The sequence below is a fragment of the Telopea speciosissima genome, chromosome 11 (assembly GCF_018873765.1).
Source record: "Telopea speciosissima isolate NSW1024214 ecotype Mountain lineage chromosome 11, Tspe_v1, whole genome shotgun sequence".
NCBI lineage: Eukaryota > Viridiplantae > Streptophyta > Magnoliopsida > Proteales > Proteaceae > Telopea > Telopea speciosissima.
Genome location: NC_057926.1, coordinates 29772405 through 29844493, shown reverse-complemented (window position 1 = coordinate 29844493; position 72089 = coordinate 29772405). Strand labels below are relative to the sequence as shown.

Sequence of the window (72089 nt, the reverse complement as noted above, 5' to 3'; positions counted from 1 at the left end):
TTGCAGGTGTGAGGCCGCACCTGCGGGTGTGAGGCTGCACCTAGGGTGGCCACACTTGTGGGTGTGAGGCTGTGCCTGGTGTGGCCGCGCCTACGGGCGTGGGGCCGCACCTGGGATGGCCAGACCAACAAGCGTGAGGCCGTGCCAGGGTGGCCGCGCCTGTGGGTGTGAGGCCACGCCTGGGGTGGCCGCTCCTGTGAGCGTGGGGCCGTGCCTGGGGTGGCCGCGCTTGCTGGCGTGAGGCCGCACCTGGGGTGGCCGCACTTGCTGGCGTGAGGCCGCACCTGGGGTGGCCGCGCCTATGGGTGCGATGGATCCTCATGCTTCTCCACTCTCCTTCTTCTTGTCTGTGATGGATCTGCTGTTTATACTTTATAGGTGGTCTTCATTTCATTTTTCTTGCTAGCTTCTTGTCTAGGAGATCACTTTCTCGAGTAAGTAGTCTATTCTTCTTTTGTCGTTCATGTCGTCTCCTGATGACCTTGGCCCTGCTTCGGTCGGGGTTGGATCTTCAGAGGAGCGTTCCCCAGGATCGCCTTCTTCTGTGTGTACTCCATCCTCTGTACCTTCCCCCAGTGCTATTGATGGGGGTGTGGGACCTTCTAGTGTCTCTGGTCCTGGTAGGGATCGTAGGTCTTCTAGGGCGGCGTCCTTAGTCGTCGGTCCTACTGATATGTTGGGTCATGTTGCTAGTATCTTGTCCCCTTCTGACTTGGTCTCCCTCCATGAGGAGTTCCACATTTCCACTGAGGTCGTGTTACGTATTCCTGGACTTGGCGAGTATGCCCTCTCTCACCGTGCAGATGAGATCTATCTCTATTGTGCCTTTTTCCTCCAGGGCCTTCGCCTTCCTATCCCTCACTTTGTCGAGTTGGTGTTAGAGCATTGGCACCTCACCCCTGGGCAGGTGTTGCCCAATTCTTGGAGGGTGATCCTGGGTTTCTATGTATTTTTCGCCCGCATGGGGCGTGCCGCCACTGTTCCCCTGTTCTCCCACTTTTATCTATTGAAGAAGGGGAATCATGGATGTTATCACTTTGCTCGCCGCGTGCTCAAGGGGCCCTATGCCTCTTTGAAGCTTCTCACAGGGATCACTAGCAACGTGAAGTATTGGAGGGATCGCTTCTTTTTTGCCATGGTCCCCCAATGCCTACTATGGACTATTAGGGAAGTCATTGACCTCAAGAGGGTCAACCGGGGGCTTGAGCTTAGTGGTTTTGAGGGTGACTCCCTCAAGCACTGCCTGGGTCGCCATCCATTCCACGTCCAGGAGTTGGACTCGGAGGCCTTCCTGTCCCTTTGGAAGCTGAGTCCTGGTAAGAGCACTGTCTTCTGTACTTGATTGGCATGCTTGTATTTTAATATATATGTCATCTGACTGATTGGGCGGTCTTTATAGTGGATACACGTCCGGATTTCAGTTTGCTCCGTGGCAATCTAGGGAGGAAGACCGCTTCTCAGGGTGGTTCATCTACTAGAGTAACAGATGTTGGTGGTCCTTCCACGCCTGTGGCTATTGGGGCGAAGCGGAAGGGTGGTCCAGGACATGCCCATGTGATGAGCTCTGGTGTGCGTGTCCTCCTTCCCCGTACTTCTCCTGATGACGATGGTGTTTCGGGCTCTGTGCCTCCGCCTCCTACTGTCACCCCCTCCGGGTTTTCTGCATTGTCCCTCTCCAAGGGGAAAGGGGTGAGTTCCTCCAGTGGTACTGCCACTAATCTTCCCACGATGGATGAGTCCCTAGTGATCACCTTGGGCGTGCTGGAGGGTTCGACCTTGGCTGGGTCCCGCGTGCCGCGGGAATGGGTGGACAAGGGGAGGCTTCCTACCCCGAGGGTAGCCTTGCAGAGGCTTAACGATGCGTGTTTGACCCAGACCCTCTACCATGATATGGCTTCGGTGAGTTGTTCCTTTTTGTTTCGTCATGTTCGCTGCTCCTCTTATACTTAGAGTGTTTACCGCTTGTCATGCTGATTGTAGGTCCATCACCGTGTTGCTGAGGCGGTGTTTCGACTGGAGGGTCACGCTTCTCGCAAGGTGCAGATACAGCGCACCCTGCGTGATGTGGAGAGGGAGCTCTAGGGACATATCGATGCCCGTGAGAGGGCTGAGGCCCGTGCACAGAGGGCATCGGAGGAGCTCGCGATGGCATCCGGGAAGCTCCTGGAGGCGTCTGAAGAGCTTCGAGTAACCTCTGCCGGTGCAGCCGAGAGTTCGGCCAGGGTTCTTGCCTTGGAGGAGGAGCTTCATGCGTTGAGGGGGAGTCATGAGGCGGAGCTGGCATCTGCAGGCGAGAGAGCTGTGGCTGAGTTCCAGGCATCCTCGGCATTCTCGGTGTTGTATCAGGCGTAGCTTCAGCAGGCGTATGAGGGAGGGATCCATGACTTAGCGGCTTGTGTCCTGGAGGTGACCCCCGGTTATGACTTCTCTGTCCTGGGGTTCTCTGAGTTTGCTACGGCGCTTCCTGGTGTTGCGGTGGTGGAGAGTGTTCTAGTGCCAGAGGTGGAGACTGCCTTGCCTGAGGGGGATGCTGTTGCGTGCCTTCTCGAGGTGGACCTAATGTCTCCTACTGGGTCGGAGGTGACCCAACCCTCTATGGTCCCTTGACCCTATGGCCGTATCAAACTTATAGACGTCTTGAACCTTTTTTTTTTTGAACTTGAGTTGTAACTATTATGACTTCTCTATGTGATCGTTGTTGCTTTTCTTTGATTGCACTGTCTCTTGGTGGTTGATTGCGCATTGGTGCCCTTTGACAGTCATGGGACTTTGGTAGTGACGTTGCGCCTTGGCGGTCGTCGGACCTTGGTGGCATTGCGCCTTGGTGGTCATCGGACCTTGGTGGCATTGCGCCTTAGGCATAAAGCCTCAGTGGTGACATAATGCCTTAGGCATAAAGCCTCAGTGGTGGCATAACACCTTAGGCATAAAACCTCGATGGTGGCATAACGCCTTAGGCATAAAGCTTCAGTGGTGGCATAACACCTTAGGCATAAAGCCTCTATGGTGGCATAATGCCTTAGGCATAAAGCCTCGGTGGTGGCATAACGCCTTAGGCATAAAGCCTCGATGGTGGCTTAACGCCTTAAGCATAAAGCCTCAGTGGTGGCATAACGCCTTAGACATAAAGCCTCAGTAGTGGCATGACGCCTTAGGCATAAAGCCTCAGTAGTGGCATAACGCCTTAGGCATAAAGCCTCAGTGGTGGCATAACACCTTAGTGTAGTGGCAGTGATTCGATTGAGTGGTAGAAGAAGACAAGTATTCCCGAAACACCTCTTTATTTTGAATGAAATTTTTCAAATTGTCCTTGAAACAGTGATGTCGTCTACTGCTACTGCTGCTGCTACTACTACTGTTACCACTACCACTACTGCTACTATTTGACTGCTACTATCGATGGAGCTGTTGCTTCCACTGGTAATACTTCTTCAGGTGTTCTGAGTTCCAGGTGCGGTCTACCTTCTTGGCCCCCGAAGTCTTCAAGCGGTAGGTCCCTGGTCTTATCTGCTTGGAGACTATGTAAGGCCCCTCCCAATTGGCTGACAGCTTTCTTGCCTCTTGTGGCTGTGATGCACTTGCCCTCCGTAGGACTAGATCTCCCTGGTGGAATAGCCTTTCCTTAACCCTGGCGTTATAGTACCTGGCAGTACGTTGTTGGTAGGTGACATTCTTTAGGAGTGCTCTCTCACGGACCTCATCTATAAAGTCTAGGTTCGCCCATAGTCCGTCGATATAGGTACGTTCGTTGAAGTGCAGAACCCTATGGGACATGGCGCAAACCTCTATTGGTGTCAATGCTTCAATGCCATATGCTAGGTGGAATGGGCTCTCTCCTGTGGGTGTCCTTACTGTAGTTTGGTACGCCCACAGAACGCTTGGTAGCTCTTCGACCCATTTCCCTTTGGCTCCTTCTAGCCTTTTCTTGACTCCTTCCAGCAGTGTTCTTTTGGTGACCTCCACCTGACCATTGGCCTATGGGTATGCTACCGATACAGGGCGATAGTCGATGTTATAGCTTTGACAGAATGCTTGGAATTTGGGGTTGTTGAATTATTTGTTGTTGTCTGAGACGAGGATCTGTGGTACCCCAAACCTATGGATGACGTCGTCACAGACGAACTTCTCCATCTCTGGCTCTGTTATCTTGGCCAAGGGTTTAGCTTCGACCCACTTGGTGAAGTAATCAATCGCGACGACCAGGTACTTTCTGTTTCCCGATGCTGCGGTGAAGTTTCCTAAGATGTCCATCTCCCACATGGCAAAGGGTATCGGGTTGAGGATTGATGTCAGCTTGGTGGAAGGTAAATGGGGTACTGGGGTGAACAACTGACATTGTTCGCACTTCTTGGCATATTGTATGGCCTCCTCTTTCATTCGTGGCCAGTACAGCCCCTGGCGGAGGATTTTGTAGGCTAGGGCTCGTCCCCCCATGTGGCTTCCACATATCCTCATGGACTTCTGCTAGGGCATACTCTGCCCCCTTGGGTCCTAGGCATCAGAGTAGTGGTGTTGTTGCCCCCGCTTGTACAATACTCCATCTAGGACGGTGTACTTTGTAGCTCTCATCCTGATCTTCCTTGCCTCGGCCTTGTCTTCTGGTAAGACGTCGTTCAGGAGGTAGTTGAGTATGGGGTCCATCCAGCTAGGTCCCTCTTCGATTTTGTTAACCTGCTTTTTCTTATACGTTGGCTCATGTAGGATCTCAACATAGACTACACTAGCCAAATTTTGGAGTTCATCATTGGCTAGCCTGGATAGGACATCGACGGCAACGTTCTCGTCCCTGAGAACTCGAACCATCTCAAACTTCATGAAACCCTCAATCAATGCATGAGCACGTACTAGATATGATGCCATCCTATCATCTTTTGCCTCGTACTCTCCATTCACCTGATTCACCACAAGCTGGGAGTCGCTCCGGGTGGATAGGTGTGTGACTTGGATGGCCTTGGCCACCCGGAGTCTAGCTAGTAGTGCTTCGTATTATGCTTCATTGTTGGATGCTTAAAAGGTGAATCAGAGAGCATATTGGATACAGAATCCTTTGGGGTTGGTTAGTATGAAGCCAGCGCCACTTCCTACCGCGTTACTCGACCCGTCCACGAACATATCCCACGATCAGCGATCCTTCTCCTCGGGTTCTCCTATCTCTGGCTTGATCTCGGATAGGGTACACTCTGCAATGAAATATGTCAGGGCTTGACCTTTGATGGTTGTCCTTGGTTGGAACCTGATGTCATGCTCACTTAACTCCACTGCCCATGCTATCAATCGTTCGGAGACGTCTGGCTTGTGGAGTACCTTCTTCAGAGGTAGGTCGGTGAGGACTGTGATGGTATGGGCTTGGAAGTATGGTTGTAGCTTCCTAGTTGCGATTACCAATGTATAGGCTACCTTCTCGATCCTGGTGTACCTAGTCTCTGCATCGATCAGAACATGATTGACGTAGTAGATGGGCCTTTGGACTTTGTCTTCTTCCTTCAGCAGTACTGCACTGACCGTGACAGGGGTGGCTGCCAGGTAAAGCTGCAATTCTTCGTTAGGTTCTGGTCGCCCAAGTAGTAGTGGGCTCTCTAGGTACTCCTTCAATTCTTCGAATGCCTTCTGGCACTCTTCTGTCCATGTGAAGTCTTTAGGGCTACAAAGGTTCTTCAATGTTTTGAAGAATGGTAGGCACTTGTCACCTGCCCGCGACACGAACCTGGAAAGGGCGGCGACCCTTCCATTCAACCTCTGCACTTCCCTGACTGTTCGAGGAGGTGCCATCTCTTGGATGGCCTTGATCTTGGATGGGTTGGCTTCAATTCTGCATACTGAGACCATGAACCCCAGAAATTTTCCTGACGTTACACCGAAGGCGCACTTTGCAGGGTTTGGCTTCATCTGGTTCCTCCTCAGTACTGTGAATGCTTCCTCTAGGTCGGTCAAGTGTTGGTTGGCGTGGATGCTTTTTATGAGCATGTCGTCCACATATACCTCCATGTTGCGCCCGATCTGTTCCTCGAACATCTTGTTGACCATCCTCTGATAGGTGGCCCCTGCATTCTTCAACCTGAACGGCATGACATGGTAAGACTAGTTCTCATTGTCTGTCCGAAATGCGGTGTAGGACTCATCACCCTCATGCATGAAGATCTGGTTGTACCCGAAGTAGGCATCCATGAAACTCAGCATCTCATGGCCGGTGGTGGTGTCGATCAGTAGGTCGATCCTGGGCAGTGGGTACTCATCTTTTGGGCATGCCTTGTTCAGGTCGGTGTAGTCGATACACATCCTCCACTTCCCACTTGGCTTTGGTACCATGTCCACGTTGGCGAACCAGGTTGGGAACTTCTCCTTTCTGATGAACCCTGACTGGCTCAACTTCTCGACCTCTTCCTTATGTGGGAAGCTTAGTCCTTCCAAGTCTTCATCTGAGAAGGAGATCAACGTCTCGATCTTGGCTATCTTGCTTGGCTTCTCTGCCACTCCCACAATCCTGGCATGGGCTTTAGCCTTTCTAGTGGACTCTTGCCCCGGTCCTCCAAGTATGGTGAGGATAGGAGGTCCCTTAGTGCCACTAGGTTCTGTTGCATCTCTCCGTTCTTCTGGGCGGCCTCTCTCGAGATCTGTTCTTCTTTCTTCTCTTCTCAATTCTACTCTGTCTCCATCATGACCCCTGCCTCCTTGGCCTGAGCTGTTGTCACGTCTCCCCTTCAGATACTTGTTCAAGCTTCCTGCTCTTACAAGTTGTTCTATCTCTTTCTTCAATTGATAGCACTCCTATGTGTCGTGCCCATTCTCTTTGTGGAAGAGACAGTACTTGTTAGGGTTTCGCTTCTCTGGTCCTACTAGCATAGGTCGTGACCAATGGAGTAGGTCACGATCTTGGATCTGCATGAGTATCTGAGACCTAGTGGTGTTCAGTGGTGTGAACTCAGGGCTGCTTACCCTCTCACTTCTCTCTGGGCGACGGTCAGTCCTCCTATATGGGCGATCGCCCTTCTCTTATCGATGCTCTGTCCTCGACTTCTTACTTTCTTTGCGGTCATCAGGTGCTGACCTCTTATTGTCCTGCGGCTTGGCCTCGATTATCTTCGTTCTAGCTTGTAATACCTCAGCCATATTTGCAAATGTGTTGCACTGCTCCAGGAGCTCTTTCATAGTCCTGGTTTCATAGTGCCAGGTCCTTGATCAGGTCCAGGTCCCTGATACCTCCTGCTAGGGCTGCATGTTGTGTTTGGTCGTCCAAGTCTCGAACCTCCAGGGACTCCTTGGTGAACCTGCTAACATACTCCCTGAGAGATTCCCCAGGGTTCTGTACCATGTTCAGTAGGTTGACGGTGGTCTTCTTCTGCTTGACACTGCTCTGGAAGTGGGTGATGAACTGTTCACTTAGCTCCACGAACGAGCCTATAGATCTCGGTCGTAGCCTGGAGAACCATGATGTGGCTGCTCCCTTGAGGGATGCAGGGAATGGCCGACAGGAGACCACGTCCGACCCACCATACAGCGTCATCATGCCATTAAAGTAGTTGATGCAGTCATTAGGGTCAGTGGTACCACTGTAAAGTTCAAAGGTGGGTAGTCGAAACCTAGAAGGTAGCGTGGCTGACATGATCTCTGTCGAGAATGGGTGTTGTCCAGGTATGGAATGTGTCTTGCCTTTGGTCTGCTTCTTCAACCCTTCCAGCTTCTCATCCAGGTCGCGGAGTCGTCGATCGAGCTCCTCATCCCATGTCTGTCTCTCACGCCTGGCAGGACGTTCACTGCGATCTCGCTCACACTCTCTCTTGGATGTCCCCTCCCGCCTTGAGTGTTGGCAGGATGGTGAATGGTCACGCCGCGATGAACCCTATCGCGAAGGTGAGGGTCTTTCCTCTTTGTAGGTCCGACTTCATCGTGGTATGTGACCTTCTTCAAGTCGTCCGTCGAACACAGACCTCCCGACCGATCTCTCCGGGCTAGGCATCCTCGCCCTGGGTGTTTGTGTCCTCCCACGCTCTGACCGTGGCGGGAGGTCTCTTGTTCTCCTGGGACGCTGGGAAGGCTCCCTTGGCTGCGGAGTGGGGGTTGCCCGTCGCGCAAGTCTCTCTGATCCCACTCCCCTGGGAGATGATCTCCTAGGGTTTGGCTCTTGTCAAGGTACGGGCCCTGCCCTTGCTGATGACGACGTCCTTCGACGGTGAGACGTCACACGCTGTGTCAAGTATTCTCAAAAGAGTCGTTGTTCATCGGGGATCTGTCGCTGCAGGTCATTGATCTGACCCACAGTTACTGGTGCATTGGGGTCAGGTATCACCTCCACCACCACATCGTCTACCTCGTCATTGTTGGGCTCATCGACCACAAACTGGTTATTAAGGGGGATCTCTTCCTCCAGAGGGACATGGTCCTGGTCATTGGCTCTGCGGCGAGAGCACTCTGGAAGTGGTAATCCATCCCTCACCACGTTGTTAGTGGTGGTAGTCTTCCTTCGTGCCATTGAATGAATATGGAAGTGAGCTAGTAGATGTAATGGCTAGCGTCGTTCCCACAGACGGCGCCAATCTGTTGCATCAAAAAATCATCGAGCGATCCTGCGAGTGCCGTCACCTGCAAGTGGACCAAGGGTTCAACAGAGAGAACTGGTGTGGTTTAGGCCAAGGGCTCTCCGATGCCAAAGTTAGATCTCCTGAGCAAATAGATGAATAGTAATTTTTCAATATGAGTTTAGATGTCCCCTCTGAGGGTGGTGTACCTTTCCTTTTATAGTGGAGTATGATGATATGGAGAGTCCCAGTTTGATGGTGAGTGTGTCATTGAGTGGATAGAGGCCCTGGGTAGCGGGGCTCTATCCTGATTGGCCATCTCCCCGTGGGAGGGAGTGTCCTGGTGGTATCAAGATCCTTCGTGGATAGATACTCATGTGTGGTGATGATGTCATTGGTGCTTGAATCCGTCTAGGTGACGTGACTTCTAAGCAGTGGCCCAGAGTCCTGGTGGTGGCATAAGTCTGTAGTGACACGATTGGGTCATAGACGAGCGGCCTCGGTGTCCGTGTATACCACGTCTGCGTCCACGATGCCATGCCTGGGTGAGAGGCCGTGCCTGGGTGAGGCCACGCCTGGGTGCAGGCTGCTCCTGGGTGTGGCCGCGCCTGGGTGAGGCCGCGCCTGGGTGAGGCCGCTCCTGGGTGCAGGCCATGCTTGGGTGTGGCCGCACCTGGGTGAGGCCGCTCTTGGGTGCAGGCCGCGCCTGGGTGAGGCTGCTCCTGGGTACTGGCCGCGCCCGGGTGGGACCCCCGGTTAGTTCTCCTTGGTTCTGGAGCGGGTTGCTGTGTGACACGTGGCAGCCACTAAGTGGTTTAGTGAATCTTGGATGTATCAAACATTATAAATATACCTCTCCTAATCCATAAACGATAAGGGAGAATTACATCCACTTCTGATCTCTTATATGGTATCATTGACGCCACTGACTAACGTCAACACAGTGCCATGGGTGACTCAAACACTTCTTCCACCATTGCTCCAGGTACAGTCACAAAGAGCTCTTTCGTTTCTCCAACAAATATTGTGTCTCTCCTCCCTGTCAAGCTTAATCGAAATAACTACTTGCTTTGGAAGTCCCAATTCCTCCCTCTCCTCCATGCCCATGATCTATATGGGTATGTAGATGGTAGTACACCAGCTCCACCACAGTCTCTTTCTCCTTCACCAACTTCTCCATCAACCGAACCTCTTGTTCCTAATCCTGTTTACTTAGCATGGAGCAAGCAAGATCAAATCATCCTTAGTTGGATTATTTCATCCATGACCCAGAACACCTTGGCCCAAATAGTCGATCTTACATAATCTCATGCAGCATGGAGCGCTCTTGAGAAAACCTATGCCTCTCAATCTCAAGCTAGAGTCATGCAACTCAAATATCAACTCTTGCAATTGAAGAAGGGTACGTCGACCATGGTAGAGTACCTGCAACATGTGAAGAATCTCGTGAACAACTTGGCTACTGCTTCTCATCCAGTAGCTGAATCAGATGTTATCCTTGGCATACTTTAAGGACTCGGCCTTTAATACGAGTCTTTGCCACCTCAATCACCAGCCGGCTCGAACCACTTCCTCTTGATGACTTTACTGGACTGCTCCTCAGTCAAGAAATCTTGAAAGAGCAAAGGTCTACTCCAACTAATTTACCAATAGTAGAGGCCAATGCAATAACTCGTATTCCAACAATGGCCGAGGTCAAGGAAACTATGGCCAGTATGGCCGTGGTTGTGCTGGCCACCAATCCAACAACAATAATGGACATGCAAGAGGCTTTCCCAATCAGCCGCAACCTCAGCAAGCCAATACCAGTCTCGACTGTCAGATTTGCAATAGAACTAATCACACTGCTGCAATGTGTTATAATCGGTTCAATCCAAATTATCACACTCCTGCTCCACCTACAACCTCTTATCAAACCGAGGCTCTATTGGCTACTCCATCAGTTTCCTTTGATGCAGCCTGGTACCTTGATTCAAGTGCCACACACCATATCACATCAGATATGGCCAATTTAAACATCAGCTCTCCTTATGCAAGATCGGACCAAGTCCGAGTTGGAATGGGGCAGGTTTGCGAATTAAAAGTATTGGCACTTCTCTTCTACTGTCTCCTTTTTGGCATTTTTCTCTTACTGAAGTATTACATGTACCTCAAATCACCAAGAATTTATTATCTGTTAGTAAGTTTACTAAGGATAATTATTTTGGAATTTCACCCTACCTATTGCTATGTGAAGGATGTATGCATAGGGACAACACTACTCAAAGGGTTGATTAAAGATGGACTTTATCGCCTTCCACATCCATCCTCCAACTCACCACCATCATTGCTGCCCACCATTCACATTGAAGAATGAGTATCCAAATCGGTCTGGCATGATCGGCTAGGACATCCGTCATCAAAGTGTATGAACCATTTGCTCCATCAAGCATCTCTACCACTGTAAGCATCATCCACTACATCAGTTTGTGCTTCCTGCCAAATAGGGAAGGCACATAAACTTCCATTTAGTATTAATAAATCAATTGCTATTGCACCATTTGAATTAGAGCACTCTGACATATGGGGACCTGCACCTTTTGCTTCAGTTCAAGGATTCAAATATTACATTTCTTTTATTTATGACTTTAGCCGATTTACTTGGATTTTTCCTCTTGTATCTCGATCTGAAGCTTTGGCTACATTTATGCAGTTTAATGCTCATATAAAGAATATTTTTAAGTGTCAGTTGAAATTTTTCTAGTTAGATGGAGCAAAGGAATACCAGTCATTTGATAAGTATTTCAAATCACAGGGCATAGTTCATCAATTCTCATGCCCCCACACATCTGAGCAGAATGACAGAGCAGAGCGCAAACATTGTCATATAGTAGAGATGGGCTTGACTCTTATGGCACGCTCTTCAGTTCCCATGACATTTTGGGCCTCAGCCTTTGAAACGGCTGTATACTTGATCAATAGACTTCCAATGCCAATATTGGCTAATCGGTCTCCCTATCAGGTTCTACTCAAGAAGGACCCTGACTATTTTGCTGCTAAGAACTTTTGGCAGTGTCTGTTATCCCTGGCTGCGCCCATACAACAGGAACAAAATGCAATACAGGTCCACCAAGTGTGTTTTTATAAGCTACAGTGATTGCCACAAAGGGTATAAGTGTTTCGATCCAGCTATGGGCCGATCTTACATCTCACGCCATGTCACCTTTGATGAAGCGTGTTTTCCCTATGTAGCCTTACCTAAGCCTAGTCCAAGCCCATCAGCCCATCCACCATTACAACCTCTAGTTGTAACCAATGTTAACATAGTTCCAACAACGGCTGCATGTGCACCACTACCTATTGCAGCCCCACCATCCATAGCCATTCCACCACCTATTGCTGCCCTACCACCCACTGCAGCCCCAATACTCAATATGGGCTCTCCAATTACACCAGATTCACCTCTGATTTCAGCAGGTAATCACCAACAATCAAGCCCAACACCCACTGCCGAGCCTATAACCACTCAACAATCTCGACCTGCAACCATTGATCCACCATTTGCGCCTACCCAACACTCTATGATCACACGGTTACGATCTGGAGTGCTAAAACCAGTATCTAAGCTTAACCTGTTAGCCACCCAGTATCCCGTTTCATCGGCCTATCTTACACAAACCGAGCCCACTGAAGTTGAGCCTACATCATATACCTCGGCTAGCAAGGATCTATGCTGGAGAATGGCAATGAGCGAAGAGTTTGACTCTCTTTTAAAAAATGGAACATGGCAACTTGTACCCAAGCAAGCCTCAATGAACTTGGTTGGCAATAAATGGGTCTATAGAATCAAGAGAAATTCAGATGGTACAATCTCATGCTACAAAGCTCGCCTCGTCGCCAAGGGGTTTAATCAGCGTGAAGGGATTGATTACTTTGACACATTTAGTCCAGTTGTGAATCCCACCACAATCAGAACATTTTTATCACTTGCAGTGTCACGTGGTTGGGTCCTTCGGCAATTAGATATTCAAAATGCCTTCCTTAATGGGGCACTTCAAGAGGATGTCTACATGTCACAACCCCAAGGGTTCGTTGATCCTGCCTACCCAAACCACATGTGCCATCTGAAGCGTGCTTTATATGGTCTTAAGCAACTCCACGAGCTTGGAACCACAAGCTTGGGTCATTTTTAGCCACAATTGGGTTCCACTCTTCATCATCAGATTCGGCTCTCTTTGTTCACACATCAGGGGACAATATCATCTATTTACTTGTGTATGTTGATGATATAATCATCACAGGCACCAAGGCCCATTATGTGCAAGATCTCATCCACCAGCTTGGGACCGAATTTGCCATAAAGGATTTGGGAGAATTAAATATTTTCCTGGGCATAGAAGCGGTTCGAAATTCCACAGGGTTACACTTGTCACAAGCAAAGTATATCATGGACTTTCTACGGAAGGCCAACATGGCTGAAGCAAAACCCATGGCCACTCCAAGTTCCACGGCTTCTCTAGGTCCAAGCACTGGATCAAGTTTTCATGATCCCACAATATATAGGAGCATTGTTGGTGCCCTACAATACTTGACACTCACTCGGCCGGATATTGCATATTCTGTGAATCGGGTTTGTCAATTCATGCACAACCCCACAGTTGATCACTGGGCTGCGGTGAAGAGAATCCTACGCTACCTAAAAGATATTGTTGATTTAGGTATTCGAATTCGGTCGTCCCAGTATACTCAGCTCTATGCCTATACAGATGCAGATTGGGCTGGCTGCCCATATGATAGACGGTCCACAAGTGGTTATTGTGTCTATCTTGGTGATAACTTGATCTCCTTGAGTTCTAAGAAGCAGCACACAGTTGCAAGATCATCTACAGAATCTGAATATAAGGGTGTTGCTAATGCCTCAGCTGAACTTATTTGGCTACGCCAACTCCTGCTTGACCTTGGTCTGCAAACACCATCACCAATACTGTATTGTGATAACATAGGAGCAATGTATCTTGCAGCAAATCCGTTGTTCCATGCACGCACCAAACACATCGACATAGATTACCACTTTGTCAGAGAGCAAGTGGCATCCAATCATCTATGTGTTCGATTTGTGCCAAGTCAGGATCAAGTGGCTAACATCCTCACCAAAGGGCTACCAAGACCAAGATTCAAAACCTTGCGGGACAAGCTCACCGTTTGCAAGCGGCTGTTTTGCTTGAGGGGGAGTATAACGGATTATTCAAATTCAAATTTTAAAGTTCAAAATCTGAACTCACCGTTGGAAGAGGTGAACGTGGTTAAGGACTCTCCAACCGTAAAGGATAACCGTGCTCCTACAAGATAGGAGAAGATGTGTAGAGAATTCTTATCTCATGTAACAGCTTGTATAATGTTGTGAATTAACAGTATAAATATACCTCTCCTTATCCATAAACGATAAGGGAGAATTACATCCACTTCTGATCTCTTATAAGGAGGATGAAGATGAAAATGAGAGAGAAGAAAAAATGAAGAAGGGAGAGAGAGAGAAAGAAACAGAGAGTTTCTAAACTTTCTATGAACAATAAAAATGGTGGTTAAAGAAGGGGCATTGCTCCAGCTAGTATCTTGTAATGTCTGCAAATTGCTCGAAAACTATGGGATTGAAAATGGGTAAGCACAGGATTGAAGGGTTTTGGGTTTGAATGGTGGTGGTGATGGGTAGGTGAAGGTAGAGAATGGGATTTTTAAATGGGTTCAAGGGAAGAAGAAGAAGAAGGTTGCTACAACAAAGGCAGCAGGGACAAAGAGAGAGAATGATCATTCAAGAGAGAGATAGAGGATGATTGTCTTCTAGAAACGTTTCCAAAATAGGTTTACCAAGCGGGTCAAAAACGGTTTCTCAGCATAGAAAATGAAAAAACTGTTTTGCTGTTTCTCAGCATATAACTAGAACAGAAACACCTGTAAGGTTATCAAGCGGGTACTAACTGTGATGGGAGGATGGGATTCCATCCTTTATTTTATTTATTTAAATAACTATTAGGGGTTAAAATTTGACATTTCAACTTTGGGTGCTAACTGTGATTTTGATATTTTGAGATTGTTTATAGGGGGTGTCTGTGAAATTTTCCATTTGTTTTAAATAAAAACAAGTTTAAAAAATGATATCAAGCACATGAAAAAATAAAAAATTGTCGGAAAATGAAAATGAAAAATGATACCAAAAAGACCCACAGGGCGTCCGTGCCTCTGTGGTATAGTTTTTATTTTTTATTTTTGCCTTAAAAAACATTTTTTGTTGCGTTTGGTATCGTTTATGGAGCCTGTTTCTATTTAAAAAAGATTGAAAAAAAACCAAAAACCAAAAACCAAAAATAGATCGAAAGCCGTTTATGGTTTTTGACCAAAAATCACTTTTAACCATTTATGCAGGGACTTTAATGACCACATGCTCATAGGTCTCAAAATCGAAGGGTAAGAGTGTCATTTCCTTGTTTAATTAGAAATATCGACCGTCCTCCTCCAACTTCTTCTTCTTCTTCCTCCTACGACCCCATCCTTCACTTCCCATTTTTTTTATTTTTCCTGCAACTCCATCCGCCCCCTCATCTTGTTCTTCTTGCGACTCCATTCGTCACTTCCTGTTCTTCTCATTTTTCCTGCAACTACTCTTTCACCAAAAAATTGAAACTACTCTCCCTTTGCAATTTTTGGCAATTTGACGATATCAATGCCAAGATGAAGTATTCGTTCTTCGCCATAGATGAAGGGAAACTCAATCTTGATTTTATTGTGTTTTTTTTTGGTCCTGCCATGGAGCAATTTGTGCCTATAATGATGAAATCCAAATGACACCTTATCCCAACTTGCACGATCGATTTTTATTCTTGGTTTGGGAAAGAAAAAAAAGTCTCTAGTATGAGGTTGTCGCACACATATACACTTATTTGCTACAACTGTGGGTTGTAAAAAACAAGATCTACTTTAGCCCTGAACAAGGTATAGGAGTCAAACTTGACAACTAGATTTGCCATGGAGGTAGTTTTCCTTCACCGAATATGAATGAGTGTCGATAAAAATGAGACCTTGGGTGGAAATGAACAGTTCTAATTCAATTTTGATTTGCACAGAAACCTTTCGGATCTAGATCTTAGGGGATTAAATTGAATATGGATGAGTAATCTAAACCCAAAATCCCAAAGGGAAATTTATGAAACAGCCCCTAAAATAGATCGATACTCAGATCACTCCCTCTTATTTGAAAATACTCAGATCACCCCTGCAGTAAAACCCGATACTCAAATTAGACCCTACCATTAGTTTTACACCGTTAACTAATGAAGTCAGATAGTTAATTTTTTTGAAAACCCTAAACTACCCTTGAGCATAGTATAGTTACAATTTTACCCTTGATTTCTAAAAATCCCAAATTCGATGATCGTCTTCCTTCCTCACATTACTCTCTTCACCTGCAACTGCAACTCCAATCTGAAATTGAAGTTCGCCGGAGAGAAGAAAGACAATAAATATCGAAGATGGCTTGCCGAGAGACACACGATTCTTCTGCAACTCCAATCTGAAACTGAAGATTCTATTTTCACTTACTTCGTATATAAACACCCTTCTTCTTCAACCTTCGACTTCAATTTCTGACAGTGAACCTTCTCGGCCAGGAAGGGGGCAAGCATCTCAGAGTAAAGATAGGTTATTCTTGAACCCTTCTCTTCAAATTTTGTAACCCTTGTCTTCAATTTCCCCATCTTGTGAAACCGAAAAATAAAAATAACTATGGATGAACTTACCCGAACCAGAAGGCTGGAGTAGAGTATTCACTCTCGTCTTGCAACAGCGATCGAACTCAAAAAGTAGGAACAGACTGGGGAAGGGACTTATAAACACACTAATGATAAGGAATAGCCAAAATCAACAAATCCGCAACGATGGAATAACCTTCAAATCGACGATCAAGACACGAGTATAGCGGTCTCTCCGAACTTGAAAGCTCTTCAGCCGGAGAAGAAGATCTCTCCCATTTTTTTTTCTCGAATTCATTCTCAAACCCTCTTTCTCTGTGGTTCTCTCTCTCTAAAACAGAAAACCAAAATGATGGGAAAAAAACCTCTAAAACTGGAAAATCCAAGATAGAGCGCCGCCCTGTTTTGATTTTGGAAACCCCTTGGTTCTCCCTGGCTCAGGGGAGATTGGTCATTTTTTGTTTCAGATTTGCTGCTTTTCCAAAGAGAAAAACCTCACAAGCTCCATTTTTTCTGTTTTGTTGGAACCCTCTTTTGGTTCTCCCTGTACAGGCTGAGGTCAGAAGGTCACTACTAATCGTCTTCTCCAACTCAATCGGCAGGTTTGGATTGCGAGGAAGAAGACGACGAAGAGAGATCTAGAGAGCATGCCGTGATAGGAATGGACCACAGGGCTAAAGCGAAGCAGAGGCGGTGGCAGCGGTGGCGGTGCTGCCAGGGTGAAGCAGAGGCGATGGGGTAGTTTGAGGTTGAAGATGAACCAAAGGGTAGTAGCATTGTAAATGTAGTTCTAAAATTTTAGTAGAAGGGTAAAATAGTCCCTTTACACTAATAACTAAAAGCATACTAACATCGTTACTATAGAGGGGGTTAATCTGAGTATTTTCAAATAAGAAGGGGTGAACTGAGTATCGATTCATTTTTAAGAGGTATTTCGTAAATTATCCAATCCCAAAATGAAATAAAGAAAATCCAAAGAGATTGATACCCAACAACTAGGTTATGAGTTTATGCTTTGGGAAGGAGGATGGGTAAAGGTGGCATCGCTCCTAAGGGTGTCAAAATGAAACCGGAACCGAATATCGGAATAGGAATCGACTGTTTACGATCGAACTGAATAGCACCGTAGAAAAATGATCTGGTTTTGATTTTATAGGTTCTCTTCCCGGTTCGATTTTGATTTGCACCTCAAAACCGCGATTCTAAACTGAATAAGAAACCGAATAGAAACCGATACCTCTTACTTGATTACTAGCACATGCATCAATTGGATTAATTAATTTAATAAACATAATTATTGTATCACTCTTGAAACATAAAATAAGTAAAATCTAATGGATTAATTATATATTATATTTGATCAAGTATGAATTTAAAATGATGTATGATGTTAAAATGGATTAACTAAACCCTACTTTCTAATAAAATAAATAGTTTGTTTATCAAGTGAGAGTGGAGAAGAAAAAAAATGAAAAAACAAAGAATAGGAAAGGAATAGAATGACAGTTAAGGATGAGAATTTTTTTTTTTATTTTTATCACATAGGCATGGGAAATATGATGAGTGAGGGAGATCGGGAGAGAATGGAGAAACACCACAATATAAAGACCTTGAAAACTAAGGATGTCTTCATTACTAGTTCTCAAAACGACACTACACAAATCGCATGTAAACTGGTTGTGAACCGGATAATGAAAATCGAATAGAAACCGATAAAATCGGACTGTATGCAAAACGATTATGCTTTTAACTGATGCCTATTCGATTCGATTTTGATTTCACCTTATCAAAATGTAAACCGCACTGTAACCCAACCGAATAACCACATCCGCACCGATTCACACCCTTAATCGTTCCACCCACCCACTTCAATAAACTATTATGCACATAGGTATGTCAAACATATTTCGTTATCTACAATCTATTATGTGTAGTGGTTACCATACGATTTTTATGCTTTGAACAAAAATGGTTTTTACAAATGATTTTTGTTAACTAAGTAAAAATAAAAAAATAAAAAACATACCAAAGTATGGTTTGAGGTATCGAATTGACCAATATTGGTCGGATCAGATATCGGTCGAGGCCGATGTCGAGATTTGACCGATACAACAAGGTTTGACTGGATCGTTGATTGGATCGACTGATCTGATTCGACCCTTGACCGATCCAACTGAATAATTTTTTTATTTTTTCAAAGTTTTTAAGTTTTTTTTTTTAATTTTTTTATATAATCTTGACTGATACCGATCGATACTGACCGATACCAACCGATTTTGACCGATCCGATCTAGATAATATCGATCGATCCGATCCCGAGATCACAACACCCACCAACTCTGGCCGATACATGATCTGATCCAATAAAAAACAATTTTAGGGGGTTTTTTGACCGATCCTGACCGATTTGGACTGATCCAATCCCGATCCAAAAAGGTTTCGACCATCACCGATCCCAAGTCGGATACCTAGAGTTTGAACCTTGTGCCAAAGAGAGCCGTAGTCTATTTCGAGTGCCCTCCTATACAGACTCTTATCAAGGAAACCACTCCAGACACGTGTTACTAAACCATTGGCTAATTTTCAAGTTGTTGACGTGTATTGGACTGGGTCGGACCGGAACAGGCCGGATCGGTACGTCCCTGCAGTTTTATACCCTTTTCTTCTTTATCCTCATCTGCCACTTCTTTCAACGACGATCTCACCGACGACGAAGAAAACCCTTAATCGGAGCTTTCAAATGTAATTGATTTCATTCTTTAATTTCAATATTTCATCAAAATATGCAATTTCAGCTTTTGATTGAATAGTTTGTTGTGTTAATTCTTCTGTTTGAAGATTCAGGTTTTCCAGTTTATCTCATTAGAAGTAATTGATTCTATTGAAGGTTTTTGACTTTTGAAACACTTAGTCTCTCTTGGAAGAAAAACCCATTTTGCAAAATTGGCAGAGGGAGACGGGGATCTCCTGCTCTTTTGCTTCAATTTTTGCAGAACGATTTGTCTGTGTAAGGTCAAATTCCATTGTACTTGTAATTAAAGTTCGGTTCATTTTATTCTCCAAAAACAGAGAGGAATCATGTGCTTTTGTATTTCCCTGGTTCTATTGAGTGATTAATGTTTGCAATTCTAAAGAGTCTGAAATCTAAATCAGAGTTTGAAAGCTTATGTTCTTGCTGCGCGTAATTTCTGGAGAAAAACTATGAAATCTAGGGATTACGGATTTTAATTTGACTTGGGATTGAAATTTGATTTGTTTATGCATTGTCTAAGTGGAATTAAAATTTTTTTTTCTACAGATCTTATAGGAAATAATGAGGCTGCAAACATATGCCGGGTTCAGTATAGTTGGTGCTCTTGCCATTATTTATCATGCCTTCAATACTAGAGGCCAATTTTACCCAGCCATGGTGTATTTATCGACCTCCAAGATCAGTTTGGTTCTTCTTCTAAACATGGGTTTGGTCATCATGTGCATTTTGTGGCAGCTAACCAAAAGGGTGTTTCTTGGGCCACTCCGTGAAGCAGAGGTTGAGAGGCTGAATGAACAGTCTTGGAGAGAAGTCATGGAAATCCTATTCGCAGTCACTATATTCAGGCATGATTTTTCCGTTAATTTTCTTGCAATGGTCACTGCTCTCCTGCTGATTAAGGCTTTGCACTGGTTGGCTCAGAAGAGAGTGGAATACATTGAATCAACCCCATATGTTCCCAAGCTGTCTCACTTTCGGATCGTTTCTTTTTTGGGGTTTCTTCTTCTGCTGGATAGTCTCTTCCTGTACAGTTCCTTAAAGTATTTAATACAGACATGGCAACCTTCTGTTTCGCTCTTCTTTGCGTTTGAGTAAGTTACCTATGCTTATGCTTCTGGATTTTTTGCAGTTAGGGCCAGAACATTCTTCTTAGTATGGCATACCATGTTTTTTTTTTGATGAAAAGGTACTTATATTATCATTAGATAGAGAAAAACATATTTACATCATATAGGAAGGGGGGCATTACATTCCTGTTTGTTATAGAGAAAGAGGCAAGGGAGTGTAGTCTACGAGTCCATATGTTATTTTTATGTTTAAACTGTACATTTATAAAGTTAGAGGTTTGTTCGGCTAGTTCAAAAAAATTGGATATAAGGTGCCACGGAATGGATATATTTCGCTTGGCAGTCAAAAGGTCATATAAACTCTGGTTAGTGATCCAAATCTCCTTAAGTTGGATTCCATTCTTTGCAGCATGCGTCCACCCCTGTAAGATCCCAGTTAGTTCAGCCTTCATGTCATCAGTTGAAGATGCAAACCCTGTAGATGTTAAAACACTCTGGTTGTCTAGCAAAATGCAGTAAGCCCATCCTACTAGGCCTACATTTGGTTCAGAAAGACCTGCACAACACAAAATAGGTGAGTTGCCCTTATTTATTTTTAATTTTTTGGTAGAAGTTTATACCAAAGTGGATGTACACAAGATTGCAGGAGGAGGATCCCTCATTAAATGGAAGAATGGTTCATAAATTTACAATTTCCTTTTGAAGCTGCATCTCCTTAAGTTCTTTTGGAATACCCTCCTGCTGTATAAACTTGGAACGGCTATACATGGATATATAACCTGATGCCTTTATCTATTATTAACAATTGAACATTTAATGAGACAAATAAAAAAAATTCAGTAATCATGAAATTAGCCTTCGACTAGAAAATAGGATTTTGAGCCTATATAGATGTGTTATAAAATTTTATTGTTATGTATCAGACAAGATAGAGAGAGACTGATTCTCTTAGCATGTCCTAAACTTGGCTCAAAGTTTTCAAACCTAATAACAGTTGTTAATTTGTGACAACTTAAACCGATGGTGAAAATAAAAACGCCAAATTATAAGACAAACAATTGATTCACATTTTGGTGCTATTATGTTACCTTGCATAAAAGACCAAAAAGAAAAAAGACAAAAGAAACTCAAGCTTCTGAACTGATTGATCGTCTCCCTCCATGCTACCTCTAGACCAGATTTCAATTTTTTTTATTGGAAAAAATCTGAGGATTTATAGAAAAAAAAAAAAAAAATTGAAAAACAAAGAGGGCTTTAGTTTGCCCACTCAATATAAGAAGCAAGTAGCAACAAGAGCAGCGGCAAGAATGGATTGAAGATACAGACTGAGGCTTGGTCAGTGGATCAAGTCCTACTCACTGCATTGGTGCTTGGTATGCAACACTTTCCACCTCCACCCTCTGCCCTCCCCCCATGTTGGGCTGCCCCCTTGGCGTTCACCCACCTTGAGCCTGAACAACAAAAAAAAAGAATACGGTTGTTCAAACCCTCTCCAACCAAAAAAGTCAAGTCATTGCTAGGTAATGGTCAATTTCCAGCTTGCTAGAAAGGCAATTGATGCCTTGAAAATATGGATGGATAGATGCCCTGATGAATAGAAAAAAAAAGATCACTTTCCGAGTGACAGCATTAATATAATTCTACATGGTTTTGAATCTTCAGGAGTCCACATGTTGCTTTCTTTACGTGTAACCTAGCAACCCTGAAGACAGATCTGCTCCATAAGATCCTCCCCTTGACTCAAGAGCATAGCACCTTGGTCTTGACAGTGAGTCGGACATGGTAGAAGGGCAAGACCAAAACTGATAAAAAAAAAATCAACGAAAAAAGGTTGAAGAAAGCATTGGAATGGGAGAGTGTCAACTCCACTTGTTAATTGGGGCATATTAGAGCTGACTTGGGAGTTGCCCCGATCAATGACAGGCTATGTGAGAGTGGTTTGAGGTATATGGTCATGTCCAAAGGAGGCCTAGGGACGCCCCAGTAAGGAGGAGTGATATGATTCCGATTGAAGGTGCTAAAAGAGCTAGGGGCAGGCCTAAAATGACCATAGGAGAAGTTGTGAGGAAAGACATGCATAATCTAGGTCTAGCATCAAGTATGACCTTGGATTCAGCTTGTTGGAGGGCAAAGATCCATGTAGCGGACCACATTTAGCTGAGATTTTCTTGACGTGCTGGGCTGTGCTTCTTTCCTCTTACTTACTTTCTTTTTTCACTTTCATTTTTCATCGTTCAGCTTTTATTTTTCCTTTTTATTTTCCATCTTTCATTTGTCATTTTCCATTTTTCATTTTTCATTTTATTCCCCATCGCTCTTTTTCCATCTCTTCATTCCCCTTTTTTGTTTAGACCTCAGTCTTCTCTACTTTGTTTTGTTTAGATCCATGTAGCCGACCCCATTAAGTTGGGGTAAGGCTGAGTTTGTGTTGTTGTTTTATGCTAAAATAGAGTTAATTAGAAAAAATGTGGCCTTTTAATCTTTAATCTTCCTTGATTGGTGAGAGCAGGTTTTTTTTATTTTTTATTTTTTATATTTATATTTTTATAAAATCAATTTTATCCCTTAGAATGTTAAATATTAAAAAGAGATAAAAGGAAAGATAGATTGCCTGCCACTATCGGGATTTATTGGTTGTTTGTTTATTTGTTTTTAAAGTTGGTTGCTCATCTTAAGTTACCAATGAAACTGAGAGTACCCAAGCTTCAATTGACACATTTTTTAAATGAAATATTGGTATAATGGAAGGGACAATTACAATCTGATAGATTTTTAATTTTTAATAAGTTGGATAATTTATTAGGAAGGCATTAGCCAAAGAGAATACACACCAGAGGCTTACATGGATGAATACTTAGAAGCAGCCAAGGACAATCAAATGAAACAGAAACACATAAAAGGAGCTAACAAGTCTAGACCTCTTAATCAATTGGGTGGGTAAATAACATAAACATAGAACTGTCGGAAGAAATGTTGATGCGCCAGAAGGATCACATGGTCATAATGGTGATGTGGAATGAAAAGAAGAACAATCTTCTTGAAGTTATCTTTATTTTTTCAATCTGTATTTGATTGAACCTTTGCATTTTATCTAAGCACATATTTTGTTTGCACCATTCAGAATTAATGCTATTTTCTCTTATTTTTGCTTCAATTTGATTTTCTTACTTGTAATAATATATGTATTTCAGGTACATGATACTAGCAACAACAACAGTGTCTACATTTGTAAAATATGTTTTCTATGTCAGTGACATGTTGATGGAAGGACAATGGGATAGAAAGCCTGTCTATACCTTCTACTTGGAGCTTATTCGTGACTTGCTTCACTTATCTATGTACCTATGCTTCTTCCTTGTGATTTTCATGTAAGTAACTAATTTGCCACTGACTTCCTATTCACAATTTTTATATATGCATATGCACATATTCATAATTTGATTATGCTTGATACTTGTATATTACATTGAAGCTACACTACATGACAGTGATATGGACAAGCCGTCTGTTTGGAATTATTTTTCTGTTTTCCATCTTGACCATTTGTGCCTACTCAAGAGTAGATGGTTGCCTTTTAACATAAATGCAAAGTTCTAAACTGCATTGCATTTGGGGATTATGTTGGAGAAAATGTTAGGCACAAAATTTTTTTGTGTAACATTGCTGTCAACTTAAAGGCATTCCTCTTCCAAAGTTCAACATTTCATAGAAGTTCTGGGGCTTTCCATCCTGGTAGATGCTCGGTAAGGGTAAATCTAACTTTCATCAAGATTGTTGAACTATGTTTAATAATTTCTCATGGGTCTCCCATTTAATAGCACCTGTCTTACCTGTCAAATTTGAGCCCAATATGAAAACCTCTTGCAAAGCTCTTCACTCAATTTTATGTTCACCAATTGCTCATGAACTATTAAGACTATTGATGCGCGCCACTAACCTGTTAGGACGGATTTGAGAAACTAATCCATATGACAGAATCACAGTGACCCGCATTTAGAGAACAATAGGGCAGAAATAAAGAAGATCAATAACTGAAGAACCAGCCAACCGATGAGGCTGAAAAACTGGTCAAAGGCTGGCCTAAACCTTCTGTACTTGTGGCTAAAATATCATGGGGAACCAACGGTTAGATGATGAATAATGACAGTGGACAGAAAATAGTAAGTTACTAAAAAACGTGTAGATCTCCCAAGTTCCAGATCCGACGATGCTGCAATTCTGGACAGATGTAGTACAATTAAGTAGGAATATCATGTCCAAAATTGGGCTCAGTCCGATGGTCAGATGGGCTGGAATGTTTAAGAGAAGACTGAGAAAACAAGTTGACAGAATTGATACGTAGGAACAGAACTGAGGAAAAAGATCAGTAGATCATAGAGAGAATAAAACTAAAACAAATCAATGCAAATGGACACAAGGAAGGTGGGATCCAACTCACAAGAAAATGGTTTTAGTTTTCCTTGTTAGACATCCACACATTCACCTTGTAGCTTGATGAAACTGAGAACAAGATGGAGAAAAAAGAGGGGACATGACCTGGCTTCACCACCAAGGCCTATGGGAGGCTTCACGACCACCTAACCTAGGCATCACCACTGAGGGTTGCTGCTGATTCACCACAGTAGCATGCATCTCACACAGAGCACAAGTTTCTTAAATAGCCAAAATTGTTGGGGGCTATACCCTCTGTCTTTATTTATAACTCGATAGCAATCATTAAAGTTGGAAATCCTCATTGTATAGGAGGGATCCCTTAGAACTTAAGCCTCTCTTCAAGATAGAAGCTAATTTAGAACATTATAAAATAAAAACTATTTACTTAATCCCGTGTAGGATCTAAATCCCTAATATTTGGGCTTATAGAATTGGCCCATTACAATAGAATACTCAAAAATACTAAGCCCATGGCCCATATACCCCATTGGAGACTCAAATTGTTGAAATAGGCTACTTACCCGATTGGGCTAATTAGTCCTAGTCAGATTAGGATTAGTCCTAGCAGATTAGGATTAGTCCTAGTCAGATTGTGATTCTCTTTCTTTTATTTTTCTCTTTTTTATTGTTTTTCCTTCAGCCAAGTCTTATTTTGGTATTCCTAGTTGTATTAGGAATTCCTAATAGGATTAGGACTGAGGCAGCATTCCTATTTGTACTTTGATTAGTTGTAATTCAATTCAATATAAATACAGGGCCTGGGTGATCGGTTTTGATCATTCAAGCACTCAATTCCTAAGGCTGTTAACATGGTATCAGAGTCAACTCTGATCTAAGAACAGCTTTTCTGGTTTTCTGATTCTTTCCCTTCTCTCCTTTCTCAGTTTTTTCTGTTTTTCTGGTTCTTCCCCCTCTCGGTTTCTGTTTTATTCTTTTTTTCTTTTCTCTCCACCACTCTCGGCCTCTTTCTCTCCATCAGGGCAGCAACTATGAGGTGATCTAATGCAAATTTAGCTGCTGCCCTCAATGTCACCTCATTGAAGATCAAAGAATTGTGGTGTGACCTAAATCTGCTGGTAGGAATTTTTCCATCCTTGGAGATCGAGCTATCCTTTCAACTGAAGTTTGATTTCTACGTTTTTTGGAGATTGGTTCCTGCTCTTATTGGTCTACACTAGTCCCTGTTTGAAGATTGCAGAATTGGTTTAGATCCAGTCCCTATTTGAAGACTGCAGAATTGATTCAACTCTGCATTTTTTCTGCAATCAGGTTTTCTCTTCATAAATTTTGACAAATTTAGGGCTTTTTATTGGCTCATCAGAAGGAGCTAATTTTTGGAGGATATCTTCCCTACTATTAGAGGGAAACTCGACCTAAGTTTCAGCCCATTCTGACGATTGAAAATTCTGCAATTTCAAAACCCATCATTCACACTCGAGTCAAGGTTTTTGAAGATCTGATTTTTCAGCCTGGCTGAATTATGGGTGACTTAGAGATGACTATTGCTACTTCTGGAGATGGTCATTCTAGGAATGACTTTCTTCCCTATGTTGCTGCAATTAAACTTGATGGTACGAACTATTTAATTTGGGCCAGATCATTATCCTTAACCGTAGCTAGTAGGGGACTTACTGGCCATCTTACTGGCACCACCAAACAACCTACTGAAGATGGTGCTGCCCATACTAAATGGGCTGCCAATGATGCTATGGTGATGTCATTTGTTTTGAGCTCTATGACCATTGATCTTTCCGGTCAATATCTCCTCCTTGACACTGCTACTCAGATATGGACTGTTGTCAAGGGAACTTATGGTCGATCAGGAAGTGGTGCTCAAGTTTATGAAATCCGGAAGACACTCCAAAATACTACTCAGAAGGAGATGTCTGTCACTAAATACTATGTTGCCCTCAAGTGTTTATGGCAGCAATTGGATCATTTTGCTCAGTTTCACCCTACTACTACTACTACTGATATTACTGCTTACCATTCATATGTTGATCAGTTTCGAGTCTATGATTTCCTGGCTGGACTCAATGATGACTATGACCTTATTCGGGTGCAAGTCCTTGGTCGGGTTCCTTTCCCCACTTTAGAGGAAACTTTTTCTTATGTTCACAGTGAAGAGACACGAAGGGCTGCCATGATGTTTACTCCCAAAGTTGAGAGATCAGCCTTACAGACTGCTAGCTCCACTCCTGTTACTTCTTCTGTCAGTGTTGCTGCTACTACTACTACTACCAAAGAGCCTGTTAAGTGTGAGCATTGTCACAAACCATATCACACTAAGGCTCAGTGTTGGAAATTACATGGGAAGCCTGCTGATTTTGAGGCCAAACATGGTCGTGCTAAGTCTAAAAACAAAGCCAATCACATTGAAAGTGTAGCTCCAATTCCCACTGCTGACATTGGTTTCTCCCAGGAAGAACTCCAGGCTCTATGTCATATGTTGAACACATCCACTGCCTCCACTACGTCTGCTGCCAATTCAAGTTCCTTCTTTGCTCGTACAGGTATTTCCTTTGCTGGTCATTGTGCATTAGTAGTTTCCACTCAATAGATCATAGACTCTGGGGCTACTGATCACATGACAGGTTCTTCCAGCCTTTTTAATACATATTCTCCTGCTTCTGGTAAGGATAAAGTCAAAGTTGCTGATGGGTCCCTCTCCTCTATCTCAGGGAAAGGATCCATTGGTTGTTCTCCTTCCCTTACACTGTCATATGTGTTGCATATTCCGAAATTTACAACTAACCTCCTTTCCATTAGCAGTATCACCAAATCCCTGAATTGTAAAGTGACTTTTTTCCCACTCACTGTGTTTTTCAGGAACTAGACTTGGGGAAGACGATTGGATCGGGTAAAATGCATGGCGGATTGTACCTGCTTGATGGAGATCCTACACCTACCAAGGCTTTACCTTCTGCATCTTTTTCTTCTGAATTACACAAATGGCACTCTAGGCTAGGCCATCCCCCTTTAGGTACTTTATCGACTTTATTTCCAGCATTAGTTAAAGATTGTACTAAGGAAGATTTTATTTGTGAGCCTTGTGTCTTGGCTAAACAAACACGCTCAAATTACCCTATTTCTAATAAAAGATCCTCTTCCTAATTTCATGTTGTTCACACTGATGTATGGGGTCCTAGTAGGAAAGCTTCCCTTTCTGGACATCGGTGGTATGCCACTTTTATTAACTGCTATTCTATGTTTACTTGGGTCTACCTTATGCACACAAAAAATGAAGTTTTTTCATGTTTTCAGCACTTTCATCAGTTGGTTAAGACCCAATTTAATGCCACTCTTCAAATTTTGAGGAGTGACAATGGGACAGAGTATATGGAAGGTCAGTTCCAAAAATACCTTGCTATCCATGGAATCCTCCATCAGACCAGCTGTGTCGACACTCCAGCCCAAAATGGTGTGGCTGAGAGAAAAAACCGCCACCTCCAAAACCGCCACCTCTTAGAGGTGGCTAGAGCTCTTCTATTTGCTCGCAATGTCCCTTCCCTGTATTGGGGGGATGCTGTCCTTACTGCCGCCTATTTAGTTAATACTTAATAGGCTGCCTAGTCGGGCTCTTAATTCTAAAGCCCCTATTGAGCTATTACTTGGCTCTTCTTCCTTTATAGTCCCACTTAAGGTCTTTGGCTGCGTTTCTTATGCCAGGGATACAAGATGCCCTGGTAAACTTGAACCGCCAGACATTTGTCAGCATGGATGTTGTCTTTTATGAAAGTGTTCCATATTATGTGTCCCCACCTCTTCAGGGGGAGAGTGTTAGTGAAGATGTGCTGACTATTGACTCTCCACCTCTATTACAGTTTGCTTACCACGAGTCTGAACCAGTTCGGCCTGCCCCTAGTACTCCCCCTGAGTCAGGGGGAGAGGTTCCTATACAGGGGGAGACTATCTCTATTCAGGGGGAGCAATCTACCCCGGTCCAGACTCCTATCCAGAGGACTATTAGTGAATTTCAGCGGAGGATTGGTGACAGTACTGTGAAGACCTATGCAAGGAAACATAAGCAGGTTCAATCAACTATTACTCCAATACCCATCCAATTGCCAAACCCGGATCCAGAACCTGCCTCTCCATCTGGTAATGTTCCTTCCCCTCAATTACCTATTGCTCTTTGCAAAAGTGCCAGGACTTGCACTCAACATCCTATATCTCATGTTGTTTCTTATAACTCCTTTTCCCCACCCTTTCGTGCGTTTGTTTCCTCTCTTTCTTCTGTTCGTATTCCTAACAATTGGCAGGAAGCTCTATCAGACGGAAAGTGGAAAGCAACTATGATGGAAGAAATGGAAGTCTTGAAGAAAAATAACACATGGGAGCTTGTGGTTCTTCCACCTGGGAAAAAAACCGTTGGATGTAAATGGGTGTTTGTGGTAAAACAAAAGGTGGATGGCACGGTGGAAAGGTATAAGGCACGACTCGTGGCCAAGGGGTTCACTCAGACATACGACATTGATTACCAAGAAACTTTTGCATCTGTTGCAAAATTAAATACTGTTCGTGTGTTATTATCTTGTGCAGTCAACCTTGGATGGGATTTGCAGCAGCTAGATGTAAAAAATGCCTTCCTAAATGGAGCACTGGATGAGGAGGTGTATATGGACATTCCACCAGGGTTTTCTTGCGACAAAAATCAAGGAAAAGTGTGTAGGCTGAGGCGTGCACTATAGGGGCTGAAGCAGTCAGCGTGAGCATGGTTTGGCCGGTTTCACAAGGCCATGATTTTTTGTGGGCTATAAGCAGAGTAATGTTGATCACACAGTCTTTATAAAGAGGACTGGTGAAAAACTCACTGTTCTTATAGTCTACGTTGCTGACATTGTGGTTACTGGCAATGATGGTGATGAGATTAGACAGTTGAAGACCTTCCTTGGACAAGAATTTGAGATTAAAGATCTAGGGAAATTAAGGTACTTTCTTGGGATTGAAGTGGCTAGATCTGCTAAAGGCATTTTTCTCTCCCAAAGGAAGTATGTCCTAGACTTATTGGTTGAAATCGGGTTGTTAGGTTGCCATCCTTCAGATACTCCTATGGACCCTACTGTTCGACTCAAGGAAAAAGAGGGTGAGCCTGTTGATAAAGGCCGGTACCAAAGACTTGTGGGGAAGCTGATTTATCTCTCACACACTCGTCCTGACATTGTTGTTGCCGTGAGTACTGTGAGCCAGTTTATGCATGATCCCTACTCTTCTCATATGGGGGCTGTCCTTCGTATCTTGCACTATTTGAAGTCCGCTCCTGGAAAAGGAATTCTTCTGTCTGCACATGGTCACCTACGGATAGAAGCATACTTTGATGCTGATTGGGCTGGTTCTGCGGATCGCAAGTCTATTTCTGGGTATTACTCCTTTGTAGGTGGAAATCTTGTTACATGACGTAGCAAGAAGCAAAATGTGGTTGCTCGTTCTAGTACTGAGGCTGAGTTTCGGGCTATGGCACAAGGTATTTGTAAGTTACTCTGGCTTAAAGGTTTGCTACAAGATCTTGGTGTTCCTATTCGTCTTCCTATGATGTTGTACTACGACAATAAGGCTGCAATCAGCATAGCACACAACCGAGTACAGCATGATCGTACCAAGCATGTTGAGGTGGATAGGCATTTCATCAAAGAAAAGTTAGAAGATGGGCTAATTTGTATTCCCTTTGTGACATCTGCTGATCAACTTGCTGATATCTTCACCAAGGGATTGTCTGGGAAATTGTTTCATCCCAATCTAGTCAAGTTGGGCATGATCGACATCTTTGCTCCAACTTGAGGGGGAGTGTTGAAATAGGCTACTTACCCGATTGGGGTAATTAGTCCAAGTCAGATTAGGATTAGTCCTAGTCAGATTGTGATTTTCTTTCTTTTATTTTTCTCTTTTTTATTGTTTTTCCTTCAGCCAAGTCCTATTTTGGTATTCCTAGTAGTATTAGGAATTCCTAATAGGATTAGGACTGAGGCAGCATTCCTATTTGTACTTTGATTAGTTGTAATTCAATTCAATATAAATAAAGGGCCTGAGTGATTGGTTTTGATCATTCAAGCACTCAATTCCTAAGGCTGTTAACACAAATTAAACCTAACTCAACCCAAATTTGAACTATAGGATCAGTTAGGCCCAATATATTAAACAAAATCCAAAAACAAGTCCATCTTCTCGTCTTGCTGGAATTCTGCATCAACTAGATTGCTAAATGATTGAAAACCCCTTGCTAAGCTCTTTAGTTCCTTGGCTTGATAAAATGAATGTTATGAAATTACTAAAGGTAAAAAAAAAAAAAAAAACTAAATCCATATGAAAGAAGAACATCAATACAATAAAAGAACAAAAATTAAATAACGAAAAACTCTTTTTTTTTATTACTATTTTCTGTTTACATATGAAAGAAGAACATCAAAGGATAGGAAAGAAGAAGAAAGGGATATAGAAGGGGTGGGGTAGGATCAGCTATCTCAGCCAGGTTATCTCAGCAGATCATCCTCTCACCCACAATATCTCACCATTGCTGCATCTCACAGCTTCATCAATCCCTCTTTTCTCTTCAATCTCTGTCTCTTTTTCTGTTCGGCCACATAATTATTCTTAATAACCCAATTACAAAAGCAACCCAATCCTAATATAAGCAAGAAACTAAACCTAATAAAATAGAAACTATCCATTATATAAAAGCAATCCTATAAAATAGGAACTTCCTAGTCTAAGAAAACTAAGTATAACAGCTGTAGGAGTGCTCCACGATTTGGCAATTGAGTCTTCAAGTTGCACTCAATTTCCACCAGCTTATCCATATCAGTCCCCAAACCATTGTTCACGTGAACAGTGTCTCATGAACAGTAATTTTTTTTTTGGTTTTGTTTGGGTGGTCTTCTTCATGCTGCGATCTACATCAATTCTCCCCATCTTAAAAAAGAAAAAACTCGTCCTCGAGTTTTGATCATTCTTAGACAGCTTCTTGTTATGCACGTCCATCTTTATTGCTGACCATAGTAGGCTCTGATACCAAATAATGTAAGACTAGAACCAGAATAGATCTAATCCCAGGCAGGATCAAATAGAAAACCTCCAATAAATAAGAAATTATATTAGGACACCAAGAGAACAATGGGAACTCAAATGAGGAAACAATTTCCTTGGTTGAAGTAACAAATACAAACCCACAAATTTGTACAGCAATGATCTTGATGTAGTAATCTTCAAGAAATCGACGTGACAATCAGTTGAAAGAATCCCAGCAGCTTGTAGCACTCTTGAGATCGATTTGAACAAAATTAGGGTTTGTATTCAAGAACTGATGGAAAGGGATGGGGGAATGGAATGGGCATCTCACCCTAGGCCTTTCACCTATCCCATCTCAGGATTCAACATGGCATAAGAAACTTTTCTATTAATTCAAATTCGTCTGCAATGCGGCCTCCCTTACAAACTTATATAGAAGACTCAAAAATAGACTTAGACACTAAAAAAGAAAGGCCTAACCCAATACTTGACTAATTTTTTTTTGGTAATGCAATACTTAACTAATAGGTATCCTGAATTGACTAGGAAAGTGAAATAATAAAGAAAACATACTTAAAACTAGACTCTAACTAAACTAATGAAGTAAATCACGTTTTCCTACTTTATGCCCATATTTTAGGTTTATTAAATTGGTCAATTACAAAGTAAACCCATGAGATCAAAGTCTCAATACATATATGACTCAACCCAAAGATTATTTTCAATAAACTAAACCCTTTAGGTAACTTATCTACATCAGGAGTAGATGGCACTGGCCCAATACCTCAACTTGACTCATTAGGTTGTGATTTCCTAACCAACCCCAAGTCTGACATGCAAAAATTTCAAAAACTCCGACGATGATCCTAAGGCATCAAGATCCTTAAGCCCTAAGGTATTAAAGCCTGAGGTTATTTTGGTATAGCACACACAAGTCAGTTGCTACTTTAGAGTTTAGAAGAGCCTTATTTTATCTGGTTAAAGTTGGTTAAGGTCTTAACATTAATTTCTGTTTTATTTACCTGACCCCGCAGTGGCGGGAGCCTTGTGCACTGGGTACGCCCTTTTTCTTTATCGTATTGAGCCCCCGCTGGTTTCCCTGGTTCGAGGTCGAGTTTGCATTAAATCCATATTGGTTAGGTTTATTATTATTGTTACAAAATATATTTGAAGAATACTAGAACCAAGAAGAGGAGAAAAAGAGATGGAGAGAAGAAGATGAGGAAGAGAAGAGAACTGTCGGATATGATACTCTCCCTCACAATGCTTGTATTTATAACCTGAAATTACAATACAAAGGGGAACTCCTAATCAGATTAGGAATTCCCAATCATAATAGGATTCCAAGTTACAATAGAAAAATAACAATGAAATAAAACCAAGAGTAACATCTCAAAAGTAGAATGAGGACTAACAACTAGGACTAATAACTCAAAGTAGAAATAGGACTGATTCATACTCAAACTAGAAGTCACAGGAGGAGGGGAGGAATCTCGTGAATCGAGATTTCCTCTTCTCCCCCTGGACCCGATATTCTTTAACAATTATATTTCTCTGCTTGTATGGAAAGCTGAAATCTTTGATCTTGAGGTACGACTCTTACCACCATTTGTAAGATTTATTGCCCTTTAAGACTTCATTTAGTGGTCTAGAAATTTAATCTAAATCATCCTAAGCAAACTTGAACTGACCAAACCTGAGTAGGTTTAGGATTCAGTAATCTAGATTTTTTTTCTTTGGGGTAGTGGGGGGTGGGGACTCGGTTGGGTATCTTTGGTTGCGTCCGCTGCTCTGGTCACAAGATGAATGTTTAGCCCTTACAGTTGATCTGGTCTGCTTCAAAAGAACTTCAGTTGCATCCATAATTTCTGTGTCATGCGGAGGATTGAACAGTTGGAGGTCATGGTGATCCAGATGGGGGGAGGGAGATAGTGAAGGCCTTTCTCCTCCCATGACAAAGTGGGGCAGTTTTCCTAAACGGCCCTAAAAATCTGCCACGTAGCACATCGGATGGGGCCCAAATCTTGTGGACAAGTAGATCTCAATGTTTTTTGCTCACATGTCAAGTTTCAGCTCAACAGAATTTGCCAATTGGCAACATAGAACTTTAAAAAATTTCAATACTATAGGAAGGTGCACAGTAGTTGTGGGAGTACTGTAGGCATGTGGATATACATGGGGATGCTTACCAAGACATGGGAGGTTGTTTGATTAAATTAGACTCCGAAATTTGACGTGGCTAATCCAAACCATATTCTTGCTGTCAGAATAGCCACATTTATTGTCCACGTGGCACAATGAGAGTGGGCCATTTTGGAAACTAGTTTTTCCCATGACAAAATAGCATTTCCTTGTTTTTCTGGAAAATTCTAAATTGCTTGTAGCTTTTTCTGAATTTTTGTTATCAACTCATACCTTCTCACCATATTATGGTGATCTTTATTTCTTCTGAGAAAGAATTATTTGTGACCAAGGGGTTTTCATTGATTTGTCTTTGTTTCATGACATGCTTATTTATCTGCTTGTGTGACCATATTGTTTTACTGTGGAAATGGTTCTTAGGAACTATGGTGTGCCATTGCACTTAATTCGAGAACTCTATGAGACCTTCCGCAACTTCAAGGTCCGAGTTTCTGATTATATTCGTTATCGGAAAATCACTTCAAATATGAATGACCGTTTCCCAGATGCGACACCTGAAGAGCTTAATGCGTGAGTCATATATTTGACTTGCCACTTATGTGTATATTTTTTTTCTTACGTTTTCTTGAATTAATCATGAAAGTATGTATGTTCAATTTGCAGAAGTGATGCAACATGCATTATTTGTCGTGAGGAGATGGTGATAGCAAAAAAGCTCCTTTGTGGACATCTTTTTCATGTGAATTGCCTCCGGTCATGGTTAGAGCGGCAACATACTTGCCCTACATGCAGAGCGCTTGTTGTTCCTCCTGAAAATGGGACGACTGCGGCTGGGGGATATGGAGTCAGGTCTGATTTTCCTCAGCAAGGTAAAACTTCTAGCAATTTGCTTCATTTCTTTTCATGTTTGTGACTTGAAAATTGAAATCATGATGGTTTGTTCCTAAGTTGGTGTCTTGTTAATTGGTGGTGATGCATTCAAAAGAAAAGGCATTGGTCTTGATGCAACATGCCAAATTTTTTTGCTTTTGGTTGCTGAATTATCATTCCCTTAATGTTCATGTTTTCATGTCTTTTGTTGTATCCTCTATAAGAATTGGATTCAGGAGCAAACATTATACATCATTCAGACATGTTGAGTTACTTTCTTGCCCTTACACATTAAGATACCCATGAGAATTGGATTGGTCTGTTTCCATTTCCCATTACAAATTTTGAATTTTAGTACACCATGACATTAGGAGTTCATAATGTCATGTTATGAGTTCAAAAATTGCATAATGCTAATGTTTTATTTTTTATGTATGGATACTAAGTGCAACTTAAGTATTAGCTTGCTTGCTTACTTGGAAGTCGAATCTCAGTCCATTTTTATTGGATGCCCTGAAGAGATATATGAGCTGAGTCTCCAGATCCTAAATTTGATATATATATATATGTCATGTGGCTGGCTCTGTTGAACGATTTGGCAGATAACCGAATTAGGCTTTTTATTTTATTTTATTTCTTTTCTTTTCTTTAATCTGCTAAGATGGTGGTAATAAGTATGAAACATACTTGGAATTGAACACTTTGACCCAGATCAAGAAACATGGGCATGAAGTTTAAGTGTACTCTTTAAGTATTGAACTCTGGTAATCTTTTTAATCCTTATGAAAAATAGGCTTTCAGTACTTTTTGGCCAACCTTTGATAGACTGATTAATACTTTGGGGTTATTGTAACTGAAAGGTTTTTCTTCCCTGGTATATAGTTGTACTGATGCTGAAACTTTTCTTTTGTAGTTTTATCATCTTCGTTTTGTGGCTCTTTTTTTGTGTGGTTGTGGTAGAGAAATCATCTGGGATTGTTGATGAAGTAAAGGTGCTATATTTAAAAAACTAACCATTTTAATCTTGTACAGGAACGGATGCTGCAAGTACGTCTGCTCAGGGTTCAGAAGGTGGTGCAGCTGATAATAATTTGAGGCAACATCAAATCAGACTCCAAGCTGCTGCCGCTGCTGCTGCAGTATATGAGAAATCTTTTGTTTATCCTTCTGTGAATGCTTCTGCATGGTATGAAATTGTTTATTTTCATTGTGAGCATTAAAAACTTAGTTACTCTGTTGAGTTGCATGGTTGCTTCACTTGTTTTGGTTCAACTCCATTTTTGCATATAGAGGTAAAATAATTACATACCTTAGAACTTTTTGATTGAGTTAATTAGAAACTTAGAAGACAACCACCATTTATTTATGTTTTGGTGTAGTTCCATTAATTGTACTGACTCAGTGTGGTGCTGTTAATGGAGTGAACCTTTGAAGGCACAGTTGTGGGTCCCCATGCTAACTTTGAAAATACACCCAGCATAAGGATTCTGCTTTTGCCTGAGACATGATGAGAAAGTGAGAAACTAAATCCCTCCTGCTGATAAGTTATGTCGAAGATTCTATCTTTCTGAAAAATGTTTCCATGAGAAAGCTTTTCTCTTCTTCCTTTTTTTTGTTTGGGAGAGGGGGCGTCATAAATGTGTGAGCAAGCTGAAATGTGGATTGCCAGTCCAAAGGAAGTGCCATTATAAATATAAGGAGGCTTGAAGCAGTTATCAATGCACAAAATTTGGCTTTCAAAGGTTGCTTTGAATTTAATTTTATTTGTTATAAAATAACAACATAAGAAGAACCCCAAGGACCTAGCTTAGTTGGCAAACACCAACACCTCATAATTAAGAGGACATGAGTTCAAATCTCCTTGGGGAATATCCAAAAAAATTTATAAAATAGCAGACTAACTATCAAGGGAAGCAGCAATTTCAGGAGTTTTGGGATTAGTTACTATTTTTCCTTTTAATATTCAAGAAGAGACTAGAAAGGATATCTTGGGAAAGCCCAGATATCGATTTAGTTAGTTTTCTATTTGAGGTGGGCAGCCCTATGGATGGCATTGCTGAAGGTGGGGCTGCTTTTCCTTTTTTGTTTTTTGTAATGCCTGAGAATGCCCAGGTTCATTTTGTAATATCTTTTTTTTTATTTAATATATTGATTCTGATACCTAGCGAAAAAGAGAGTGTACAAGTTATGGTGGTCCAGTTCGTCATTTGATTATCAGTAATTGTACTTGTTTCAGCATTTGTGATGTCAATGACTTACTGGCATGAGATTTCTCACCTACACATGGTTGTTGGGATGTTGGGATGTCAGAGTGGTTCTATTTATGTTTATGAGCCTTGGAATTAATCCAAGGTTTTACAGTATGGTATTATCATTAAAAGAAAACAAGGTTTCAAATATTATAAGCTTTTAGGGTTTGGGGTGCGGAAATAGCATAGAATTTAAATATCTTTCGGAGTGTGTGTCCGCCAAGGTGACCAATTCGGATATCTGGGGTCTGTCATACACAAAGAAGGTGACATAGATGATGATGTTTCACAAAGAATTAAAGTGGGATGGATGAAGTGGAGAGGTGTGACCGGCACATTCCTTTAAAGCGTAAAGGAAAGTTCAACATGACTGTTTGTCCGACCTGCTATGATGTATGGGGCGGAATGTTGGGCAGTTAAGAAGTGTCATATAGCAAAGCTATGTATTGCAGAGATGAGGATGTTAAGATGGATGTGTGGCAAAACTAGGAAGGATAAAGTGAGGAACGAATGTATTAGAGCTGATGTGGGAGTTGCCCCGATCGCCGAAAAGCTTGGACAATGTCATCTGAGGTGATTTGGCCTTGTGCAACGGAGGCTTGGGGATGCCCTAGTAAGGAGGAATGATCAGATTCTGATTGAAGGAGTTGAAAGATCTAGCGGCAGACCTAAAATGATCATAAGTGAGGTTGTGAATAATGACATGCATGGTCTGGGTCTTGTGCTAAGTATGACCTCAGATAGAGTCTATTGGAGGGCAAGGATCCATGTTGTTGACACCATGTAGCTGGGATTTTTCCTGATGTTATGGGCTATCCTCTTTCCTCCTCTTTTTTTTTTTTCATTTTCCATTTCTCACCTTTTTATCTCATTTTTTCTTCTTTATTTTGCATTACTATTATTTTCCTTTTCTTTGTGAGGACCTCAGTTTTTCCCTACGTTGTTTTGAAAGGATCCATGTAGCCGACCCATTTAGTTGGGATGAGGCTGAGTTGTTGTTGTTGGTGGAGTGTGTTCTCGAAGGGAAGCAATTAGGTTTTCAGCAATGTTGTATGAAAATTTTAGGCGGTTGTAAATAAAGAGAGAGAAAGAGAGAAAGAGAGATTGAGGGAGAGCAAGAGAATAGCTGCTCACTCTTAACGTGAGAGAGCCCCAACTAAATAATATATATAAGGGTAAGGTTACATCACAAGTGCAAAAAGGGAAGAAAAGAGACAAAAATAAGCTGCCTCGGAATTAGCATCAGTCCCTCTGATGCTAATCCCAAGAGGGATATATTCTAACACTTCCCCTCAAGATGGAGCATATATATCAATCGTGCCCAACTTGTTACAAATATAGTCAACCCTTCCACTTCCTAGAGATTTAATAAAGATATCTGCAAGTTGCTCTTTTGTCTTGACATATTTTGTAGAAATTAACCCTTGCTGTAGATTTTCCTACACAAAGTGACAGTCTACCTCAATGTGCTTAGTCCTCTCATAAAATACTGGATTTGAGGCAATTTGTACCGCTGCTTGGTTAGCACACCACAACTGCATAGGGGATGAATCTTCAAATCCAAGTTCCTTTTATAGCATCTTCATCCACACCAGGTCACAAGTTGTATGTGCCATGGCTCGATATTTTGACTCTGCACTTGACCTAGCCACTACACTACGTTTCTTACTTTTCCATGATACAAGGTTCCCTCCAACAAATATGCAATAACCTGTAGTTGATGTCCTATCAATAGGTGATCCAGCCCAATCTGCATCTGAAAACCTTTAATCCGTCTATGTCCATGATTAGTATACACAATCCATGTCCCGGAGCCTTTTTGAGATACCTCAAAATCTGGATAACAACATCCCAATGAGAAGTTCAAGCAGATGATAAGAATTGACTTACAACATTCACCGAAAAGAAAAGGCAATATCAGGTCGAGTAAAAGTCAAATAATTCAGCCTACCCACCTATCTTCGATATTTCTGTAGATCATTAAGAGCATCTCCCCCTTCAGCAACAAGCTTGACATTGGGATCCATAGGATTATCAAGAGGCCTACACCCTAGCATCCCAGTCTCTGTGAGCAAATCAAGAGTATACTTTCGCTGTAAGAAATAGAAATTGCAAAGAGAGAGTGAGAGACAGAGGAGAGAGTTCGTGAGACAGAGAGACGCAGTTTCGGTAACTCTCGGCCTTCAGTAGAGAGGAGAGTTTGTGAGTGCAGTTCCGGCAACTCTCAGCCTTCAGGAGAGAATTCTTCACTTCTTCGAACCCTTCCGACAACCTCTTCAAGTAGTATGTAATTTTTTTAGTTCTTCTTCTTCTTCTCCTCCCAGTCTTCCGGCTACTCTCTCCTTCAGTTCAGTTCTTCCTCTTCAGTTCTTCTTCTTCTTAAGTTCTTCTCACTTCTTCGTCTTCTTCACTTCTAACAACTCTCTCCTTCAGTTCTTCTTCTCTCTTCTTCGTCTTCTTAACTTCTTCTTCTTGCCTTGCAGTTGCAGGCTTGCACAGTCACCAAGAGGGGTTTGTTTTCTTTTTTTCTTCTTCTTGTTTTGCAGTTGCAGGCTTGCACACAGTCACAGACCTCCCTTTTTTTTTCTTCTTCTTGCCTTGCACACAGCCAAACACACACACAAAGAAAGGGAGAGAGCCGAGAGACAGAGAGAGGGGGGGGGATTTATTACAGCCAGTAGTCCGCCACACACACACACACGCACACGCACACGCACACACACAGAGAGCAATATTTTTGTTTGGTAAGGCAACACTTTCATGAATTAAACCATAGTAGATTAGTAGTACACTTTCATGTTGATTTTAGATGTTATAGGGTATATATTATAGCATACTAAATGACATTAAAAATAGAGAAAATAAAAAATAAAACATGGTCGACATGATCCATGGCGGGCGACTTGTTGACATATAGATTAGACACCCCTCCACCGACTTGGATCGCCGTGACGATGTGACAACTTTGCTCTTGAGAAGCCTTTTTCTGATTATACCGAGCATATTCCTCCTTTGTCATGGTCAAGGTCACACGACGCCCCTCAAAATGCAGAACGGTGAGGCTGGTTCAGTGTTAACTGCGTTGGCAACCTTTGGTTGAGGAGGTTTACCATGAGGCTTCCAACAGAAACATTGGATATGACCAGGTTTGCCACAATGATGGCACGTCTTCACAGGGCCAGATTTGTCAGATGAGACCTGTGCACCAGGCGGATCAGATGTACCAGAAGTCTGACTTTTACCAGTGCCACGACCTCCTCCACTGCCACTACCAACAAGTGCACTACTATCACCAAATGTAGAATCACGGGTAGTTTCTCAAGATACGCGTCGAGAGAAAGTGTTTGCAAGAGAAGGAACATTGTCGCCACCAAGGATCTGAGATCAGACAGAATCAAATTCTGGTCTCAAGCTACCCAGAAAACTCATAACCGCCAACGGCTCATGTTGATTATGCATCTGTGTTACATCAGATGTAATGGGGAGCAGAGAATTTAACTCCTCATACATCTGTTTAAAATCAGCAAAGTGCTGTGTAAGAGGACGTCCCTTCCGATCCACGCGATAAAACTCTTGGGATAACTCATAGGTTGGAGAAAGATTATTATGGCCTGAATGTAACACAGCCAAATAATCCTACTGCTCCTAATGTAGCTCTAGATAGGAGAGGGATCCTACTAGAGGCCAAGCAACAAGATCTAAAAGGGGCTGCTGGTTCGAATGGGCAGAATTAGGGTTTTAGGTCAATTTCTAGGATTAGGGTAGGGTAATGAGAATGTAGTTTATATGATAAAACTAGGCATGTTTTAGGGAGTTTAAGGAGCTAAGTTTGGTTAGGTTTTAGTAAGATTTTAAATTTCAGAGGGTTTGGGTTTAGGGTTTTGGGAAATAGAAAAGGGAATGAAATTAGGGTTTGGGATGGGATTTTGGGGCAGGGCTTTGGATCAAGTGTAGGGGCAATGGGAGAAAGGTTCGAACCAAGTTTGGGCTGGTTCTGATGGCCAGATTAGGCTGTGGAAATTGTAGGGTTTGTGGGGCTTTAATGGAGGTCAGGGGATTTAGGTTTTACTGGTGGGAAGGGGCTGAGAGCAAGGATCGAGTGAAGGGGGTGATGGGGGAGGTTGTAGACAATGTTTGAATGAAAATTAATGAAGAAACAAGGCTGGACAGAGGTGAACTTACTGGAATTTGCAGGTCTTCAATGGCAGCAACTGAGAACTTAGAAGGATAGAACTACCTTCAAACTTGGGGATCCTCCCGGCCGTCACGGCGCAAGGAGTCGTAGGAAATCCACCTACCCTTTCTTCTTTGATAGAGCCTCAAGGCAAACACTCACAAGGAGCAGCAGCAGCAACAATGGCAGCAGCACAAATTCTGGTTTTTTTAAATTAATCAACTGAGGGGGAGCCTCCCACGAAATTTACTTTTATGATAAAAGGCCAATGGCCAAATCCTAGTCTAAGCAAAACACTCCCTCACTAAATCGTGGAGGGGTGTGGACTTAATAAAACAACTTAAAAACTTAAAGTAAAAAGACCTAATTGTCTCTAAGAACTTAAAATAAGACTTGATAAAAATCACTTAAATTGAACCTGGTTTGAAGTGGTTCAATTTAAGTTTACAAATAAGCTGAAATTAAAACTAAGTATGGAAAATACTAAAATGCAAACCTAAACTACGGCTCCCGAACTAAGCCCTAATTTCAGGACTGCTTCTTCTTCTTCTTCTTCCTTCGAGTGTGAGCACTTGGTGCTGCATCAACTCTCCTCGACTTGAAAACATTCATCTCTGATGAATGGCTGGTGGTCATGGAATGGTCATTCAAATCAGGGTCAAGCTTCTTAAGATCATCTTCAGCGGGTGGCTCGAACTTGTAAGAGGACAGCAGCTCTTTGATGGGCGGGGAAGGCTGGACTTCCAGCTGGGTAGCAGCCTCTTGAATCATCACATGAATACCTCTTGTATCATTACCCAAGTCATTGTAGTAATTAGCCACATCATCATTATCATTGGCAGGATAAGAATTTAGGCCCTTTTCTTCATCATCATCGTGGGCTTCTTCCTTTTCAGCACGGTGATGGTCTTCTTTATGTGTGGGCAGTCCTTAGCAATATGTTCCTTCTCCTGATAGTAGAAACAAGTGAATGGTTTATTACGTCCCATAGGAGCTCTTCCCTTATCATCAGCACGTGGGGAAGCAGTAGAACGAAAGGTGCTTCCTATAGAGGGACCCTGTTGGGAGGTGCTAGCGCCGGTGTAACTTGGCTTGGAAGTAGAACTCAGCTGTTTACTTGAAGTCAGTAGCTCCTCTGCCTTCAAGGCCTTCTCAAAGCAATCCCGGATGTCTGTAACTTTGACCACATCAATTGCTCTGTGTATCTCACTTGTCAAACTCAACCTGAATCGTGAAAGCATCTGGATGCCCTCCTCTCTAATGCCATTGTGAGAAGAAAGTGCATCAAACCTCTTCATGTACTTAGATACAGTCATGGTTCCGTGGCATAGGGTGTTGAATTGATCTTGTAACTGAGACCTGAAGTGCCTTGGCAAGTACTTCTTACTTAGGTCGTATTTCATGTCCTTCCAAGTACGGGGTCCTGTTCCATCAAAGTCCATCTCCCTTTCAGTGGTCCTCCACCACTCACATGTTGGTACAAGTTTAGTACGGACTAGCTTCATCTTCCTTTCTTCAGACAAATCATACCAGTCAAAGTAATCATCCAGGGCTATAAGCCAGTCATAAAATACTTGAGGGTCATGATCACCATCGAATTCTTTCAGTTTAAGCTTCACCTTTTGATTGTCGGTGTGTTGACGATTAGGACCTTGATCTCCAGTGAAGTAGGATCTCTTGTACTCCACAAAAATGGGCTGGTGACCTCTATTTCTGTCCCGGTCTTCTCTATCTGTCTCTGTAGCCTCTGTTTCGATCTCTGTATTCCCGAGAAGGCTCATGGTTACCTCTGGTTCTGTCCTGACGATCTCTGTACTGATCTCTATCATCTCTAAGTTTATCCCTGTGATCTCTGGATCCATCTCTGTGACCTCTGTATATAAATCTGGGATTCCCATATCTGTCAGACAGTCTCTGTACCACCGAATTGAGCTGGTACCTGTCTTCAACTATGGGTAAGTTGCTGTCTCTGTCAGGGGGGACTCTCTGTTCTTTCAATTGTTGCAATCTAGCCATGATTGCATCAGCTGTAGCCTTCTGGGCTTCAGTTGCAGCCCTTTGTTCAGCAACAAGCTTCTGGAACATCTCGAGCATTGCAGCCATGGGTTCAGCCATGGGCTTTGATACCACTTAATGTAGCTCTAGATAGGAGAAGGATCCTACCAAAGGCCAAGCAACAGGATCTAAAAGGGGCTGCTGGTTCAAATGGGCAGAATTAGGGTTTTAGGTCAATTTTTGGGGTTAGGGTAGGGTAATGAAAATGTACTTTATAGATAAAACTAGGCAGGTTTTAGGGAGTTTAATGAGCTAGATTTGGTTAGGTTTGAGTAAGATTTTAAATTTCAGAAAATTTAGGGTTAGGGTTTCGGGTTTTGGGAAATAGAAAAGGGAATGAAATTAGGGTTTGGGATGGGATTTTGGGGCAGGTATTTGGATTGAGTGTAGGGGACAGTGGGAGGGAGGTTTGAACCAAGTTTGGGCTGGTTCTGATGGCTAGATTAACTTTTAGGGTTTGTGGGGCTTTAATGGAGGTTAGGAGATTTAGGTTTTAGTGGTGGGAAGGGGTTGAGAGCAAGGATCAAGTGAAGGGGTGATGGGGGAAGGCTGTAGACAATGTTTGAATGAAAATTAATGAAGAAACAAGGCTGGACAGAGGTAAACTTACTGGAAGTTGCAGGTCTTCAATGGCAGCATCTGAGAACTTAGAAGGATAGAACCACCTTCAAACTTAGGGATCCTCCCGGCCGTCACGGCGCAAGGAGTCATAGGAAATCCACCTACTCTTTCTTCCTTGATAGAACCACAAGGATCAGCAGCAGCAACAATGGCAGTAGCACAAATTCTGTTTTTCAAAATTAATCAATTGTGGGGTGCCTCCCACAAAATTTACTTTTATAATAAAAGGCCAATGGCCAAATCCTAGTCTAAGCAAAATACTCCCACACTAAATCGTGGAGGGGGTGGGGACTTAATAAAACAACTTAAAAACTTAAAGTAAAAACACCTAATTGTTCCTAACAACTTAAAATAAAAGACTTAATAAAAATCACTTAAATTGAATGTGGTTTGAAGCGGTTCAATTTTAGTTTACAAATAAGCTGGAATAAAAAGTATGGAAATAACTAAAATGCAAACCTAAATTACGGCTCCCAAACTAAGCCCTAATTTCAGGGCTGCTGCTTCTTCTTCTTCTTCTTCAGGTGTGGGCACTTGGTGCTGCATCAGCTCCTTTACTGTATCAATTTGAATCACAAGATCAACTATATTACTGTCCATTGAATTCAGCATCTGTCCCAAAATACGGGCATCAACAGTCTCCCATGTCTCCTCATCAGTACTCGCAGGTTTCGTCCCTGTCAAGTGATTCTTATCACTTTCTACCTGTGAGAACTAGAGATACAATTTTCTGCCATTGCTGAAAATTGTTACTACCTTCCAACTTCTTGGAAGTAAGATAAGTGGATGAAGATGACACTACCTCAATTACAATCTTCGCATCCTTCTGCGCTTCACCCATCTCAATCAGCACTAAGTATGCAACCAAGCAAATAGCACCAAACAGAGAGCATAAAAAATCGAACCAGAAAATACTAAAACCAAACCAGCAAACACCAGTATCAATTAAAAACCAGAGAGCACCAAAAATCGAACCAGCAAATACCAAAACCAAACCAGCAAACAACCAGCCCCCAATATCGATTAAAAATCAGTCTGAAATTGTCAATCTTCACTAACCAGCAACATCGACCAGAGATGTCGATCTGAAACAGTCAATCTTCACCAAAAAATAATTAAAAGAACTACCGAACCTGAAAATCAGCGACTAGTTTTAATCATCTATGCCTTCAAGTCATCAATAAAGTCTTCAAGCCTTCGTAGAATTAGGGGTGAGAACACCCCTTCTTCATGAAAGAAACCGCAAGCCTTCCCTTGTATTGATTTCAGTTATTTTTTTTTTAAAATACAATAAGAGGAAGGGAAAAGGAGAAAAAAGAGAAGAGAAACATTTATTTACAGATCAACCCACTCTGATACCATGGAGAGAGAGAGAGAGAGAGAGAGAGAGTTTGGAGTGTATTTTGGGAAAGGGAGAAATTAGGTTTTCAGCAATGATGAATGAAATTTTTAGGGCTGAATCATAAAGGTATCAAATTTTGGTCTGAATGATCTAAATTATTTTTTTTTGACCAGGGGACTAATTAAAATTTTCAATCATTTGGTCTAGGTGCATGCTTTTTGCTGATGACATTGTGTTGATGGATAAGACAAAAGCTGGAATTAACGCCAAATTGGAGTTATGGAGATCAATCTTGGAAGCCAAAGGTTTTAAGATAAGTAGAACAAGACGGAGTAAATGGTGTGTAACTCCAGTAACTCCGGGACAGATAATGAGGGGGTGAAAGTTGATGAGATAGAGATTCCGCAAAGTGATAATTTTTGGTATCTAGGATCAATCATCAGTAAGAAGGTGCTGTCCCACAAAGAATTAAAGTAGGATGGATGGAGTGGAGAGGTGCATCCGAAGTGTTATGTGATCAAGGGATTCCTTTGAAGCTTAAAGGAAAATTTTACAGGATAGTCATAAGACCAGCTATGATATATGGCACGAAGTGTTGGGCTGTTAATAAATGTCGTCATGCGACCAGCTATGATATATGGCACGGAGTGTTGGGCTGTTAATAAATGTCTATAGATGAGCTAAGTGCAGCGGAGATGAGCATGTTGAGATGGATGAGTGGCAAAACCAGGAAGAATAAATTAAGGAATGATCATATTAGAGCTGATTTGGGAGTAGCCCGATAAGCTTCGAGAAAGTCGTCTGAGGTGGCATGTCCATGTTCAGTGGAAGCCTTCGAATGCCTAAGTTTGGAGGACTGACTTGACTCAAATTGAAAGTACTAAAAGAGCTAGGGGCAGGCCTAAAATGACCATTGGAGAAGTGGTGAGGAAAGACATGCATAATCTAGGTCTTGTTTCAAGTATGATGTCAAATAGGGCTGATTGGAGGGCAAGGATCCGTGTAGGCGACCCAGAAAGAGAGAAGATAGGGAAGAGAGAGGAGAAAGAAGGGAGAGAAGACAGGTAATGTTTGCTACTGTTTCACCTAAAAGCTTGAACTGTTAGGGAAGGGCAATGTCGATATATACATCAACACTCCCTCGCATGTGCAGGCCAAGATCCCATGGTCCTTGAACAGTTAGAATATGTAAAAGGTTTGATTATAGTTGGGAAACAATGATTTGCAGCTGAACAAGGAAGAAGAAAGGAAGAAGAGAAGAGAAGAGAGGGAGAAGAAGAGAGATGAGAGAATCGTGAGTGTTAGGAGTTATGTCTCCTAACACTTATTTACTTCATTAATAAACTCTTCAGGAATTACAAAGGCCTCTCTAGGGAGGTAAAAGATAAAAAGAAATAAAAGGATAAAATTACAACTCTATGTGACATAATAAAAACAGTGACTAATGTACCCCTAATACATAAACTCTTAACACTCCCCCTCAAGCTGGAGAATAAATGTCTTACATTCCCAACTTGCATAAAAGAGTACTAAACTGGTTCGGAATTGAGACCCTTGGTGAAAACGTCTGCCAGTTGATCACCGCTCTTCACAAATGGAGTACAAATGCAACCTGAATCTAGCTTCTCTTTGATGAAGTGCCTATCAACTTCAATGTGCTTTGTTCGGTCATGTTGCATGGGGTTATGCGCAATACTTATAGCAGCCTTGTTATCACAGTAGAGCCGCATGGGTCCCTCATGGTCAGACCCCAATTCTTGAACCAATCGCCTCAACCATATGAGTTCACACACCCTATAAGCCACGACTCTAAATTCAGCCTCCATGCTGGATTTAGCAACAACTGGTTGTTTCTTACTTCTCCATGTAACAAGATTACCACCCATAAGGGTACAGTAACTGGATGTAGATCGTTTGTCAAAAATAGAACCAGCCCAATCTGCATCAGTTGAAGAAGGCTATAGACTTAAAGAAGGTAACATCTTTGGAGAGAAAGCGCCTTCGTGAAGAGGGATGGTAGCACTTATACCCCTTGGTAGAGGAGGACTAACCGAGGAAAAGACATTTGAGTGCCTTGGGGACCTAGCAAATTTATTGACATGGACATAGCAGACAGACCCAAATACCTTGGGAGGAAGAGGAATGGTAGATGTTTGAGGAAGAAGAGTTCCCAGGGGGGATTTGGAGCCAAGAAGCAGAGTTGGCATCCGATTGATAAGAAAGGTAGCAACAAGAAGAGCATCAGACCAAAAAGTCTTTGGAACATGCATGCCAAAAAGAACTCCTAGTAACCTCTAACAGATGGCAGTTTTTTCTCTCAGCTACTCCATTCTGTTGAGGTGTATCAATGCATGCAATTTGGTGGATAATGCCATTATCAATAAAAAACTGTTGGAGCCCCCCATACATGTACTCCCCCCCTTTATCGGAACTGACTATCTAGATACGGATACCAAATTGAGTAAAATTAATTGATAGAAATTCTTGAAAGCATCATAAACATCGCTCTTTTGTTTCATTAAAAAGGTCCAAGTAGTCCGGGAATAGTCATAAACAAATGAAACAAAAAAAGGGTATCCAGACAAAGAGGTAGTGGGAGATGGTCCCCAAACATCAGAATGCACAATATTAAAAGGAACAGTGGATTTATTACCATGATAGGGATAAGAAGTGCGACAATGTTTAGCAAAAATACATGGTTTACACTGAAAACTTGAGAAGAAGAAGTAAACAAATGAGGCAACTGTTGCCTCATATCAACAAAAGATGGATGGCCAAAACGTTGATGCCAAAGCTTCACGGAATCCATAGTACTGTTGTTAGTCTGGCCACAAGCATAGGACTGAGCAGTAGGCAAAATGGGCAAAACAGGTGTCTGGGGCTCAAGCAAGTAGAGTCCCTTCTCCGCACGTCCATTGCCAATAACTCTCTTCGTCACCAAATCCTGAAAAAGACAATGAGAAGGAAAGAAAGTGACACAACAGTTCAAGGATTTAGTTAGATGACTCATAGATAGTAGTTAGGGACATGAATGACAGAATCAAGAGAAATAGAAGAAGTGACTTAAACATTACCCTTACTAGAGATAGGGGAAAGAGAGCCATCTACAACTCTAACCTTATCTCTACCAGAGCAAATAGAATAAGAGTCATAACACTGAAACATACCAGTCATATGATCGGTGGCACCAGAGTCCATTACCCAAGCGGGAGCAGTGAAGGGGGCAGATGTAGAGGCTTGTAAGGCTAAGGCTGGATCTAGCTCTACAGGATCAGTAGAAGAATGGCCAAGTCAGGACATCATCCAACGTAATGCTGCAATATCCTCTCTGGAGAGAGAATCAGGATCAGTCTGAGGTCCAGGTGACTCAGTATCAGTTGTCACAGAATGAGCTCTAGCTCCCGTACCTCCTCGGGTACCAGATGATTTACCATACACACTAGGAGGCTGCCCATGAAGGGCCTAACACCTGTCCTTAGTATGGCCCAATTTTCCACAATGATCACATTTAAATCTATCTCGGTGATCTTCCAGGTTTGGCCCTTGGCCTTTCCCTCCTCCTCTCCAGTCTCGGTGGGAACTAGAAACAAGAGTAGATCTCTCCAATGAGGGAGCAGTGTCCATGGATCCTCTTCTAGTTTCCTCACTTTGCAAGTAGTTACACACTTCATCCAGAGATGGAAGGGAGGGGGGGACCTCCCTAAGATTTGCAAGCGAAGAGGCTCATATTTTGGTTTAAGACCACCAAGCAAAATAAGGATTCTTTCCTTTTCTTGTTTCTTGTAGACGTTGGCCTCATCCTCAGAATTGGATAGTTGGATATTACTGGGTGATCATATTCCTCCCACAAGCTAATAGTTGTGTTATAATAGTCGGATATGCTCCGATCACCCTGTTTCATATGGATGATTTTTTGGAGGATTTGATACACCTTTGTGGAATCACCAACTCTATCAAAAACTCTGGAGACACTGTCCCAAATATCCTTCGCAGTTTCCTTACTCATAAATCTCCTACCTACTTTGATTTCATGGAGAATATCAGCCAGGTCATAATAGTGAAGTTCTCAGTCTTCCACTTTAGATAGTTTGAATCAGTAGGAGCAGGCGCCTTGATGGAGCCAGTAATATATCCCAACTTTCCCCGACTGCGCAGGGACAACTTCACCGAACAAGACCAATCCAAGTAGTTCGTATTGTCAAGCTTCACAATGGAAAGTTGGGTGTTGGGGTCATCAAAAAAGGTCATGGTGGGAAGAGCACCACTTAAGCTGCCACTAGAAGCTCCCAAAGATCCACTGACACTAGAGTCATTCCCAGACATTGTACACAATGCCAAACACTTCAAAGAAACTCAATATAGAATGTTGCACAAATGGGGAGTAACCTCAGCCCAACCACAAGGAGAAAAAAACAGCAGGCAACAAGTAAACAGAGAGCAAATACTTGTTGAAGAACAAGCTAAACACTTCCAATAGTCAAAAAGGAGCAATCCATAGCATCCAAAGTCATACCAAAAAAGTGAATCTTCCTCTCACAGTAGCTAACGAACATTCAAGACATCACAACCTCAAGATAGAGCTTCAACAAGAAAAAACAACACTGCTGGCGCCTGGCGGTACATGTGCAGCATCGAAGATGAGAGCAGTGTTCTCCAATCTGCTCCCTTCACCAATCGAGCCCTTGGGGGCTTGAAAGAGGACCTCTAGGCGATTCAAATGAGTCCAGCCCCAAAGCAAACTAATCTGCCAATAGGCAGAATTGAAACAGAGAAGGGAAAGGCTGGCGGTAACTTTGGCAGCACCTGGGTTCAACTTCTAGGGTTTCAATCCATCATGCCAGGCAAGGAACTCCCTTCATTCACCAATGCTTTGAAGATTAGACCACTACCAACTTTACATGGTATGGTCTCTATGGAACCCTCTACCTTTCTAGGGTTCCAAAGAGAGGTAAAGAAGCAAGAAGAGCTGGGTCGACTCTCAACCCTTGCTCTGATACCAAGTTGTAAAAGGTTTGATTATAGTTGGGAAACAATGATTTGCAGCGGAACAAGGAAGAAGAAAGGAAGAAGAGAAGAGAAGAGAGGAAGAAGAAGAGGAGAGATGAGAGAATCGTGACTGTTAGGAGTTACGTCTCCTAACACCTATTTACTTCATTAATAAACTCTTTAGGAATTACAAAGGCCTCCCTGGGGAGGTAAAAAATAAAAAGAAATAAAAGGATAAAATTACAACTCCATGTGACTTATAATAAAAACAGTGATTAATGTACCACTAATACAAACTCTAAAATGAACATGGAGCTCATGTGGCACTGAGGGAGAAGAAATGTCAGAAAAACCTTCCGATGCACTTACCAGGAGTTGAACACTCGACCTCCCTGTTCTGATACCATGTTCGCTACCGTCTCACCTAAAACTTCGAATTGTTAGGGAAGGGCAGCCTCAATATATGCATGAACAGGTAACAACCTCAAATTTCAAAATAAACTAAACCAATTCTATTAATCAAAACCATTGGTTGGTGGGGGGGGGGGGGGGGAAGGGATGTCTAGCCATTACATGTAAAAGCTGTAAAAGTAAAAGAAAATCAAAGATTGACTCTAGCACTCTCTCCAATCATTGGCCACTGTTGGAGTCGTCCCTAGGTAATCAATTAACTTAATGATAAAAGAAATAAAAGACCCAACTGAATAGGAATCTCCCCTCCATCTCATGCTGTCTTGGAGAGTCATTCCTTAATTCAAACACTGTATAAAGATAACCCAACAGAAAAGGAAACCTTCTCCCAGCCACAGGCTGTGATTAGGTATCCTAATCTATCTTAACAACTTAATATATTCATTCACTATGGCCGGATTTATAGAGTCCTAATCCAGCCAAGCTATTACATTAAAATAAGAAGATAAAGCTTCTAAAAACCAGCCCACGGTTTCTGGTTTCTAGAAGAATCAGATCTGTACCATCTCTAGGACCAAGGCCATGCCAGAAATTGAAAGAAACCTGATCTAGACCAAATTGAAACAAACCGGTCCTGCATTGCAGTGTAGACAAGCTTGTCTTAGTCAAGAGGCCAAATATTTTTAAGCTTATTTTGTGCATATTTGAATCAATAAAAAATAAAACTCAAAACATCGTCAGAAGTCAGAACTACCCCAACATAAAGGCTTGGGGTTGATTAAATATATAGCCTAAAAGGGAGGGGAGAGGAAGGGAATATCCAAATTGCTTGCTTTTGTATTTTCATCCTTGTTTGGGCTAAATTTTGTTTGGTTGTAAGCATACATATATACAGCTAGTTTTGGTGTTGAATATTAGAAGAGCATATCTGATTATTTTCCTTTTAACTAGCAGGTCCCCAGGATATGCTGTACTTCCGCAGGTGTATCTGCCTTCAGCAGACTCCTCTAGTATGGATTCAACTGGAGAAAGAGCTTCTTTTGGACAGACACAACAGAACCAATTCACTATCCCCGGTGGTCTTCCTAACTATACTTTCATCGCTTTCCAAGAACCTGGTGCCAATTCCCCTTCTAGTGAAAGATTGGGCTGCAATAATGTACCTGTTTCACGTGTGGAAGTCCAGGAGAGATTTCTTCGGCATCAGATTGAGGTACAGTGACTTTTATGAGTGATATATTAGCATTCACGATCCAACTTCTAATTGCTTTCACACTTGGTATCTACCATGTGTGCTTAATTTCTTTTATCTAGTTGTGTTGTTTTCTTTATGCTGAATATGCTATCCCTATTTGGGGGGTCTTCATGGTAAAAACCGATTCTTTTGCTTTATTTGTTTGTGCAATTGGCAGGTCCTACAAAACCAGATGAAGCTTCTACAGCAACAAAAACCAGAAGAATCCATAAAAATGGGTCCCATCATGGCATCAGATAGCAGAGGAAAGGCTACTGCATCTTCATCATCAACCATTACTGACTGCAGTCGTGACGAAGAGAGTGAAGAGATTGATGATTAGTGAGATCATACTGAAAGGAGACACAGGCAAGGGAATAGAGAAAACTATGTGCCAATTCTCCCACCCTTTTTTTATTATGTGCTTATCAGTTTTGGTTGATAAGCAATCTCTTGAGTTTTGGATCAACCTTTGTATTTTATATGCTCTCAGAAAAAAAAAAAAAAAAAAAAAAAAAAAAAATCAGATTTCCGGGATTCTACAGTACCCGTCCAAGTTATCGTCAGATTTGTTCATGTGTACTGTCTTAATTGGTATTTGTACTTGTGATCCGATTTTGGGATACTTGTTCCGTACTCTCTCTCTCTCTCTCTCACACACACTCGCACACTCACAAACACATTTTACAAAACTATTATTGTCTAGTAAAGGAAACTCTAGGGCTTTATCTGTGTTCCCTCATTCTTACTGCAATATAGGGCGGAGATTTTCTGGTCTTGCAGTCTTTTCATCTCCAATTCAAAGTCCAATACAAATGATTGGTTCAAAAAATAATTATGATATATTTGTATGGATCGAGTTTCCTTCAGCCATGGTCAGGGAGAATCCCTTGACCAAGGCCTTCGGATGGCCAGGAGAGGGGATCAGGGAACAGTAAGGGTATTATCGACTCCGTATTTTGTTTGTGTGTGTGTGTTGGGGGGGGGGGGAGAGTTAAGTGCAGCCATTGATGGCTGTACGGTTTTCACTTGGGTGAAGTAAAACTTTCTCATATTTGTATTACCATTTTCACCACCATTATTAATGTAAAACTTAATTTGTTCTCTTGGATTTATAATCCCTTGTCTGTTTTCTGTGCAATGAACTGATTGAAATTTTGATTTGGAGCATCTTTGGGCATTTTTATGGCTTCCTAGATGTTAGGGTGCAAGCAATGCTTTCAAGAAGAGGTTGGGGAATGAAGGTGATCTAATTGGCCGTTTAAATTTATTATTTTTTCAAGAAGAGGTTGGGGGGCATCTCCCAACCCCGAGTTTCTCTCACAGCCCCAACCCCATTTCCACGACTCTCTCTCTCTCTCTCTCCACCCCTATTTTCTCTCACTGCAGACACAATCCCGATTTTCTCTTATGATATTCACACACTCTCTCACCTCCCCCATCTCCTCACAGCCCCCACCTCCGATTTTCTCTCAGCCACCACCCTCGATTTTCTCTCATCGCATCCAGGATCCCCTCTCCCTCTTGCCTACCCCATTTCCCAACCTCGATTCTCTCTCTCTGTCATCAACCCGATTTTCTCTCTCAGCAATCCACTACCCTCTCTCTCGCCTTCCAGACCTGATTCTCTCACGACCATTCTCCTCACCTCGAGTTTCTCTCCCAGCAATCTTGGTTCCCCTCACCTCGATTTTTCTCTCACAACATCCAAGACCTCTCTCTCACTTCCCCCACCTCCCCAACCCCCACGTCCCCAACCCCGACTTTTCTTTCATAGCCCCATACACCTCAGAGTATCACGGTCGCAGACAAGTCCCCCACCAACAATTTTCTATCCCCAGTCTCACTATCTTAGATTATCCCTCCCCACTTACCCCTACACCCACCCTGACTCCTCGGTGTTAAGTTGCATCATTATGGAAAGAATTTTTGGCATATTTGAACAAGGGGCGACTTGATTAGTCCAGCCCCTATTGCCGTAAGATCTTTTAGCATATTTGGAGACCCCTCGGTAACTATTTGTATTGTGCGCGTTAATGCTGTATACTTTTATGCCATGTTATACTACGTGCCCCTCTTATTGATGCTAATTTGTTTACCCAAAAAAAAAAAAATTGATGCTAATTTGAATGACTTGATATATTCGGCCAATCTATTTACTTTATCATCTTTTTTTTTTTTTTGGTAGGTAGGGGGGGGATGTAGGATGTGAACCATGAGGCTTGAACACAAGACCTCCTGGTAGCAATGGGTCTTTACGCACCACTAGCTACCAAGTGCGCTAGGCACTAGACCACCTATTTACTTTATCATCATTATTTGTTTAGTTTTAAGCATTGCTTTATCATCTTTGTGCCTTGCTCGATCAGCTTGATTATGCACTTTATTGTACTTATTGAAAGTGTTTTTTAATGCATTAGGTGTGTCCTCTCCTTTCTTCACTTTGTATATACTTTTCTAATTTATACATCTATTTTCTTGTAGTGATGCATCAGGTTGGTAGGTGACACTTTAATATATTCGGCCAATCATCCTTTTGGGTTTCGATCTCTTTTATCTTGATCTCATGTCTTTCCATCCTCTTTTTACTAGGGTGTCCCCCTCAAGCAACGCACCGTGCTATCGCCCGAACGTAGTGATAAGTAGACACGTGCAAGTGAGAGGAAGCATAGGATTAGATTTGTTTCATGGAACATTGGATCATTAACGGGTAAGAGCCTGGAGTTGGTAGATATTATGAGGAGACAAAGGACAAATATCACGTGTATCTAAGAGACGAGATGGAAGGGTAACAAAGCTAAAGTGTTGGATGACTTCCAATTTTGGTATTCAGGAAATCATAAAAATAGAAACAAAGTGGGCATAATTGTGGATAAAGATCTAAAGAATGATTTAGTTGAGGTCAAAAGTTTGGGAGGATAGGATTATACCCATCAAACTGGTATTAAAGAAAGAGGTTGTCAATATTGTTTGCGCTTATGTACCCCAAGTAGGATTATATGAAAATTGTAAGTGGCAATTTTGGGACAACGTGGATTATTTAATGTAGGGTTTTGGTTAGAAATCGATTACTATTGGTGGTCACCTAAACGAACACGTTGGGAGTGATCATAGAGGATATACAGGTGTATATGTTGGTTACAGGGTTGGGGGAGAGGAATGAGAAGACCTCAATCCTAGACTTTGTGGTAGCTTTTGATCTTTCCATTGAGAACACTCTCTTTGAAAAAAGAGAGGAGCACTTAGTCACCTATAAAAGTGGGAATCATACCAGCCAAATAGACTTCTTCCTAACAAGAAGGGCAGATATAATGGTGTGTAAGGACTGTAAGGTTATTCCTGGAGAGAGCCTAATCACCCAACATAGACTAGTGGTCTTGGATTTGTGCTTCAGTGGACATAAGCGTAGGAGGAGTGGACTTATTTACTCGAAGATAAGGTGGTGGAAATTAAGAGAGGATTCCTAAGGACATTTATTGATAATGTGATCAAACAAGGAAAGTAGGACTTTGAGGGAGACACCAATGCAATGTGGAACGAGGGTTGCCAAAGATGCACTAGGGGAGGCGAAGGGTAGTTGTCAGGCCCTTAGTAGACTTGGTGGTGGAACAATGAGGTCCAAACAACTATTAAGACCAAGAAAGATTGTTTTAAGACATAACAAAGGACTAAAGAACTAGAGGATAAGAAGAGGTATTATGATGGCAGAAACGAAGCTAGGAGTATTGTGGGACGACTAGGACAAATAAATGAGGATCTCTATATCAACCTCAACACTAAAGAGGGGGAAAACTACTTATTGTTCTTTCCCTTCTTTCCTTTGTTGTGACAAGGGGGGTGTGGTTATGATTCTCAATTTTATACTCTCTGCAGCTGGATAAAAAAAAAAAACCTCTTTTTCCAGCCATCAGCATTGTCGTTTGTGAGTTTGATGATTCTTCTTCAGAAGAAGACCGCCCTTCCACCTCGACCTCGAACCCTAACACATGTATATGAGGTTAGAGGTGCCGCTATGGTGAACGCTCAACTTCCACCACTTTGATTGGTGATTGCCTATCTTGCTTCAAAAACTTGCTTCACCTCCATTGTCCATCAAAATACCATTTTGTTAAGTTCAACTTGTCACAATGAATGTCCTTTTCTAAACTTTGAAATATAAGATAACTAAGATGAGAGAAAGGAAGAGTAGAGTTTTCGATTAGGGGAGGTATATCAAAGGTGATGATGGAAGAGTGTTGGTAAGGGATGAGGACACTGTGAAGAGATGGGATGAGTATATTTGCAACCTACTAAATGGAGATAGGTTGAGTAAAAGTGACTCAGACGATTATACTATTCAACACGACACCATACGCCATAGATATGTACGAAAGGTTAGTGTGCCGGAAGTTAAAGAAGCTTTAAAAAAGATGAAAGCAAGCAAGACACCAAGCTCGATGAGATTCTAATAGAAGTGTGGAAAACCCTAGGAAGTTGTGGGGTATATTGGTTAACCAATCTATTTAACAAGATTATGAACAGAAGTAAGATACCAGATGATTGGAGGAGAAACATTGTAGTTCCTATCTACAAAAAATAAAGGTGATATCCAAAGTTGCATTAACTATATAAGTATAAAGCTAATGAGTTAGACTATGGAACTTTGGAAGAAGGTTATTGAAGCCCATTAAAGAAGAGAGACTCATATTTCGGTGAACCAATTTGGTTTTATGTCGGGTTGATCCACGACATAAGCTATCTACTTATTGAAGTGGTTCATGAAAAGATATAGAGATGGCAAGAAAGATCTTCATATGCTCTTTATTGACCTAGAAAAAGCCTATGATTGAGTCCCTAGAGATTTAATCCGGCATGTTCTAGTGAAGAGAGGGGTGTCGAGTAAATTTGTGGATGTAATTAAAGATAAGTATGAGGGCGTGATGACTAGTGTGAGAATCTATGGGAGGTCAGTGCAAGGAATTCCCAATTACGATTGGTTACATTAGGGATTAGCCTTAACCCCTTATCTATTCGTGCTTATCATAGATGACCTAACTAAGAGCATTCAAGACGAGGTTCTGTAGTGTATGCTCTTTGCCGATGATATCGTTTTAGTGGATGAGATAAAATAGAGATTAATGCCAAGTTAGAGCTATGGAGATCAACCTTGGAAACAAGAGGTTTTAAGCTTAGTAGAACAAAGACGGAGTATATGACGTATAATTTTAGTCATACTATGATGAATATTGACATGGTGCGAATTGAGGAAAGAGAGATACCGCAAAGTGACTACTTTAGATAAGGGGTCAATGATAAACAAGGAAGGTAACATAGGGGATGATGTTTCACAAAGAATTAAAGTGAGATGGATGAAGTGGAGAGTTGCATCTGGAGTGCTGTGTGACCACCGTATTCCTTTAAAGCTTAAAGGAAAGTTCTCTAGGATTGTTGTACGACTGACTATGATCTATGGGGAAAATTTTGGATAGTTGAGAAGTGTCATATTGAGAAGCTATGTGTAGGAGATGAGGATGTTAAGATGGATGTGTGGAAAAACTAGGAAGGATGAACGTATTAGAGCTAGGGATGTAAATGGATAGTCGGAAATTCGATTTCGATTTGCATCTGTATCAATTTACGGGTATCTGTATTAGGAAAAAGATTATCCAGAAACTATTCAAATTCGTCAGAGAACTAATCGGATACGGATATCCCAGTATTCAACCTGATGTTATAGATTCGTATCCTATTATAAAATAAATTAAATACTAATTTTACATATTAGATTTTATAATACCAATAGCATATGGAATTATAGTGGACATACTAATTTAATTTAAAATTAAAAAAAACCATAGTGGAGTGGAGAAAGTAGAGCGTAAACCTAGGGCTTTTAATCATTCTTTGGTTTTTATCTTTGGCTCTAGATTGTGCTCTTTGTTTTTTGGTAGAAAGTAATTTATTGATCATCAAGAGAGGAACTCATGGAGTCCACATTACAAAGATGGACAAGCCATGGAGTGGAGTTTGGCCAAGTTATGTCTCTTACTCTTGTTTTGTTGGTTTGGTGTTACTTCATCTAATCCAATTCAAATCTGAGATGCAGACAGGCTATGATTGACGAATCAAGAGGGAGAATGGAGGAAGAGCGAGCAAGAGATGGACAAAGGACATTTCAGGCTTAGGGTTTCTAAGCGAACATTGAAACTTATGGGCTGGAAACTTGCTGTAGGGTGGAAGAACTTGCTCTCTCTCTCTCTCTCTCCCCCCCCCCAACGATGGATGTTTTCGAATCTCCCAAATATACGTTACCTTGTCAATTTTGAATTCGAAAATTGTTTTTGAATCTCCAACAGCTATCAAACCGAATTCGGATATCCATTAGCCAAATTCGAATGCGGATAGTACCATGTTCGGACCAAATTCGATCCATTTACATCTCTAATTAGAGCTGACTTGAGAGTTGTCCCAATCAATGACAAGCTCCGAGAGAGTCGTTTGAGATGGTATGGTCATGTTCAATGGAGGCCTATGGATGCCCTACTAAGGAGTAGTGATATGATCCCGGTTGAAGGAGTTAAAAGAGATAGGGGTAGGCCTAAAATGACCATAGGAGAATTTGAGAGGAACATGCATAGTCTAGGTCTTCTACCAAGTATGTTGTTGAATAGAGCTTATTGGAGGGCAAGGATCCATGTAGCAGATCCCATTTAGCTGAGTTTCTCTTGATTTAATAGGCTATGCCTCATTCCTCTTATTTTCATCTATCTTTTTTCTTTTTATTTTTCATATTTCATTTGTCATTTTCCATTTTTGTATTTCTCATCTCATTCCCTATCGCTCTTTTCCCCATCTCTTCATCCCTCTTCTATTGTTTAGACCTTAGTTTTACCTACATTGTTTTGTTTGGATCCATGTAGCCGACTCCATTAAGTTGGGATAAGGCTGAGTTTTGTTGTTGTTGAAGGGGGGGGGGAAGTGTTGCTTCCGTTCCTTGAGATATAAACCATGTTTGAGATCTCCCCTACTTACCATGGAGGGCAATGTAAGGATTTGCCATGAGGGTGATCCTATCACCCAGAGATTAAGTATAAGAGAAAAAAAGGTAGAAATATAATTTTGGGTTTGGTAAATGAGAATTTTGTAAGTGCTGTGAATTGTGGACTAGTGGCGTAAAGGGATTAAGGAAATGGTATCGGATGCCTGATATTGGTCTATTACTGTTTTGGATCGGCCTATATCGGAAGAATTTGCCTTTGATTTAATTTAAATTTTCAATTTTTTTTACTATTCTACTCTTTTGTCATCTCAGAATGTGAAATTGACCTATTCCAAGAATGCATACTGAACACAACCCAAATCTGCACCGATTCACCGATAAGGAGATATTTGACTGAATTAACCACTTTTTTTTTTTTTGTTTTTTGAACTGAAACAGACCAACCCAATAGCTATTGGTTTCAATGTGGATTTTATTGTCATTACGAGTAAGAATTCTTGATCTTTTTTTTTTTTTTTGGTAGAAAGGGAAGAAATACTATTATGCTAACGTGTAATACACTCAGATGTGGAAGAAACCATTCCCACAATCCAAGGATCGAAAATAGGCCAAATAGTCGTACACGTCAACGACAAGGCCCTCCTCACTAGTGAGGCACCAATGCTATTTTGTACCTTTGGAACATAACAAAAAACACAAAATCTACACGGGACAAGACCAATTGCACCTGTTATTTGTGTAATGAAAAGGGCCATTTTGCAAATGAATGTCCCAATAAAACTAAGAATGCCCGTAAAATGATTCGTTACCTAGATGAATTTGATTATGAGGTATTATTCTTTTTTGAAGTCTCAGACCCCACTGAACTTCTTTATGAGTTAGTCTCTGAATCCGACGATCAATCGTCTGACGACGACTCTGATTTCATTTTTATGGAAAATGAGACACAGGGATCTCCTCCTTCCAACTCATCTATCCCTATTGAGATCAAGCCTATTTCGGCCTCTGAACTCGAATCTGTCGCTCTCAACGACCTTATGAGAGAAGACGTTTCTTTTGACCCTAATCTCTTTAATAAAATCAAAGAGGTTACTCACGATGAGGTTTACAAGCTATCCAAGCTAAGTAATCTCTGGTCTCGGCGTTATTTTGACGAAGCCTGTGGCAATACCACTGCTCAGTCTACTGATGACGCTAGTCTTGAAATTTTTTTGTTCAATCCTGACCAAATCAAACGATTGGTTCAAACACACCCAAAATTGAGATACATACACATTGGTCTCATACAGATTGAACTCACTGCTCTTTTTCGACAAGGTATCGACACACCAATGGTTGTTGCCATTTTCGATAAGAGATTCCTTCAAGAGCCACTCAACGCTCTTATTGGTGGAATCGAATCCAACCTGGTAAATGGTTCGGTTTGGTTTTTATTTCTATCCATGACCCGAATCTTTGTGATTCCGTGGTTTTAAAAATAAAAACCCAATGGACCGGCATGAAAGCTGACAGTCATAACCTTGCTGTTAGTTGGAAATGTTTACATGAGTTAACTAACGTTACCTCTACTAAACTATTGCCCCCTCCTGATAAAAAGTTCGTGGAACTCTTTGAACCACGACCCTATGAGCACGAGATATAACCTCAAGTGCTTAATTGGCATGACATAAATATACCCAGTGAATGGTTAATTTATGATATTTTAGATACCCCTCAAAATATCCTTGAAGTACAAGCACCAACGTTTGAACTTCAATCGTCCGGTAATAATCTTTATTTCAAGAGATGAACACCTGTCCCTAGCATGCAGGCTAGCAGACCTTCCACGTCTAGCCAAGGATCGACCTCAACTCGAACCTCAGCTGGTACATCTTCTCTACCTCGATATGTACCCAATTATCGACCTAACTATCTTAACCCTCGGTTCTTTAAAGGACCACAGGATTCAGATTTTTGTCCCTCGGAAAAAGACACCAATTCAGTCGCTGTCATTACCATCTTCAACCATTATATAACTGAAGATTCTGATATTATTTTTTAGACACACCAAAGTTTGAAAAAATATACTTATGGAAAAGGACAGTTCTCTTTCCCCAGCTTCAAGCCGTATACCCTTGATATCCTTATGGATACCGGAGCCACCGGCTGTATTTGCAAACATGATGCAATACCTGGCTATTTCTGGCAAAAAATGGCTATGCTTGCCTATGTTAGCGGCATTTCTGGTCCATCGACTACTTTAGAGTACAAAGCTCTAAATGTCTCAATTACCCTTGGAAACAAAGATTTTGTTATTCCCAAGATCACTTGTTTTCCTTCTATGCATAGTGATTTCATCTTAGGCACTAATTTTCTTTTTAATTATTTGCCTATCACCATCCTACCTCGTTCCTTTCAAATCCAGCAGCCAACTGGCCCTGTTGAGTTAAAATTACTCACATCTCATTCTTCTCAATGTGATAATGGTCTTACCCAAGAACCAATTAACGTCACTACTGATTACCCAGAAGACCTAACACAACATTGGCTTCTTAAACTTCTCGAGCCCAACTTTAGTAACTTTCCTCTTTTATGGTGGGATAAAAGTCCTCGTTTTTATTCCATTAAATTGGATGCTCCACACAAGATCATCCGTGTTAAACCTGTTCTCTATCTAAAGGCAGATATTGAAGAATTTGACAAACAAATCCCTGAGTTACTTAACCTTGGACTTATAAAACCCTCTACTAGTCCACACTCTTGCCCCGCTTTTATGGTACGTAATCATGCGGAAATTAAGCATAGAAAAGCTCGTATGATTATAAACTACAAACGTTTAAACCAGAACATTATTTTTTATGGATATTTTATCCCTCGAAAAGATGTCCTTATTCATCGAGCCAAAGATGCCACTATCTATAGCAAATTTGACTGTAAATCAGGATTTTGGCAGATCAAGCTAACAGAGGAATCCAAACCTCTGACAGCTTTCTCCACACCCTTTAACTGCCATTACCAATGGAAGGTTATGCCATTCGGCCTCTGTACTGCACCACAGATTTTCCAGCGATGGATTGATTCCATTTTTGGCAATCTCCCCTTTTGTGTAGCTTACATTGACGACATTCTTGTCTTCTCAAAATCCCCCGAAGAACACACTAAACATCTTCGCATCATTGGAGATCTATTCCTACAACATGGAATAATACTTTCTCCTTCCAAAATCGACTTAGAGAAACCTCAAATCGAATTTTTGGGCCTCATCTTAACCGATCATGGACTCCAACTCCAAGATCATATTCTTATTAAAATAAGGGATTTTTCGACAGTTCTTACTGATAAGAAACACCTTCAACAGTTTCTCGGAATCCTTAATTATGGTTGAAATTACATCAAAGACCTTTCTACCAAAGAAAAACATCTTTTAACTAAATTACAAAAAGATGTAGTTTTTACCTGGACTAAAGCTGACACATAGGCAGTCCAACTCATTAAAGACGAGATACAAAAATCTTGTCCCACAGTTTATTTCCCCCTTGCTGGTGATCTTTTAATTCTTGAAACAGATGCTAGCAATAAACATTGGGGCTGTGTCTTAAAAGCACGACCTCTGAAGAATCCCTCAGATGAGCAAATTTGCAAATACAACTCCGGAAAATTCACCCCTGCTCAAATTAATTATATGATTTATGAAAAGGAAATCTTAGCAATCGTTAATGCTATCCAACGATTTCGGATTTACCTCCTCCCTGAGAAATTTCTTATTCGCACTGATAACCAGGCAGTTCGCGATTTTCTCAAAACCAAACAACGAGAAACTAATTCTCGTAGAATTAATTGTTACAACATCATTAATTAATATTCTTATGAAATTGTATATATAAAAGGCACTAACAATTTTCTTGCTGATTATCTTAGCAGAGATGAATCCACGTCGTCCTCCCGATAAAGGAAAAGGTAAAGCGCCTGCGACACCACATCGCACTGTAAAAAAGCCACCCCAGGCTTACTCCCTACCCCTTGTCCTGGTGGAATACGAGAACCCCAGACAATGGCAGCAGCATTTCCTACCCAAAGGCATGCTTCTGGCTACACACGAATTCCTGCCACCACAGCAGAATTCATCCCTTCTCCCTATCAACCTTTTAGTCCCTATTTCTACCCCGGAAATAGTCAACAACAGGACAGTCAGGATCCTTATTATTTATGGAACATGACCCCAGCTAGCTATTCCCAGGTGGTACAACAACTACCAGCGGCTATTGCTCCATCTTCTTTCTCTCAGTCAGTGACAAACACTACTGATTTCTATAAACATGATGGTGTATCTACCAAATGGTATCATCACATTAACACTTTGTGGAAGACACAGTTAGCCGGACAGAAGAAACCCTTCCGGACTACTCTTACATCTTTTTCTAAAACCCTTGGTTTCTTTTACCAGAAACAATTAACGTTACAAACCATTGTACTCGACTCAATTAAACAACTTGATTGGGACGATGTCTCTTCCCCTGAAAAAGTACAAAGCTTTCTTCAGATTTCTGAATGTATTGAAGATCATCTTAAAGATCCCCTCTTCTTTAAAATCAGAAAAATATGTTTATACCTTAAGGCTCAAGAAGTCCTTCCTAAAGAAATCTTCCCAATGATACAACGTCATTGTAATGAAGAACAATACCAGCGCTACAAAAGCTTTATACTGGAATACCCAAAAAATATAACGAGAACACATCATCAACAACATCGTCTGATCTTTTACCCCGGATACGAACCCTGGAGTATTACTGCTGTTGAATGGGGACTCGTAGGTCAACTAGTCTTCTCTAGTGACTGCACTTCTGTCCTCGACCAATTACCCATGATGATCAGAACATTGGTCGGCCATGCTACAGCCAATTGGAGATTCTCAGGTGGACTTGAATTCACCATTACCAGTACTTTGGGATGACAACATAGAGAACGCTTCTTCCAGCCATATCAGATTTGGCACCTCCAACCAGCAGCCTCGTACACAGTACAGGAACCGGCTCTCATCACCGATGAAGACAAAGCAGCTACCATAGCCAACCACTTCATCCATGCTGATCAGCTCTACAAACAGTCCCTCATTGCTCTACACAAAGAAGCATTGACACTTCTCATCCCCAACGGATGCTGCAGATACCGTTACCTTGTCTCCGACGGTCGATGAATATTTGTCACCCAGTTTCTCATGGATTATGAAATTCCTGATGAAATTGCCGCTGTCTCCTTTGAGTTAGTCACAAATCTGTAGACACTCACTCTGTTAGATGTCCCGGCTACTCTCCTTGCCGAAGTCAAAGAAGCCCTGGAAGAAATGGCTGCCCATGAAATTACTGAACAAGCGGCTGCCGAAAACCTCTCTCCAGTCCGGTCCAATTTTCAAATGGATTCGGATGAACTCAACAACGGATCCGGTTGACTTGGTGGACCCCATTGCTTACGTCATCATGGTCCTATGAACAGTGACAGCCGCCCTACGTCATTGCTTACGTCCCCCTGGACCCATGAACAATGACAGCCACCCTACGTCATTGCTTATGTCAGCATCTACTATTCGGATTTTGAAACAAAATTTGGAATCCGACCTCGACCTCCTCTATATAAGAGAAGCTCTTCTCTTCTCTTAAGGCAGACTCTCTCCCCCTTAGACTCTCTTCTGCTCCCTCTCTCATCTTCTACTCTTTCTAGCTCCCTTCTCCCTCTACCCCCTCACTTTTCAATATACATGTCAAATGTCAAAAAAGTACTGCTACCATACATGATTTTCTAAGAAATTTTCTCCGCCACCCACCATCCATGGTTAAATCTCTTAATCCAAAGTGATATGATTCTATGATTGGATTTCTTGAGAGGGACTGTTATGGACAATTTTCCAGATCTATTAAATTAGGAAGAAAGCACGCTAACTAGTTGCGGAGTACGGCGTGTACCTGCGCTGAGACACAGATGTGCGTGAAATGACTGGTGCATCCCTGGTCCTATCTGCTTTCCATAAGAGTGCACCGATCATTTCACACGTGGATGTGTTTGGACACGGGTACATGCTGTGTTATGTGACTGTTATGCTGAATTTCCTACAATCGGTGCAGTATGGTCGAATCTAGATTGAGACACTGACCGAGCGTGGTTATCTAGGGTTCTACCCGTGCCCCGGTAATCCAAGGACTTCTCAAGGATGGCAAAACAAACAGGTGACCCAAATACTGGGGAGAATTGCACTTGAATTACTTGACGTGAACAATCTATAGTGCAAATCAAAAGGGTGCATAAAGCGAAAGAAAACCTTAAGTTCACACCATCTTGTAAGGAAAGGAAAGAAAAATGCAAGAAAAGGAAAGGTAGATAAAATTGCAGGTTTGTTGTGTCTTTGATTGATGCCTTTTTTCCACGCCTCCTACTTATTTATAGTGTGTGTAACCGTCGGAGACGGTTCCCCTGATTATCGGCCTTGGTCTAGCCACGTTCAGGCCACCACTTCTCAGGGCAAACTGCAAAGAAACCACCTGAAATGGTAACCGTCTTCCTACCTGGCCGATGAAACAACTCCTGACTGAATATGTCAGAGCACAATCGGTCATTCTCCTGGCCGATCTACCCTTTGGCCGAGGCTTCTCTCTCTCGACCAGCCAGAGTGAGCGCAGATTGGGCGTAAACAATGCCCCCCACGAGTTGGGAGGTCGATTAGGGGAGCCCTCAAAATTTGGGCCTGTCCTAGTTTTTGCCCAAAAATATCTTTTGTCCTACCATAATATGACGTGATTACGACTGCTGAAGGGTCGCCAGTTACGAACACATGGTCCAATCCTGTTCCAGCGCTCATGCCTTTTGGGTTACCCTCTCCGTTTCCCAAGGCATTCATAATTCTTCTTTGAGTTTCAAAAAGGGCGAGAATCCTTCTTAAACCCATTGCACTACCTGATTACGCGACAACCTCTCGCCTTCACTTCACCTTCTCCATCTCACCTACTAACCCTTTCACTCTGCAATTCCAGATGAAAAATGGTTGAAGAAGAAGAAGCCGTCGACACTTGAACCACCCTTGAGAAGTTCAAAGATAAGAGCGTTAGTTTACACCCTGCTGTGAATCTTGGGGTGCTCATCCCTTGATCAGGCCATTTCGTGCTTGGTCCCATCTTTGAGGATCCCTCTGTAACTCAGTTTCTCAAGAACTTTCCCACTCATCCAGCCGAGCGCCTCTTGTTTCACAAAGGCATTCCAAACTTCAAGTATAAGCCTGGTGCCATGAAGCCGCATTGGGCTGGCAATTACCCCGAGTGGGACGAGTGGGTAAGGAGAATGTCTGTTGCCAAGGCAGGGGATTGGAAGTGACTTGACATCTACGATGTTATCCCAATGTCCACCGTAGTCTACCCCTGTGACGTCGACTTTCTCCATGCTGCCCTCCATTTCTTGTCCCGTTCAACCAACTGCTTTCATTTTAGCTTTGGGATGATGGGGCCAACCCTCCTTGATATTGGCGCACTGCTGGGCCTGAAGTCAGCCAGTGAAGAGATCAATGGCGGTTCTGACTCAATGTCCAGGCTTTCTCGATCGAGCTCAAGAAAGTCTACCTTCTCCACTCTAAAGTCTGGTGCACCCAAGGTCTCTGCTATGCCAGTTGTTCTGCTTTCCACTCCATCGAAGCAAGATTCAAGCTCTGCATCCCCCATAAAATTAATCCAAGAGAAAAGTTAGCTCGTGCCGTGAGAACTTTTTTTTCCAGCCACTCCCCACGCATCTCCAGCTAAGGTAATCTCTTGTGTTTCCCCTCCTGCAGGGAGTATTAAGGAAGATAGCCCTATGGAATTAGACCTACAGCCATCAAACGCGCCTGTTGCTGCCCCTGAGGCCATCACCCCTTTGGTCGTCGTCTCACCAAGCCCCGACAAGTCTGTTGGAGAAGAGCTCGTGGTTCCTTAGATAGCTCCAACCTCTGAGAAGCAAGCAGCCGCATTGCCCCACATCCAAGAAGGAGAAACAAAAGGCAAGGCTACGCCTCTCTTAGAGCCCACTTCGCAGGTACGTCAACTGTCCCTTCCTCACATTCAACAGCATGAATGGAGCCCCTCTAACCTTTAGGTTTTCTTGTAGAAAGAAGGAGAAGAAGATTTTGTTGCTCTGCTTTTGGACTCTCTGGACGACCTCCATGCTAAGGGTTCCCCCATTGCTCCAGCCGTCGAAGAAGCTGCACTGATACCACCGGGAACTCCTAAGGTTACAATGGCTTGGCGGACTATGGGTGAACACTGTCTTCTGACAGTGGAACAGATTCTTACCCACAACAAGGCTAAACCCACGATCGATGCAATGCAAACTATCATTGCCAGCTCCCGCTCCACTCCTGAACAGCATATAGCAGCCCTTCGCTACACAGAGCTTCTTCATCTGATAGTTCACAGCCTGCCCCCAGTGTTTCAATCACTGCAACACGAATGAGATAGTTCAGTGCTGAAGGCTAAGAAAAAGATCTTGCTCACAACCCTCTCAGCTAAGCTACGAGGTTATCAGTAGGAAGAAGCCAAACTCAAGGATGAGATGGTTGAGTTGGAGTGTCACATGAAGGCTGTCTCTGAAAGATTGGATAGGGTCAAAGCCGCTCTGACTTCTGGGGTTTCCTCCATCATTGCAGAAAAAGAAGTGTATCGGATCATTCTATTGACGGAGGAGAAATTCTCTTGCCAGGTTGCGTGTTCTCGAGCAGAAATCAAAATGGTTGAAGAGCTGCTGAAGCAGGTCTGGGATGACTTAGAGGGCAACACGAACTTTGCCTGATGCCATAAGACACTCTTTCTTTTCCTTGGCCGATCCTTGGTGATCTGACCCCTGATACGTGTTATTTTATAATGGCCGAGGTGTCTTGGCTTTGACAATCTTCTTTTCTTTTGTTTTCCTCTTGTGTGGCCGGTGTTCGGCCTTTATCATTTTTGTAACCTCCCACATCGTTGGGTGGTACCTTTTTAAATACTTGCCATTCAACGGCCGTAGTACACTTGACCATCAACTGTTCTCAGGCGACAGGCCCCACCTTTTAGAACTTGGTGCACCACAAACGGTCCTTCCCAGGTGGGTGACAATTTCCTAAACTTTGGGTCTTTGTGCCAGACCTATAACACAGCCTTTAACATAAGATCAGACTCAACAAATGACTTTGGCCTAACCATTTTAATAAAAGCCTTAGCCACCTTGGCTTTCTGAGCCTGTATCCGGTCAAGGGCCAAGAGTCGCTCCTCATCCTGGCCGTCGAGTTTGGCCATCATTGAATCCCTATACTGACTCGAGGACATCTCAAAGTGTCTCGCCACCCGTAGAGATTTCACAGTCACCTCCATAGGCAGGATGGCACCATGACCAAAAGTCAGCGCATAGGGGGTTGTCCCTATTGCCGTCCTCTTTGAAGTCTTGAAAGCTAATAGCACCTCTGACAACATCTCGGCCCAAGATCTTGGGTTATCATCGATAACCTTGGACAAATTTACTTTAATGACCTTGTTACTTACCTCTGCTTGGCCATTGCCCTATGCATAATAAGGTGTTGAAAAGGTAACTGTTATGCCATACTCCTGTGCAAACTGGGACACCTCCCCACTAGAGAAAACTAATCCATTAGCACAGGTGAGAGTCTCCGGAAGGCCGAAACGATGTATCAACTCACATTTCACAAACTTAATCACATCAGCCTGGCTGACCGATTTCATTGGCACAGCCTCCACCTACTTAGTGAAGTAATCAGTTGCCACAATAACAAATGCATGTCCCTGGGCTGATGGGGGAGTCACCTTCCCAATCAAATCAAGGGCCCATCCCCTGAATGACCACGGTTTGACGATGGGATGAAGCTGCGCTACCGGCACATTTTGCATGGGCGCATGCCTCTGACACGCCTGGCACCCCTTTACATACCTGATGCAGTCCTACAAGATGGTTGGCCAGTAATAGCCATGGCGTCGTAGCAGACATCGCATCTTGGTACCGGCCTGATGGGTTCCACAAATCCTTCGTGAACCTCGGCCATAACAAGGATTAACTCGTTCAATCCCAAGCACTTCAATAGAAGATCATCCTGCCCCCGTTTGTACAACTCTTCTCCCAGTAGAAGATAGTTCAACGCACAATACCTTGTCTTCCGATCAACTCTTGCATTTGCATTATGGAGATAATGGATGACCGGGGACCTCCAATCTGGTTGGACTTTGTCCAGGTTCCCCACCTCAAACGTTCCCTCTTCCAGGATGGATGAGAATGCCTTCTTTTGGATAATGAATAGCCTCTCAACCTCTTCCTTTGAGAATGAGCCACTAGACGCAGCTTGGGCAAGACCGTTTGCCATGCTATTCTCTGATCGGGGAACATGCTTGGCCGAGCTATCGTTGAACTTGACCAAACACTGCTGGGCGAGCACCATAAATGGGAGCAGGGCCTGGTTCTCATAGCGGTATTCCTTGGCTAGATGCTTGATGACCAATTGAGAGTCACCAATGACCTCAACATTCCGGGCTCCGAGTGCATTGAGAGTTTTTAGGCCGATTACCAAGGCCTCGTACTCAGCTTGGTTGTTTGTGCATGGGAAACATAATTGGAAAGCAAGGTGGGTTTCAACACCGGCTGGGGACACCAACACTATCCCCACGTCTGCCAAGGCATTAGTTCTGGACCCATCAAAAAATAATCTCCAGGCTGCCTGCACAACAACATTTACCCCTTCGCTCACAATCGGTTCTCCCAACTCCAAAGGAGGATGCACAGCTAGAAAGTCGGCCAGTGCTTGGCCTTTGAACGACTTCTGGGGCACATACTGGAGCGAGAACTTGGTCAGGGCGACCATCCATTTTCCAATCCAGCCTCTAATAATTGGTTTAGAAAGCATATACTTGATAACATCTGTTTGACAAAGAACTAACACCGTCGTGGGAAATAAGTAATACTTGAGCTTGGTATAAGCGACATACAACGTCAAACAAAGCTTCTCAATAGGCACGTACTTTCTTTCCACATCGGTCAAGGCATGGCTTAAATAGTAAATAGCCTGTTCGAAGCCAAGCTCATTGTCTTGGGAGAGCAGGCTACCAATCGACTCCTCTGAGGCTGAAATGTACAACTTAAGCGGCACTCCCTTCCGCAGTTCTATGGTGGCATTAGTACTGGGGGTTCAGTCAGGTAGCGCTTTAGTTCCTTAAAGGCTTGCTGCTGGTCAACTCCCCAGCGAAACTCATCGCTCGACCAAAGCCGAAGTAACGGGGAAAAGGCCCTCACTCGGCCAGCAGAGTTGGAGATAAATCTCCTAAGGAAGTTGGCCTGTCCCAAGAACTTCTGGAGCTCTTTCTTATTCTTAGGTGCTAGCGCCTGCAAGATCGCCTTAGTCTTGTTCTTATCAACCTCAATCCCCTTTTGATGCACCAGGAACCTAAGAAAGTTCCCTACTGAAACCTCGAAGGCACACTTGAGGGGGTTCATTTTGAGACCATGGCGCCTCATTCGCTCAAAGGATCTCTGAAGATGCTCAAGATGCTCCTCCTGGCTTATGGATTTAACCATGACGTCATCGATGTACACCTCCAAAAAGTGGCCAATCATATCCTGGAAGATGAGGTTCATTCCCCTTTGATACATGGCCCCAACATTCTTCAGGCCGAAGGGCATCATGACCCACTTAAACGTCCCAATTTCCCTCAGGCACCTGAAGGCCATTTTGGACACGTCCTCCTCGGCGATGAATATCTGATTGTACCTTGAGTGCCCATCCATAAATGATAAGATCTGGTGCTTTGCGGCAGAATCGACAAGCATGTCGGCCATCGGCATGGGGTACTCGTCCTTTGAAGTCACGGCATTCAAGTCCCGAAATTCTATACACACTCTCAACTTCCCATTTTTCTTAAGGACGGGTACAATGTTTGCCAACCACTGAACATAGCGAGTCAGTCGAATGAACCCAGCCTTGAGAAGTCTCTCAATTTCGTATTTTATCTTTGCCACGACCTCGGACACCATTTACCTTAGGAGTTGTTTAACCGGTTTACATCCTTCCAGGATAGGCAGATGGTGCTCAACAAGCCTCTAGTCTAGACCAGGTAATTCAGTATAGTCCCAAGCAAAATAGTCTTTATATCCATCAACAAGTTTACAATAGACGCTTTGAAATATGAGGAGAGTAAGCCACTAAAAAATGTTGGCCTCTTGATGCCCCTAGAACCCAGATCAATCTCTTGGAGTGGGTCCTGGACCTCAGCCAACGTTTCCTCCAACTTGGGCGGCATCGACCGGAGATGCTTCAGCTCCAAACCTCGGACTGAGTGTTCACTGTGGGCAGCGCACTTGGCCATGTGAGCCTGGGCAGTCTTTGATCATTGTTCCAGGCTGTAGCGGCCCAGCCTCTGCATAATATCGGCCACCACGCTTTCTTTCTCAGGTCTTCTATCCATCATCCTTTACTTTGCACAGTGAACCCCGTCCACACCTGATGGCCTGAAGAGCCCAGAGAGGACGAAACTCAACTGCTCAGCATCCTCGGCCATCGTGGAGGCTGTGGCCATTGCTGTCGGTCTCCCATCTTCATCCTGCCCGACAAACATGATAGGGGTGATTTCTCCTCCGTAAAGCCTAGCCTCTGCATGATTCGCATCGACCAGGAAAGGCCGGGTGTCAGCACTCACCCACTCGATCTTTCCTTTGTCATTCAAGAAAACTAACAACTGATGGAGAGACGACAGGATGCAGCTGTTGGTGTGGATCTAATCTCACCCCAGCAGTGCATTATAATTGGCATCAGTGTCCATCACAAAGAAGGCGGTTAGTGACTCCTTGTTCCCAATCCTGACATTGATTGGAAGTATCCCCTTAGGTTTGGAAGCCCCATCGAGGAAGTTGGTGACCAAGACGTCTACTGACAAAAGCTCAGCCTTCATCATCAAGGGAAGGATGTTGACCGTGGTTCCATTGTCGACCAGGGCTCGTGGCACAGACTTTTTGTTCAATTGGACGTTGATGTATAAAGGCTTCAGATGCTGTGTCATCTCCTTGCTGGACTTCTCAAAACTCATGCTTGACTAGGAAGACTGCTGCACCTTGGACGCTGCCCCTGCATCGGTCACGCCAATCGATAATAGGCCATGAGAGACAGGGCCCTTGGCTACACTTTCAAGATCTTCACCTATGATCATGGGGTTGCCATCCTCCCCCTCAAATTCCTCATCCACAATGTCGACGAACTCACAATTTGACTGGTATACTTATGGCAACACATTGACCATGTTGGCCAGGGCCTTAAATGGAACTGGTGTCTTGACTGGCACCGGGACTGTGCCAACCATCATGGTCTGGATATACCGCTGAAGCTCAGAATCATCAGTATACTCCTACTCTGAATAGTTGGAAGTTCCTTTCTTAGAAGAAGATGGCTTGGACTCGACAAATCCTCCTCCCTCTATTGCTGTGGCAAGATACCCAGAGGTCAGTTGCTGGTCGACCTCAAAACTTGCTTCAGACTCTTTACCACCACTTGTAGGCTCCGTCTCAGCCAGCATGTCCTCCTTCC

At 42.5% G+C, this 72089-nt stretch overlaps 1 protein-coding gene and 1 long non-coding RNA gene across 2 annotated transcripts; one reads left to right on the top strand and one right to left on the bottom strand.

Moving 5' to 3' along the window:
• Positions 1-19528: 19528 nt before the first annotated feature.
• Positions 19529-51947, top strand: LOC122646834 (ERAD-associated E3 ubiquitin-protein ligase HRD1B-like). The gene is made up of 7 exons (XM_043840443.1): positions 19529-20077; positions 23245-23421; positions 34052-34201; positions 34295-34500; positions 35534-35687; positions 51294-51552; positions 51752-51947. Exons 1-7 carry the CDS (start codon positions 19548-19550, stop codon positions 51914-51916), a joined length of 1641 nt encoding a protein of 546 aa, XP_043696378.1. The 5' UTR covers positions 19529-19547; the 3' UTR covers positions 51917-51947.
• A 48-nt stretch (positions 51948-51995) lies between these two features.
• LOC122646835 lies at positions 51996-69439 on the bottom strand. Its single transcript, XR_006330704.1, has 3 exons — positions 69427-69439; positions 53288-53297; positions 51996-52059 (listed from the first exon to the last, which is right to left on the bottom strand). It is a non-coding gene; the product is annotated as an uncharacterized LOC122646835 (long non-coding RNA).
• Positions 69440-72089: the final 2650 nt, after the last annotated feature.

Excerpts from the sequence above, each read along its gene's own strand:
- LOC122646834 (XM_043840443.1), top strand. The coding sequence starts at position 19,548 with ATGAGGCTGCAAACATATGCCGGGTTCAGTATAGTTGGTGCTCTTGCC. Across the intron at positions 23,422-34,051 it reads TTCTTCCTTGTGATTTTCAT|GAACTATGGTGTGCCATTGC; the intron begins GTAAGTAACTAA and ends AATGGTTCTTAG. Across the intron at positions 35,688-51,293 it reads TCTGTGAATGCTTCTGCATG|GTCCCCAGGATATGCTGTAC; the intron begins GTATGAAATTGT and ends TTTAACTAGCAG.